The sequence below is a fragment of the Silene latifolia genome, chromosome 3 (assembly GCF_048544455.1).
Source record: "Silene latifolia isolate original U9 population chromosome 3, ASM4854445v1, whole genome shotgun sequence".
Classification (NCBI taxonomy): domain Eukaryota; kingdom Viridiplantae; phylum Streptophyta; class Magnoliopsida; order Caryophyllales; family Caryophyllaceae; genus Silene; species Silene latifolia.
The window spans coordinates 123,281,932-123,354,020 of record NC_133528.1 but is presented as its reverse complement, the minus strand read 5'-3'; the positions used below and the strand labels follow the sequence as shown (position 1 = coordinate 123,354,020).

The window sequence follows — 72,089 nt, the reverse complement described above, 5'->3', positions numbered from 1 at the left end:
TCTGTAAGGCATGTAACATCAATTTGCATAAGCATGAATCTAGTCTTCTTAATACCTGTATGCATTCGGTCTGTGGATGGTAACACATGTTAGGAGAAGCAGTTCCCTTTATTTCATTCTACCCATGAGCCTCACATAGCCAAATTGCCTTTTTGTCCTATTAGCTACAGTCTATAATTTTGCCTACCCTAGCCAAGCTAGTGATGAGTAGCTGTTTGGAATGCCTTACTGCAGTTTGGTTGTATTTCTAATTTTAGAAGTCGGTGGAAGAATTGAAGGGGATGAAAAGAAAAAAAAATGTTGTGAAAAAGGAAAAAAAATAGAAAAAGAATTGAAAAAGAAATATGAAAAAAAAAATCATATGCGAAAGAAAAAAGAAAATGAAAAATTTTGTAGATGATTTTTACTCCCATGTCTTATTTATATCTTATGGGGAGTTGACAAGTTTATGGAGTATTGTGAGTTGAGTGCATCGAATTTGCACCGTTCTGTATTGTTATATTGAGTACGAAGTTGGGATGCAGTTCATTTTTTTTGGATTCGTTGTTGCTAGCCTGGCTATTAACTCTACATTTCCAAATTCATCTTAGCCCCTTCTTACCCAGTACCTCACTTACCCAAATGTAAGTCCTCGGCATGTGTCTTGGTCATTAGTTTGGTTGGAATGCGTATGTACGGTTGTAGAGACTTTATTCATGTTAACTGCATGCATGTTCTTTATAGGTCGAGTTAGGTGAGTGTCTTTACTTCTTTCTATCTTTCACTATTATACTCACCCTGTGCCTAAATTTGAGTGATGAGCGACCCGTGAGAGTCCGATATCTTTGAGTCTTGCAAAGTCGACGGTTCAGTAAGTTTGAAACATTGATTTAATTCGTTTGCACTTATCACTTGCCACTTTGCTAAGTTGTTGCATTAAACTGGTTTTGGTAGATGATTTGTAGCTGATGCGTTGGTCCCGTTCCACTGTTTATTCTTAGTTGCATTCATAGTTTGTTTGGGGACAAGCAAAGTTTTGGTTTGGGGAGATTTGATGCGTGTATTTTATATAAGGTTTGTACCTCATTTTTACACGCATTTCTGTACTATTTTATGTAGCATCTAGCTACAAATACCCCCGAATAGTCTACTTTGGTTCGTCTTGTGTAAATTGCAGGTACAAACCGAAAAGAAGATAAATCGAGCCCAAACTCGTCCCATTTGCATACATTTATGGAGAACAAGGAATCGGAGCTTGGAATCTAGCACTTTGAAGACGCGTGAGCTGATTTCGGAAGGTGTCGAAGTGCCTTATGTGCTAATATAGCTCGATCGATCACTTTTCTAGTCGATCGAATGCTTTATACCATGAAAATCATTCGATCGAGTTGTTCTCATACTCAATCGAGAAGGCTTTTATAAGGAGTTACTCGATCGAATGGTTTTTTATTTGATCGAGGGGATCTGCTGCATAGTTACTCGATCGAGTGGTTTTATTCCACTCGATCGAGAGGTTTTACCCTTCAGCCGTGTTTTCGCCTTATTTCATATGGCTTTTGTAATTAGGCTTATTAATTAGGTTTTAGGAGTAAGGTAGACTGCGTAACTCTACTTCACTTCTTCTTCCTCACTTTTTCTCTTCCCTTTACTCTCTTTTCTACTCTAAAAACTACTCGGATTCGGATTTGTAATCGGTACTATACTTCCTTTTAATTCTTAATCTTAATCTATTTTGCTGCCATTACTTTTTCTCTTCTCTATTTCTGCAATTGCTTTATTTAGATTTCTCTTGTTCATTATTATCATGTTTAATTTATATTGTCTATGCATTATTATTGTTGATTCGATGATGATACGTAGCTAATTCCCTTTTGCTAAGACTAGGGAATCCATGATTATGAAGGAATAGTAATTGATTTTTTAGGTTAATGCTTGTGTAGTCTTTGTTGTTGATCGCTGCAATTAATTGTCTCTGTCTAATTGAGTCGACGCAATTAGGTATTTAATCATAGTAAACCTTGACCTGGACCGGAAGGTTGGAAAGGGTGAGACTCGTAGCGAACATTAGGGCACCGTAGTGAGGGCGGAAGCTAAGCTATTTGTGCTTTAGGGCGAATTGAGACCGGAAGGAGATATTCATTGCCCCATAGACTATACTTGCGTTGACCTGAGACCTAAAATTGCTTGACCGAATGATCATGGTGAACCGACTGTCTTAGCTGCTTTTTCCTTATTTGCTTAATCTTTATTCTCTTGCCTTTTTCTCTTTCTTAACCTCTTTAGTTTAGAACAAACAAATTAAAAACCCCAAATTGGTTACCGTGACGGACTTAGTTAAAGCTGACATTTTTCTCATGTCCCTGTGGAGATCGACCCGACTTCCCTAGCTATATTAGTTAGAGCCAGTTGAATATTTTTTATAGGTATGCGACTAGCCATGTCAGGTCGCGAATGAAGATGGCCGTGGACGAGTGATGTATTTGTACGTACACGGTTGTAATTTCGAATTAGGGAGAGTGCCGTTGGAATGGGAAAACGACTCCGTGGATTGGGTTCAACGTGTAAGAGATATTTTTAGTGATATTGTCGATCGATTCCGCACTCTGTTCCCTGATTATTAATTAACTTGTTTTTTTTTTGTTTGATATAATTTTTAAGATCAAATTACCTCGTATGGTTTTATTTCAATTCTGTCTTGCTTCGTTCCTTTGTTTAATTTTTGAATACGCAAATGAATACTTAACAATTAAAAAATATAAATAATTAAGCTTCAATTCATTAGGAAAAGAACAACAAAAAATTATACAATCAACTTAACTTCATTGCTAGAAATTAAAATAAAGACATAATTATTAATTATTAGAATCTGATGACAAAGGACAATCTTCATAAAGTTCGGTCCACATCAAGTCGTAGAGTGGTCCTTCATTGTCTGCGGCCACCACAGGTGGAATTGCCTCTGCCTCCCATGATAGAGGCACGGTGACAAGATCGTGATGCCTCATGTAATGACTCAGAAGAAGATGACCAACATGGGTCGCAACTCAAGATAAGGGCCCTTTTGTCTAGCATCAGAATAGAAGTTCAGTTTCCCCGCATCTTCCCCTGCAAATCTAGCCTATAATTTTCTTGCCTGACGAAAAATTTCATGGTAGTTGGCTTCGTCAAACTCGACAAAAGTAAATCCTTGAAAACCTTGCCTGTTAGTCGACACAGGGTGAACTCTTTTAACCGCAGTGAAACCGCAGCCATGAAGCATTAACCTCATCCACCCAATCCTTATTTACACCTTTTCCATTTTCATAACGAATAGGGAGATTATGAACAATGTAACAGGATAGACGTAACGAGAACCTGATTGTGGTTCCGATAAACCAGCCATATTATTAGGTAGGATTATATTTTAGAGAGAGAATGAAAGAGTAAATGTTTGATATTCAACTATAACATTATGACGACATATTTATAGTCCTAATTGAATAGTATAATGAATGCATAAAGTTCTGAATAAAGTTACATTTTTCGCATGCATTGGTTCAACTCAACTGATTTGAAAAAATGACAACGGTTGGGATAAAAACGTTCTACGCAAAGAAATGACAACGGTTCTGCCAAAACCGTTTTCCAAATATACAACAACGAACAAATAAAAACCGTTCTTGTTCTATAGTTTATAATGGTTTTATGTAAACCGTTGACAAAATATGATATCGGGTTTTTCAAGACTGTTTACAAGATATATTTTATAACGGTTTTGATTCTAATCGTTGATAAATTAGAACACGGTCGTTGACGGAACCGTTATTGAACTTTATTTAATAACGGTTTCTCTGTAAATTGTTTCTCATAATTAGGCGCTTGAGGTTTCCGTCAATATTTGGGCAACTGTGATCTATGTTCTGTTATTATATGTGGTAAACCGTTGTTATACGATCGTTGTTAAAGCGCAGAATTGGCGTAGTGGTTGTACTCGACCGAGTGGAGTGGGTGGCACTCGGCCGAGTGGACTCGGCAATCGACCAAGTGCAACCTGTCAGAGGGCAATATAACTTAGACAGGATTCCTATTTCACCTAACCCTAATTCATTTCTCCTTCTCTCTTTTCTACTCTAAATCCTCTCCCTTCTCTCTAAAACTCTCCTAAACACCTCTCCATGGATGTTAAGCTTGGATTAGAAGATGCACACCTTATCCTTCTTTCTTTCACCTTGTAAGTAAGGTCTACCATTTTTCTTTTCTTGTGAACCCTAACTTTTGGGGGTTTGGTGGGGATAATTAATTAGTAACTAAAATGAGTAATATGGGTAATTAAAGGGTAATAATAAGGGGTTATGTTTTGTATAAATATATAGAATATCTTGTGATAGCTATCATGTAATTATGTAGGATGAGACTGTTTTTGTGAGACGGACCTTGCTTGTCTTGGATTGCTTATGGAGTATGCAAAAAGGTAGGTTATTCTACTCGGTTTTGATAATGTGAATACTTGTTGTGTGTGCATTGTTCATGTCTTTATAGCATAAGTCAGTTGCATCATATTGTGGTATTGGAATAATTGTGAGTCATATGTTGTTGTCGGAAATGCATATTAGCATAGTATTGGGCTATGATGATTCAAGGAGTCGGAATGCTGAGGAATTGTTATTCATGGCATGTTTGGGAAGTCCATCTCATAATGAGTCGTACTTTGATATATGGGGTTGCATATCATATTATTGTGAGTTTTGTATATTTTGAGGATGTGGTTGTTATTGAGGAGACGTAAGGTGGTTGGGAGACCGTCTTACGCTTAGGTCGCCTCTAGGAGCTTCACTCTCTAAGAGAGATGTGCACATTAATGACTAGAGTAAAATTGAATATTTTTAGCAATTATTGACAACAAAATGGAATAAAAATAAATGTTTTTACTAGCCTTTTAACTAGATAACTAGTTTTAAAACCCGTGAAATTTACGAGAATTTTATGTTTTCCTTTTATGTAACATTGTAGATAAATAATACTTCGTACTCTGTAGGTTGGTTCACAGTACGCCTTTTTATTCCTGTTAACATGGTTGGTAGCTTTCGAAGTGGTAATTTATGTTGTACGTTAAGGATATATTTCGATTGATGTAACTTAGATAAAATAAAATTGTTCCAACAACGACATAATTTCCGATAAATAATACATTGAGGATATGTACGTTAAGAATTCTCACATTCTCAATAAGTGGATTATACATCTGATGTACTACCACAAGTTTTATACTTTCTGAGCATTATAATAAAGTTTTTGAGTTTTGTTTTAAAAATTATGAGTCGTATTATAAAGTTTTTGAATTCATTCACTAAAACATTAAGTTAAAAAAAATACAATAAACTCAAAAACATTACATACAAAATTACTTAAATTTGAGTTTTGACGGAAAAAAATAAAAATCTAACTTACAAACTTTAATAAGCTCAGAAAAAATACACATATGCTCAAAAACAAATAAAGTTTTAGGTAATAAACTCAGAAAAAAATACAAAAATGCTAAAAAAAAAAGTAAAATCTGAGGTAATACATCCGATGTATATTCCTTTTTCTCTCACATTCTTTGTAATGCGGTCTTACACAAGAATTTGTGTAAAACGTTGTTTTGGTAACTATTTTTTAGTTTTACAATAACTTTTTTTTTTGTCATTTTACATTATAATAATATTAATGTAAAGCCGCCTTACAAAAGACTAATCAATAAAAATTAGCGTAAATAACCTCTCTCATTGAAAAATAACCTATTGAAAAAATAACCAGAACTAAGAACTGATTATTCAACTATCTAACTACATTGGTGTAATATTTTTAACCTCACAAGTGGAACATCTTTTGAAAAACCTTTATTTTTAGAGATTTTAACAACCAAATTCCATGTTGCTCATAATTTTCGCAACTTTAGCCGCTTGAAAGTAGAAAAAACCTGTCAAGTCAAGCAAAATACTTCAAATAAAGGAAATATCCATCATAAGGATTAATCCATAGTTCACAAAAAGAAAAGACGTAAATCTCTAACAACTAAGAATTGACGACAAATACCTGGTTTATTACTTTAGGAAGCTTTTGCCTGAAAATTCACTTACAATTAAAAAAGAAATGATAAATGGAAGAGTTCAACCCATAAAACCTGGCTTGAGAAATTTGAAGTAACGCACGGAGTACGTACTATTTAGCTAAACTACCACAATCTATCTAAAATTTGAAAAAAAAGTAACATACGTACCTTTATAATTATATTTTTCACTTGGCATGAGTGCATGACAATGAAATCTATAAATACTATTAAAAGGTTAGCCTAAAAATGCCACGTAGACAATGCTACATGGGATGAAAAAAAGCCATGTAACAATGTGACTTGGCAAACTAATATGACATGGATTATCCAATTAATTATTATATTACATTAATTTAAAATACTTATTTCCTTTAAAAATCCATCCATATTCCATTAGCTTTAAATTTAATAACTAAAAAAAAAACTACAATAAAAAAATACGCATTAATTATAAGTTAATAATTTCAAAATATTTCATATGGAGTAGTATTATATGTATTCGAAATAAAAAAAAACTGAATACATAAGAAATTAAGAACGAAGATGAATAAATGAAGTTGAAAAAAAAAATTTGTATTATCACTAATTCATTACTTTTTTTTGAAAGGCATTAATTCACTATTGTTGTTACTATAACTTTTTTGTATATAGAAGATGTTTTACGGAACTACTTAATCGACAATTGAGTATTAAAGATCATATAAAATATTTTTTTAGGAAAATATAAAATATATGGAAAATAAAATATTTATTTAATTTAAGTAATTTATAAACAAATTCTGTAAATATTTAAGTGAAATTAAACACTAATAATAGAATTTTAAAAGGGTAATAATACCGTGTATTTAGTTCATGAAATTATTTCACGTAAAGGTAAGGTTTTGGAAAATATAAAATATATGGATAAGAAAATATTTATATAATTTAAGTAATTTACAAACAAATTCTGTAAATACTTAAGTATATCTATACAATATAGTTAACATGTTAGATTAAAGCATTTAATTTAATTTCACATGGCATTAACATTTAGTATTTTATACCCCATTAATTTCTATTAATTTTTATTGATTATTTAATTATTATTTAATTATTATTATATTATTGGTTATTTGATATAATTCTTATAAAAAAAATGAATGATTACTAAAAGTCCTTACAAAAATGTCTTTACATATTGTGTAACATAAAAATAAAGAAAATCAAAAGACATCATTAATATTCTTAAATTAAATGTATATATTTATGATTTGATAAGCTAAAAAACCTAAAAAAGATGTAACTTACCAAAATTCACATAAAAGTTTCATAATTTACAATTATATTTCACATTTTAATTGAAAATTTTGAAAGAGAACATAGATGTTAGTGAATCGGTTAAATTTTTTCATATTAACACAGCTCATAAAATTAAAGTATACATTTATTTATTTATTTAAAATCTATATAATAAATAGTATAAAAAGACTAACATTGAGTACATTTTTAAATGACATGTGATATAACAACATGATTTCAAGAAGTCATATTACAAGTCTCATCATCATAATTATTTTCTTTTATGTCCCCTAATATTTATTCTTACAATTACAATATTAGAAAAAATTAAAGAAGACAATAACTTTTTATCTTCTTCCACTTCAATACTTTATTCAATTCATCACAAGCATTTAACCATACTTTTCATCTTCTTTCTCCATAACTCATTTCTCAAGTTTCTTTATAATGATTCATATTTTTAGTTTACCTTAAAACTTTTGATGATATTATGACTTCTTAATTACTATAGTACTTTTTTTTCTTGAGATGATAATGTTTATTCCATGAGCACAACAATAAACATGCATTTTTATTATAATTTTTTTTTATTATAAACATGCATTTTTATTATAATGTTTTCTCATGTTCTCTTTTCCCTGATAAGTTTTTACTATATTGGTCAAACTCATTTGATAATATTTTAAATATACTCGGTATATCTTATGCAATTTTGTATTTCGTGTACAATTGATTTTGGCATAAAACTAATTTGTACAATTGATTGAATTTTCAGCAGCATGGCATACTTGGAGATCAATACGTGCAAATGACGATCGACAAGTATGTGGATTTTTTTAAGAAGATGATGTTTCTCATTTTTTTTCCTTGGAATTTTTTTTTGGGAGATTTTCCTGTTTTAATTATTAATACAAAACTCATTTGATAATATTTTACATATACTCGGTATATCTTATACAATTTTGTATTTCATGTACAATTAATTTTGGCATAATACTAATTTGTATAATTGATTGAATTTTCAGGAGCATGACATACTTGGAGATCAATACGTGCAAATGACAGTCGACAAATATGTGGATTTTTTAAGAGGTAGCATGATGTTTCTCATTTTTTTTCTTGGAATTTCTTTTTTTGGGAGATTTTCCTATTTTAATTATTAATACATGACAATCGCTGAGTACAGAACACAATTTAAGAATTATCAATTTTTTTATTTAAGATATTAGTTCAATATCAGTTAACACGATAGTTGATGTTGGAGGATGTGTTCATACGGATGATCAAATATGAAGCTCTTGAATGGAGTAATCACCATATTGAGGATGTATTTTTATGTCGTTCATTTTAATTGATATTAGCCTATCTATTTTTATTCCAATAATTATGCTAAGGTTTTAGCCTATTAGTTATTCTTGGCCTTTTAGTTGTAGTGATAGTATCGACACAACATTGACGGATAATTCTTACAAGAGAAAAAAAACCATCAAATGATAATTAAATTTGAAATGGAGACACACGTATTCAATGTATTCAATTACTATATTAGTCTTACTTCATTCACTTTGTTAGGCTATTTTTCTTTTAGCTATTGAAGGAGAAAAACTTGACCGTCGTTGGTAAATTGACGGTTAAGAAACTCCTCAATCTCCGGAGCACCAATATTTTGAAGTTACATAATACATAACCCATGTATAAGTATTAATCATTGATTTCTATATAAACAACTTATGTCTATATACATGTAATTAGACTATTTAATTTGAGTATGATGAATTGAGAATGCAAATCATTACTGAATTTACGAGTTAACATAAATCATGAATCATCAGAGCAATGAGCAGCGTCATCCGTTCAACATATACATTTAAAAAAACTCTCTATTAAATGCCTAAATGCCATTAATTTACTAGGTTGTTAATATATGAGAAGAAGAGTTACTCATGATTAGATTTTTTTTTGTATCTTTTATAAAGACCCACATTTTAACGACAAAAACAATGCCTCTATTCCCCACTAATCTCATATTATTATTATTATTATTATTATTATTATTATTATTATTATTATTATTATTATTATTATTATTATTATTATTATTATTATTATTATTATTATTATTATTATTATTATTATTATTATTATTATTATTATTATTATTATTATTATTATTATTATTATTATTATTATTATTATTATTATTATTATTATTATTATTATTATTATTATTATTATTATTATTATTATTATTATTATTATTATTATTATTATTATTATTATTATTATTATTATTATTATTATTATTATTATTATTATTATTATTATTGTTTATATTACCGTGTTAGTATGTTCAATCTCATTATTTACATCCTATTTTATCGTCTGCAATGTTTTCAAATCAAAATATATTTTATACAAGTAGTATTAATAAAAAAGGAAATTGTATAGGACCCGTGATTTTTCACGGGTTTCAAAACTAGTTTGAGTTGATTTGTGTAGCACTCCGTACATATTTATGGAGTAGTTGAGCTGATTTGTGTTAATTAACACCTCTATAATGGATATTAATGTAACAAATAACTCGGATAGTAGCTTGAAGGTCTGGTAAAACGGCTGGAATTAGTACCTTAGTAGGCTTAAGACTCCATTGAAGTTTGCAATTAATTTGGTGGAATTCATGTGTTTTCAAGAACTTCATAATTGCAAAACCAAAATTCTCTTTCTCAAAAAAAACTCTCTCTAAAAAAACCCTAACCTCCATCATATTATACAGGGGCTCCCATCGATCATCAATCGATCGATGATAAGCCCCAAAATTATTTCAAATTTCAATCAATAGTATGCATATCTATCTTTTATTCAATAAAAATCTCCCTTTTGGTGAGAATCGTTTTTCCGTCCCTTATTTCGGGGTTTTTCCATTTATTCATGGGGTTAGTTTCATTAGTAATATGGTCAAGAGTAGTTCGTTGATGGTTTGCGCGTGTTCTTTCAAAGGGTAAAAGTGATTTGTCAACGATCTTTGGAACCAGTCAGAGGTAAATTTTATCTCATAAATCAAACGAAGGATCCCCTCAAAAGCTACATGAAGATAGCGATAATAGGACGAGCCGAATTGTCAAATGCTGTTTTGAGATCCCTAGTTTATAAGAAAATTATTTTTCTTTGGTTTCCATTAGATTTGTTTTCGATTATAATTATTATTTGTAAGTGCCGTATGGCGTTCTATTAATAAATTGTTCTTTTCTCTAAAAAAAAAAAAAAAAAAAAAAAAAAAAAACTTCATAAATGCATTAAAATGACATTCAATCTCCACCTTTTTTTCAGCAAATGAGTTCAGTTTATATTCTATCCTTGCTTCTCCTTATTGACACGTGGCTAAATTGTTTGCTCAATTTAGCCTTTTAATAGTATTGTATAGATAGATAGAGCAGATATAGAATATAGATATAGATTATTTGATAGCCTACTCACTTCCTTACGTCAGCCAACTTGCTTCTCACTTGGTATGATTCGGCCCATTTCCTTCTCACTTGGTATGATCCGTCTCGTCTTAAGTTTGTGACGGATAATGTCCTTAAATGAGAATTTTGTGAAGTCTCAATAGGGCAGTCTCTTAAACAAGTGACTCGGAGTTCGATTCCTAACTTTTGCGAATGAAAAAGCCAAACTTGGGAGGGGTCAACCCATTAAGGGTGCGTTTGGTTCATTAGCATGGAATGGAATGGATTGGAATTTGAATCCATAATGGTATGGGGTTCTAAATCCATTCCTTCATAAACTTGTTTGGTTCATCTTAAAATTGTAAAGGGTGGAATGAAGTTTGATACCAAGGGTAGAAGTTGGGTATGAGATTCTAGGGGGTTGGAATGGAGTTAGAATCCATTGGGTATCTAACTCCATTCTAAAACACTCCAACCAAACATTGGAATGGAGCAAATCCATTCCTAGAAAGTCAACCAAACACCCCCTAAATTACCTTCAGTACCCAAAGGAGATTGACTCAACTGTCGGTATGAATACTTTTGGTCAACACCAAATAAAAAACCGGATTTGTAAATATCGTCGACGTTTTAGTAAATATCGTCGACGTTTTCATTCCAAAAGATGATAATGCCCTTTGCAATTACACTATTTTCTCTCTCTAAACAATTTTCTCTCAAATTCTACTAAAAATCAACTACTTTCGATCTCTCATTGCATTAAACCAATTAAAAGATGTTAGAAATTAACGCACATCGACTAGAAAACTTAAATAAATTTAAAAAATCGGCAAATAAACATATTAAACACGGTTTTTTTTAAAAAAAATGAACTAGTTCATGGACTAAATGTTGAGATTCAACAATCGACCACGGACCAAACGTTGAAAACCAACGTTTGCCATGGTCCAAACGTGGGAAACTAACGTTGGCCGTGGTCCAAACGTGGGAAACCAACGTTGGCCGTGGTCCAAACGTTGGAATCCCACGTTTGGCCACGGAGAATTTTTTTTTTTAAATTTTAAAAAAAAAAAAAAAAAAAAAATTCTCCGTGGCCAAACGTGGGATTCCAACGTTTGGACCACGGCCAATGTTGGTTTCCCACGTTTGGACCACGGCAAACGTTGATTTCCAACGTTTGGTCCATGGCTGAACGTTAGATCTCAAAGTTTGGTCCATGGTTCAACCTTGGGGGTATAAATTTCAGATTTACGCAAACAATTAACAATATGTTATTTACAAAATTATTGTCATGAACTAATTAGGCTGACATATTGTTAATTGTTGTTGTTGTTTTTTGTTTTTAATTTAGTTGAGTTTGAGAGAAATTTTTTTAGAGAGAGAAAGTCAAAAGGGCAGTCATCGTCTTTTTTATGAAAAACGTCGTCGATATTTACTAAAACGTCGTCGATATAAATCAGCCCCCATAAAAAAAAAAAATTAGCTCGACCCATGAGATAAATTTGGGCCCAGTCCATAATCCACACTATTACTACACTCTCAAAGACTGGATCCTTCACCTCTTCAGTTGTTCAGTTGTTCAGTTGTTGTTCATCTCCGCCTTACCTTATCCACCTCTTCTCATCCCCCTCTCCATTTCCACAATGCCTTCCTCCACCCAACAACAACAACAACAAGACGATGATGATAACAATGCCTCACAAAATGAACAACAAAAGAAGGATTCCGAGTCCGAGTCCGAGTCCGACTCTGAATCCGAATACGACTCCGACTCCGACTCTGAATCCGAATACGACTCCAACGGCGACCCAAAAGAAAAGAAAACCCGAAAACCCGAATCATACTACACTCGCCCAGGCGAGTTCATGGACATACCCGAATCCGACAACTCCCCAGAAGCCAACATCGAGCGTTTCACCAGAGCCCTAAATTCCCGCCGCAATCGACGGGCCGCCGAAGAGGACGAGCGCAGATTCGTCTACCCAGAAGAACAATTTGATTTTCCTAAAGACAGAGAGAATTGGCGTGAGGCTGACCTTAGGGAGCTTTGGGCTGATGCTCCATTGGCAGCTACTAAACCCGGTTGGGACCCGGTTTGGGCTGATGAAGATGATTGGCAAGTTGTTGAAGATGAACTTCGTCAAGGAAAAGATCCACCTATTGCACCTTTTTATTTACCTTATCGAAAACCTTACCCTGTTATTCCTGATAATCATTACGATATTTCCAATCCTAAGGCTGTTGTTGAGGAATTGGATAGAATTGAGGAGTTTTTGAAATGGGTTAGCTATATTTTTGCTGATGGTAGCTCGTAAGTTTCCGTCCCAATCATTTGTTTACTTTTGATTAAATGACCGACACAAATGGAGTGTTTCTTAATTAAGTTCATTACGCGTTATATGTATACAATGCTCTCATATTAGAGCAAATGTTTTGTGTTTTTCATAGGAATGTAGAATTTGTTTGTGTTATTATATGCTGACGAATTGTAATTCTGATGATAAACTTGCTTGTAAGTGCTCGCCCGCCTCGACTAATTGGTGTTTCTGGGGGTTTAGTTGGTTTTAAGGCTGTGAATTTGTTTGCGGATTGCTGAAAATTGGGAGCCGGTATACGTTTTGTGAAATGGGACTTTTGCTTGTGATTGATGTGGTTGGTAAATTGTATGTGTGTGTGTTAACAAGGGTATGAAAGGAATTCAACTGTCGTCGCGTGGGTCTTAAATTTGGGGTCTTAATGGAGTTTTGAAATATATTACCTGAAGGGCTGAAGTTTGTGTTTTATACTGTTCCCATGGGTGGCTGCAGTACAAATGCTGGTTACTTATTATTAATCTTGGCATTTAGGTTGCTACTGGGTTGGCAGTTAGTGTCTGACACTTGCATATGTACTTGTATCCAGCTATGTTACTCCGACTTGGTTACAAATGTCGGACATGACGTGGTGTCAGAGTGTTGGATATGGTTATTTTCACGAGTTTTTCAATTTTTTGGTCTAAGGTGAAGTGTCGAAGTGGCGTGTGGTGACACGCAACATGCGACCAAAGTGAGGTATTAGAGCGACTTTGGTATCCGGCACTTGGATATGTACTCGTGTCCAACACTTCGTACCAGTTTGCATATTTCTCTGTTTATTTCATAGATTTCCGTTTACCTCTTCTAAAGGAAACCTTTTCAAGGATTGGCTCTTTTTTACTTCTGTGCCTTTACATTGGTCTTCTATTTACTTCTTATTGACTTTCTCGTACATCAATCTGATTAGGTATGAAGGTACCGTATGGGATGACTTGGCTCATGGAAAGGGAGTTTATGTTGCTGAACAAGGTTTAGTCAGGTATGCTAATTTCAGTGTACATGTTAAGGGAGAATGAATTACTTGATATAACCAACATGTGCCTGACGTATCAACTATCAACTGATGTTTATCTGAGAAGCTTCAAATTTTTTGACATTTTTTCTGCAGGTACGAGGGAGAGTGGCTTCAGAATAACATGGAGGGGCATGGTGTTGTCGAAGTTGACATACCAGACATAGAACCTATTCCTGGTTCCAAGTAAGTTCTCCATTCGCTTATTAATTGCAATATGGGTTGCCAGGGTAGTATGTGTGGATCTTGATCTTCATATGGACTCATTCAGATGGCTATTTCAGACTTGAAGCACAAATGCGGGCTGAAGGGAAAATCATTACAAGAGATTTCATGAATCCAGAGGATAGGGAGTGGCTGGAGATGGATATCGAGGACAGTGTTCGCCTTACTGGCGGAAACTATGAAATTCCTTTCTATGAGAATGATGAGTGGATAAGGCAATTTGGACGAAAGCCGTAAGTTATTCACCCCTAGCTGGCAATTTGTTTCGTTTCTCTGCTTTTTCTTTTTATTGACGTCACTATTGTACTCCACTTCTTCGGATTCACTTCATGATGAAGCAAGTTTTGAGAAAGAGGCAAGTAAGAAGGATATATATGTCAATCTAATGGAGTGTGTAAGTAATATGAAAAACCAATGGACAGTGGAGGCCACATACTTTTATGAGGGTATCTTCTGTATTTGATTACCAAAATTTTCTGAAAGTGAAAATATTGCGAGATTGGTTTGTGTGGCCAAGTGAGTGGATATAATACTTGACCTCAAGACATGTGCTCATGTGTGTCTTGACCAGCATATGATCACAACCAACTTTACTCTTGACCAACTTTATATGTCTATCTTGAATACCGTAGATCAGATTTATTGCAAAATTGTTTGTTATAGTGAAGTTTTGTACTGCAAGATGATCCTATACCAGGTTATTCTTGCTTCTACGGTTTACCCCTATCATTACTCTTGCTCAGTATCACAGTTGTACTTTTGTACCTCTACTCATTATACATTACTTGTCAGTGAAAAAGGTCGGTACCGTTATGCTGGCCAGTGGAAACATAGTAGAATGCATGGTTGTGGTGTGTATGAAGTGAATGAGCAGCCAATATTTGTAAGTGCATGAAGCGCTACTGTTTATCTTCTTATTTATTTCTCTTCCGTGATACACTATCAAACCATTCACTTCTTGAATAAAATACATGTACTAGTTTTGAGCTTTAGGGGGATGTGTTACTTTATATATCTTCCTTGCATTTGTGGTGGTTCCCCGGGTCTCTGCTATACTTGGGTCTCTTAACTAACAACTTAAAATGTCAGTTATTATCCTAGAAATTTGTACTCAACTTGTTTGTTTGTTCCTTTGTTGTATTAGTAGATGAAACTTAACTGTTATGTTGATTCTTATATTCTGTTCTTTTGAAGGGCCGGTTTTACTTTGGTGAGCTAGTAGAGGAGGCTACTGATTGTGACGAAAAAACTTCTACGGTATATAGAGTTCTCTTTATTCTAACACACACCCTTTGTATCTCTTCCTTTCTACCTTCTTTTTTTATTGTCTGCTTCCAGCACCTTGTCAAATTTCTTATAGTTGTATTTAGTGCAGATGCTAATTTTACATGATATTTGTTCAGCTACACGCTGGGATAGCTGAAGTAGCTGCAGCCAAGGCGCGGATGTTTGTTAACAAGCCTGATGGAAGTAAGTCTTTTGATGAACCAATTGGAGGCACAAAAAGTATAATTGTGGGAATATATTGGGAGAGATAAACTTTGCTGGCTATATGTCATCTTGCTATTTTGGGCGAGCAACGATTTGATCAATGATTGCATGGTTCAGCCGGGTGATCCTTGTAATAAAATAGTGTTTGTTTGCAAACTAGATTGCCTGAGTTGTGTTATTGGACCTAGTAGCATTCTACGTACTTAAATTACATTCCCTAAATCTGATCGAATGCTGCACCATGCAAATGGATTGGTCAATAATTTTGTTTTTAGTCTAGTTTATCGGAAATCTCAAATCTCAATGTATCATATGAAATGGTTGATGCTTTCCGCTTCTTTGTTTTTTTTCCCCTCATTGCCTGCCTTTATGGGTTCTGCCTTTTGAATTGGCTGCAGTGGTCAGAGAGGAGAGGGGTCCGTATGGTGATCCTCAGCATCCCTATTTCTACGAGGAAGATGATGTGTGGCAGGCTCCAGGTTTCATTAACCAGTTCTATGAAGTAAGATGTTGACTTATGCTTGAGTACGGAGTATGGATTATGGAAAAGAGAATTATTACAAAAATCACCACCACAACATTACCCCAACACAACATTACCCTAATGCCTGTATGGCTCTCACTGTTGGTGGGGTAAGGGAAGCCAGATGTAGCAACCTTCCTCCTGCTTAAAAACATAAAGAGGCTATTTAGAAGAATCATAGTGTTTAGCGAACCATTTATGCTTTATTCTATTATATTCCAAAGTAAAAGATTAGTGAATAATTTGGGCCCACTGGAGATAGAAACTAGTGCAAACCTCAGAGTATTGAAAATAGCTTTTAATTTTGTTATCAGGTTCCGGATTATTGGAAAACTTATGCGCATGAAGTGGATGAGGAAAGGGAGATGTGGTTGAATTCCTTTTATAAAGCTCCCCTAAGACTACCAATGCCAGCAGAGCTTGAGCACTGGTGGGAAAGAGGTGTATATCCTTCGACTTAGTGAACTGTTTCTGCTATGTGATGTAATAAATTTTGGAGAATTTCTGAAAAAAATTATTTGCGTAGGCACCTCCATTTAATTGTAACCTACAGTTTCTAGGCTTGCAACATGTCAGTCTGTTATCTACAATGAATGCCTCACTTGTCTGGATAGGTGAGCTTCAGTGGATGTTGAACACTAAATTAAAGTTCATGTTTTTTCTTTCTTTTCCATTTCGGATGAAGCCATATAAACTCCCCAATCCTTTGTTTAGATTCATGATAGCATAAACCAAAAATGTTCAATAAACTCGCCAACTTTTATTTGTTTATTTATTTTATTTTCTAAGTAGTCATTGATGAATTCTCTTTGGTATTTTCATGTGGAGTTGTCGATATAATACTCGTCACAATTTCGTTATGGGTCATCCGGAAACAGCATTTGTGCCCCCTTATTAGGAAGGGGTACGGCTGCGTTCCCTGTACACCTGACCCTGACCCTCTTAACCCCCCTGCCAAGGGACACTTGAGGCACTGGGGCAAAGTTACTGCTGCTGCTGCTTGTTTCTCCTACATATTTTTCTCAATCGCTAATCTTGTATTGTATACTTTTCTTAAGCTAAAATGTGGCCTATTTGTGAATAATCAAATGAACAGATACGTCCCCAGAATTCGTTCTTTTGAACAAGGAGCCAGAACCTGACCCTAATGATCCATCTAAGCTTATATATTCCGAGGACCCTGTCATCCTACACACACCAACTGGAAGAATAATTAACTATGTAGATGATGAAGAACATGGTATCCGCTTATTTTGGCAGCCACCATTGAAAGAGGGTGAGGATGTCGATCCTTCAAAAGTTGAATTCTTGCCCCTAGGATTTGATGAGTTCTACGGGCGAGAAGTCGTGGCTCCTAAGGAGGGCTTTTTGAAGCGTCTAGTATGTTCAATAGAAAATACCTTGAAACCATGGTTTGATAAACTCGAAAAATGGACTGAAGAACAAAAGAAAGCCAGCAAAATTAGAAGAGAACTGCTTGAACAAGAGCTTGAACTCATAGAGGCCGAATTGACCTTGGAGGAAATCCTTGAAGATATGGAAGAGGCGTTAAAACAAGAAGAAAAGGATGCAGAAAAGAAAGCAGATATTGATTTGGAGGAAGATGATGTGATTGTTGAACAGGAGGAGAAAGTTCCACCACCAAAAGAGAGAGAAGATGTTGAAGAAGATGAAGAAGGAGAAGGAGAAGAAGAAGATGAAGACGATTTAGCTCCATCAAGTTTTGGTACAGTTATAGATACTGGATCATCGAAGGACAAGAAAAATGAACCAGGAAAGTCTCCATTTTCAACACTTTCAATCGCTTCTTCTGGGCTACTTTCGATGGTTAGCATTTCTTTCTTTGCTGTTGTTTCTTCTGTTTCTCCCTGCTTTCCTTTGTTGTTTTGTGGGTGATTCGAGTGCACTATTATATGTCAGGAAACTTCAAGCCATTAATTATTTAGAGTTTATAGGGTCCGATGAATTTGGTTCTTTAATAGTTTCCATCTTCCAAGTGGTACACTCTAGTACTCCCTCCCTCCCTTCATTTCATTTCCATACATTTGTTCAAAATATGGGAATTTTTTTTTTGAACAAACGTATGGAAATGTAATATGATTCTGCAGTCTTGGAAGAAAACACAGGCACACTAATAATGGCCTTCTGAATTGGATGAAAATAGTTTTGTCGGAAGGACCCACATTCTTTAAAAGATCCTCATACCTTCTGGGCTTCTGAATTGATTTATAATTCAGTCTCTGGTTTGGCTTTGGAATGACCAGGTTCTATCTCATTTTATCTCATCTGAAAACGGTGTCTTTTGTGGTTGGTGTTATCCTCTCTCCCTTAAGGGCCTTTTGTGGGAGCCAGCAAGGCGTTGGGGTAATGTTGTAGTAAAATCATCAAATGGAGTTTCTCATGAACTGGCTTCAGAATTTGTCAACATTAAAATTGCCCTTGTCCTTGTCCTTGTCCTTTACACCAGAAAAAAAAATTCAAGATGACCATACCACTATTTTATTTCTCTGCAGGTTCCCTCATTGTTAGAGCGATCATTTTGTATGTGGAAGAAGGAACGATGTCCACCAAAAGTTCAAACTCCATCTGTCATTTCCCAGGACCGTATCAAGACTATCAACCGTCCGGAGTCACTCACATTCTGCCAACCGTTCCCAGAAAACTTGAGTTTGACAATGAAAAGTCCAACTAATCGCAAGTTCCGGGCGAAACAACCAGTTAGGAAATCAGCTTCTGCATCCAAAATTTCGCCTTCCTCTTGCCAGTCAACTTGCGCCAAAGATCGTCACAAGGGGCAGAAATTATCGAGGCTTCATTGGTTGCATAATTCTCCAGAAACGTATTTCGACATAATACTGTCGTTGAACATTCCTGTTCAGAGTCTGAGTTTAAGTACATGAATACTGAGGTTAAGTGATAAGTGTTGTACACTTGTACTTGAATCCGAAGGCGAGTTTTGTTCTCGTAGTGTATTTTGCTCTCACATTAAGGTTGCAAGAAGCTTTAATGTTGGGAAGAGAGATGTCATTGTGATAGATTGTTTATGTTCATTGTAGCATTGCACTGTAATTCCGAGTACTGTAAAATTGATTTATAATTCAAGCTCAGTCTTTTTGTTGGTTAAGTTGAGTTTCAAAGGGATACGTACATCTATAATTCAATCTCGACACTCGAAAGATTACATTTTGGTTTGTTTAGCATCTCTTTTGGTGTTCATCGTTATTGTTGGTTGATTTGCTTTCATCTCAGGTTTATTTAGGGGCTGTTTGAACTAGTTTTATAAGTGTTCTTGTAACTGAAAAAAGTAAAAATTAGGCCAAACACCATTTTTTAGAGGATTTAAAACCTTTTAAAAAACTAAAACAAATAATTACTCCTAGGAGTAGAAGTAGCAAATTGGTGTTTCTACTTCTACCTTTTCTTTTGTTTACTCTTATCACATTGTAAAATCAAGTTGCTCAAAATTTTGGCCAAAATATATTAAACTAATGAAAAATATTTATTTAAAAAAAAAATTACGCCAAACAATCACAATTTTTTTTGAGAAATCGTTTATCAAAAAACTCATTTTTAAAAGGAATTTTTTTTATATATATATAAGTAAGGCCAAACACATCTTAATTGATAAGTGTCTCCTTTCCAACATAGATTTCTACGCGTAACACGTTCTAAGTTGTCGTCAAGAAAAGATGCACACGTTGAAACCTTAGCTTAGGATGAACGAACCCATGATTTGTACAACTAAGGATGACAATGGATCCTAAATTATGTTCAGATCTGGGGATCTGAATCGCAATAATTTTAGATATAATGGATATGGATGTGAATCAGACCCATATGCATAAAAATGGGCGGGTCATCTGATCGAGATCCACACCTTACCTGATATCCATTTTTATTTTATTTTAAAATAAAATAAAAATAAAAAAAAGTTATCCCATTTCAAAGTTTTTTTCGTAAATTATAAGCTTTGTTTTTTTCTCTCAACATTTTTCAATCAAGAAAATACTTTGTACATTGTTGTTGTTATTGTAATGATTTGACGCATACTTAATATTACTTATCCATATAAAATAAAATTATATAAATTGCTTTATCAGCTTTGTGATAAAAAAAACATTTATTAAAAAATTTGTAATATTTATAAATTAAAATTATTAGCTCAAAGTTAAAAACAATATTTTCGTTAAAATACACATTCATGACATTATTCAATTTTCTTAATTAATTTTGCATATCGTTTTTTCTCAAATCAAAATAAATTGTGGTGACATATAAAAATTAAAGAGACAATGGTTAAAAACCTATAATTAATACGATAAAAAGTAAAAAAAACTCTATATATGTACCGCACATTTACGCGCGAGATCTAGATTAGTTTAAGAGTAACTTAAAGTAGGTGAAGTATAAATAAAAAGATCTAGTCTAGTTTAAGATTAATTTAGTTAAAATATATGTATTGATGATATTTAATTTTTAAGAGACTTTTTTTATAACATGGTTAGTATGTTATAAAAAATCGTGAGCAACATTAGTTCTTTTTTGGCAATATTTAATTTGATATCTTCACTTACTTCGACTTATCAATCACAAGTTCACAAAAATGAATTATTATTAATTATATAAATGATTAATTTTTCTTGCGATATGTCATTGTTATTAAATATTTTAACAAGAAGTTTATACTTGAATCTTCATAGGAGGTGGGGATTGAAAGTGAATGTCGAATAGTAATGAAACTATACAAGTTTACAACGGTACAACCGGTGTTGTGGAATCTAAGCTTTATAATAAACTTTTCGATTTTTATTTTAAATAATTCGAATTATAGCATAAAGTTTCTGAACTTACCTATCTACACATTAAAAAAAACTTAACACCTAAGCTCGTTTAAGAGTGGGTTCGTGTACAATGCTACTGTATCACTGGAGGTATAATGATATTTGTGTTGGGGGTGCTAGTTTACTTGTCTGATGGTTTCAACATCAATTTGATTGTAATGTTACCCATCTATTGTAGATGAGTTGTTGAATGATAGTTATGGTAGTAAATACTCTAAATAAATGCGGTGTGTGGGAGTGTGGCTACCGGTTAAAAAATTGAATTTACTTTTTTTTTTTAATTACTATATTTTAGATATAATAAAATTTTTTTTACCATATATATATATATCCACTATGTGAATAAATTATCCCTTTGTTCAAATCAGTTATTGACCAAAAAATATCCAAAAAAAAGCAATAAAAAGCATAAACAAAGGTATCATCACTCTAGACTGCTAATGAAAGATATTCTCGTTACAAAAAAAAAGAACACAACTCGTAAAAAAAGAATAATTTAAAACGATGAGTATCACCTCTCAACGACTTTAACAAACTAAACTAACCGTCTACCCCCTAAAAAGAAGTAGAAGGCGATTGAACAACTTCTACTCAAATACCAAAAAAAGTATCCAAAGAATTATCATCAGAATCCCTACAAAATCCCTAATTTCCTTCTCTTTTATACTTTCCATTACCCTAAATCTACCGTAAATTCTGCTTAATCTTCAACCTCTTCCTTAAATCTACACTGAAATCATTGTTTAACCTTCAATTCCATAAAGCTATGGAGTCTGAGCAGCATAATTACAGTTTTGTGCCGATAACCCCTGGTAAAACCCTAAATTGTACTGTAAATTGTGCAATTACGAGTGTTGATAATCCCGGTCTTACATCGACAACAATTCGGTCTGATTCCGGCGGAGATATTGATTCAATTTCAAATACATTGATTGGTGGTAACGTGTTGTTCAATGGAAGTGTGCTGCCGGCGTCGATTTCAATGGCGACAACAGCATCAGCGACATTGTGGATGGGCAGTGATGCAGGTTTGGATGGGACGTCTTGTTCGAAGACTGTGAGGTCGGATACTGTAAATCAATCAGGTGCTGTTCCTGGTAAGTTTGTGCTTTTTTTCATGGATTAATGGCGGAATTAGTAGGTATGACAGTACGAAAATTATTAGATACAATTTTAGTGCACCTGTCTTAATTAAGAATTTGTGCTTAATTTATACCTTTCAGGTAGATTCTACTCTGTTTATGGTCAATTCAAATTATCACACGATGACGTGGTGCAGCCGGTGTACTTAATTTTTGTAGTTAGTGTCCTCATATGCTATTTTTGTAAAAGAAAATACTCCTTAAATGATAATGGTGACAATGGAATATGGTAGGAGAGAACCCGAGCGTGTGTTAATTGACAAACACTAGTATCACCCATTCACCGCGGCCACAACTGTTTTTTTTAACTTGATCGGCGATATGCTTTTTGGTTACATCAACCAAAAATTGAGTATTTCTACATACCCATATCAAAATATGAGGAGACTGACAATGGTGAAATAGTATATTGTTGAACTTGAAAATAATAAGACAACACATTGCCTTAGCAGATAAGGATCCGATATCCTTACGCACCCTTTAACAATGTAGCTAAACTATCTACTAAAGCACAGATGCAACACAATTGTTACAATGGGAACAGATTACAGACACATTCTATTCTTAATGTATTGTATGTATGTGTTTAATTTATGTTTGATGAGGTTTGACACTGTTCACATAAATAGATTTGGGTAGTGATTTGGAAGTAGAGTTATTGTTAATATTATGTGGATCCGAACTTTTATACCAAACAATTGATAAGTGTGTTTGATCATTTGTCATTTCTTATTTCTTGTTTAAAATAGATGGCCAGTACAAGAATGATGAAGTAATTTTAACTCATCGGAAGAACAAGAAGCGAAAGGTTGGCCCAGACTTGAACAGAAAACCGGGAGAGAAAAGGCAAAATAAATACTATTGGGCTAAAATTGATGTTCCTAGACCCAATACGCCTGCGCCCAAAACGCCTAAGGCGGTGACTCCAAAGCCTCCAAAAGCCAAAACTCCCAAAACTTCTAAGCCAAGGAGGAAGAACGATAAGAGAAAACCGAACGAATGCTGTGAAATTTTCGAACATCTCGGGGAGCAACCGATAATAGATTCAACATGTAAAAAATCATTGAATTTTGAGCCTGCTTTGGCAAGTGATTTGGAACCCGGCAATGTTTCAGAAGCTGTGGAATTTTCTTTTGGGAAAACAACTAAGGAGGCTACTTTGCCAAGTGATTTACAACCCGACAATGAGAAAAAAACCAACGATACAATGTGCACACAAGGTCTTAAGCCTAATATAAAAATCAAGGAAAAAAGTGCGCTAGTTTATCGTCGACGATTCAATAGCAAGTGTTTATATATATGCCAGAATTTGGTACCTAAATTTGAAAAGAATTTCAAGAGAAAGAGATTACAAAGAAATAAAAAGTCATTTGGAGCGTTAAAGAGATTTGAAGGGTTTAATGGCACGTGCCTTACTGGAAGTTTGCTTGATCGAATTTTATGTGTGAAAGGTAAGCTAAGGATGTTGATGCCTACAAAAGGGGACTTTTTCCATGACCCGTTTAATTGTGTGTTGAGCTTATTATCTTCACGGCCGGTTTTTAAGATAAAGAAGAGATTGCCGAGGGCAAGGCGCTCCACAAAACCACTTGTTCATCCATATGAAACGACCCCTATATCAGCAGTTGTTCATCAAGATGAAACGACCCCTATATTGGCTGGTTTGTCTGCTGGTAAAGAGTGTGACAACTCAGATATTGATTTGGTTGGTAGGTTCTGTTTACCTAAATTAAATTTATAAAGTATTATGTTTCCTTTTTTTGCTTTTATTTTAAATCACGTTTAACATTGTGCTATTATATATTATAGTATTGCATGGAGTTAATAAAGATAACGTGCAAACAATTACTCCAACCCCCTCAACTTTAAAAGATTTACAAGTGTACCGAGGAAGGAAACCCGATGTGATTAAGGACAAGAACCCGAAACCAAGGCGTACTTCTAAACCAAAGGGTAAGCAGAATGAGTTACAAGTGTACCGAGGAAGGAAACCCAATGTGATTAAGGACAAGAACTCAGTACGTACACCTAAACTAAAGGGGAAGTTGGGCAAACTGAGATTGGGCGTAGATTCAGGTATCTCGAGTTAATCAGTTGGCGCTTCCCTCATTCATTTATGCCGAGTAAGAGTTGATCATATTTTTCTTCTTCTTCTTATGTAGACTGGACTGTCGCAAATGTTGAGGAGTTTGTGAATGGGTTTGCGCTACGACTCAGATCACTAAAACTCTATGATGATCCAAAAACTTGGATTGTAGAGGTTAGTGATCAAAACAACAAAACAGACGATTTTTATGAGAAGATAAGATTTGAAGAAGAAAGAATCAATCTTTTCAAAAAGATGGGAAAATTCCTTCAGGAAATGTACTATTATCAAGGTATGAATGTAAAACTTTATGTCTTTTTTTTTTTTTTTAATATAATCACAAGAATTTAACCCTCTAAATGTACAAGAATTAAAATTTAAACACACACTCACCAAACACTGCCCTTCTCCTTAATTGCTTCCCAACTTTTGTAGTACTACGCAAGCGTTGAAATTTCATTGTGGGAAACTCAACAATTAAACTAGGACACACCCATTGCTCTTCACAATACTTATCAACTTCAACCATGAATCATAAGCAACATCACGGCGGATGAATAAATGCACCCTCATCTCACAGTTCTGCCAGCACATACACATATATGATCTAAAGGCAGTGCTAAGTCTGAGCCTTTGAAGGTAGTTGTACATATTGATTCTACCTAGAACCCTTGTCAGCAAAAGCCTATAAATTTCAAAGGTACTTCAATTTTTCAAATGCCTTTCATAATCAAGGTTGGTGTACACAAAATTGGTCTAGTGACTGATGTCATAGACGATTTTCAACAGAAAACATTAGAGCAATGAGCCTTCGAAACTTTAATATCAGTATCTCCCGTCAGCTGTACTTTTTAAGATCAAAAGTAAGTTCCAGTCCACAACACATCCATCTCCGGTTCATAAACCTTAGTGCGTTTAATTAGAACTACATTAATTAGAATTTAGCGTGTTTTACAGCAACAACAAAGCCGTAGCTTCCAACATGTTTCGAGGTCTACTAAGATATCATTATCCTAAATTTTATGGAAAAAGAAAAATACCTTTCTCAAAATTTATCCTCTAGGACAACCTAAACTTAGTCAAGTAATAGGTATGGTGATATGATGCTAAATATTTTTATTTGTAGGTAAGTGTAAACATTAACAATAAGTACTCCATATCCAGTAAACATTGAGATGTGATACTTACAAACCATAAGGCAACCAACTTGTCTGTCTTTGTAGAACGCTCTAGCCAGCATGCTTACTAATAGCACTGGTTCTGCACAAACTGATTGTTTTTCTAAAAGAAAAGAGATAAACAGAAGTGAGCTTCAAAGTGAACATTCCTTCAGTTGCTGGCTTTCTCCTCATTTTGTCTTTATAAGTATGACGTCATTCGAGAATTAAGGTGGTCATGCCACTTCTAACAGAAACCTGCTTTCTGAATGGTTAAATCTAAAGTCTAAACTATAATCAAACTTGAATCCGATTTAACTAACCAAGCTGCTACATACATTTCTGCTTGAAACCTGCTTTCTGAATGGTTAAACCTGCTTTTTCTGGATAATATTTGAACACATAGACCTTCACCAAGTTTTTCGAATTGCACTTCACAAATTACTTCTCAAAATTAGAAGTTAGATCCATGGTTTTAAATATCTGCTTCAACACCAATACACGCCTAAGTTATCAAGGTTTTAGAGGTCACCATGAGTCCATGACCGCATATTAGCTCATTTTCTAGCGATTCTGACCGCATTAGTGAGATTAGTCCGCGCCAACTGATAACACGACCGTGGGCGAAAGCTGAAGTCTCAAACAAGCTCTCTGTGCTCTGTTCCAAGTTCCAACATTATTTCTGAAACAAGCTCTAGACATGTTTCCATGGCTTAATATTTACTTTATGAGACTCTTAGGTTGTCTAAAAACAGCTGTCTCAATTTGGCCAAAATTTGAGTATTTTTATTCTGTTTCTTGATATCAAGTTTTTCTTCTTTTGGATTTTAAACCATGAAGTAATTAAGGCTATGATATTTGATAATTATTGTAAATCAATCAATTTACAGGGAGCAAGGATTTCATAAAATGGAATGGTTCCGTGTTGGATTCTGTTGTTGGCGTCTACCTCACTCAAAATGTGTCTGACTTTCTTTCTAGGTAAGATGTCACTCTTAATTATGGCTAGAGATATTCAGTAAGGCTGTCTTATACACCACCTGTTTTCAATTTGATTTTTTTTCATACTCATGTTGCTAAACCACGGTTTGAGACTTGATATCTATTTCAGTCATTGCAGGCTGATATCAGTCGCTTCGGTATAAATGTGGCCGTGATAACCTTAAACACCTTTCCCCTTGTTGTCTCGAACGATATTGAATACGTTTTTAAGACTTTTTCTGGCTCATAACAAGCTATTATTGTACTTGTATCAATTATTCCAAGAAATTTGGAAATAGTTGGCTTAAATTTTTTTGATTGTCCATTTTGTAGCAATGCATATATGAACCTGGCTTCAAAATACCCCATCAAACCACCAACAAACAATGAAATGGATTCAGAAGTCATGAGCAGTCAAGGATCTTCCGAGACAGTAGGCAGTTCCCAAAAAGTAATTGTCGAGCATCCTGATGACGAAGAAGAACCTATACCCGATCCCATCGACGAGGAACCTTGGCTAAAGGAGGGCGAGAAAGAGGGAGAGTATGATGATGCTTTGAGAGAGATGCTAGCTTCAATGCCTTACTTGCAAGAATCAAAGAAAAAGGGGAAGCAAGTAAAAGATATACACATTGACTGGGAAAAAATCCGGGTTAGATTCTCTCAGAAGAGTCAGAGGAAGCCTGAGAATGAAGATTCTGTGGATTGGGATGCTGTAAGGAAAACAGCGCAAAATAATGTTGCAGCAGCCATTCGTCATAGAGGGCAGCACAATATCATGGCGCTCAAAATCCAGGTATATAACTGTGATATGAGATGTGACTAATTTTATGATTTCACCTTTAAAGCAAAAACAAGTAGCTTCTTAAATTTTGTCATTTTGGTGAGATAACCTATAAATGTTGTTATTCCTGGATATATAGTGTGCCTTAACTTAGAGACGGTATCATGGAAGAGTTTCCAAAAAAAATGTACTTTGTAATTTTGTATTCAGTTTGCAGTACATGATATATGCTAATCATATTACATATATGTTTATGTGTCATTCCAGCAAGCTTTAAATCGAATTGTTGATGATCATGGTAGTCTAGATGTTGAATGGTTACGTGATGCTCCACCGGAAGTAGCAAAGTAAGTTATTGATATACCTTTTATTTCTGGCCATTTTTTGCTCATTTTGGTAGTGGGTATTAGTAATTTTTTTTGTTTTGAAAAACTTCTCAGAGCTTATTTGCTAAGCTTTCATGGACTTGGCTTGAAAAGTGTAGAATGTATGCGACTTCTATCACTTCGCCATCTTGGGTTCCCGGTATGTAGCATGCTTAATTTTCTAGTTAGTTTCAGTCATTGTAGCTGTTAAATGTTTCATTGTTTTTCCTCAATATCTGTCGACTAGGTCATTGTGAAATTATCATATAATCTTAGGCTTTGTTTGGATGGAAGGTTTGGAACCTGGGTAATGAACCTAAACTATGGTCACCTTTAGTTAGGTGAAAATGTTTTGACTGGGCTAAAATGTCGTGTCACATTAATATCTTTATCTCTTAATATAGCGTGTTAAGAAAATAAAGTCTTGCCATAACTCTTTATAACACAATTGTTCTCTTGACAACTTCCTATACTAGGTTGATGTAAATATTGGTCGCATTGCCATACGCCTTGGTTGGGTTCCTATCAAGCCGCTTCCTCCAGGAATGCCCTTTCATCTTCTTCAAAAGTAACCTCTTCGCAACTTACAACAAAAGCTTGCTAGATCAGTTCTGTTAACTAATAGGGACTACTTGGGTCTTTTTTGATTTTTTTTTATCAAATTTCATTGTCCAGGTATCCCTTAGAAGATGAAATACAAAAATATCTCTCGTCAAGATTGTGTCATCTGAAGCAAGAAACACTGTAAATTCAAATATACATTAAAATAGCTTGCTAACTGCATACGTCTTTTATTGACATTGATCCTCTTTTTTCGTTGGTTGTAGGTATCGAATACATTATCAGATGATCCAGTTTGGGAAGGTAATTAATTATTTATTTTCCGTCTTTTTGGAGAAATTGGGGCTAAGTTTTTTTTAGCAAGGGCTTTTATCTGTAAAATGTCATTTGTGTAGGTTTTTTGTCATAAGAGAAGCCCAAATTGTAGAGCATGTCCATTCAAGAGTGATTGCCGATATTATGCGAGCCTGAGTGAAAGGTCTGTCAATTTTTATTGTTATGTTAGCTTTACTAGTGTACGCTGTACGGTATATGATATTATTATATCATTGTAATAGTTTCTGTTGCAACTATTTTTAATGGGTATTGCTCTTTCATATACGGATTTGACTCATTTACATACACATTTTTTTTCTTTTTTCCCTCTCTTAAATTCGTGGGTGCTAATTTTCCAGAAAACAAAAAAATGGACTTTTACTTTTCAAAAGTATCTTTGTTTTCTATTCGTATTTATGTGTTGGTAGTTCAGACTGCTATATTGAACTGTAGGTTTTCAGCTACATGAGAATTTTTTTTTTTTCGGTTCAGAGACTCCTATACTAGAATTACCACAAAAATAAGCTGGCTTTCTATTTGATTTCGTTCATGAACCATAATCATGTTTTCAATACAAGAGTGCAGTTCGAGACAGGCTTTACCAGGGCCAGGTAGAAAAACAAAGAAGTCGAAGAAACATCAGATCATCCAAAATCCCTTTGATCGCATCATACGAAGACCTTCTGGTTCTCTGCCTTCTTTGACATCAAATATTAGTTCATGCTCGGAAATTTGTGCTTCATCATTAGATGTTGAATCATCCTCACAACTGGCAACATTATTTGGTAATGTCTCACAAAACCCCGTGTATTTTGTTGAAATTCCATCATCTCCAAAGCTGGAAATTGAAGAGGAAGAAGGGCATGTAAGAAAGGCAGAACAAGTAGAGTTGGGCGATATAGAAGACTGCTGTGATGGATATATGTATCACCTGGAACTCAACTCCCAGGATAATGAACGAGCATTGTTGAATTATTCTCAGGAGAGTAATATCTCCAGTAAAAGCTGTGCATCAAGAGAAATGGTCAGTGTTTCTGCAAATGTTGCGTCTTTACCTAAACTAAAGAGTGTTGCACGATTGAGGACCGAGCACCAAGTGTAAGTTTCAATCTTTCTAAATTTCTTATAAGATAGTACTAATTCTTATTATAAATTGTAAATTCGATTTTATTCCATGTGCAGTTATGAATTACCCAAAGATAACCAGCTCCTTACCCATGTACGTAATTTTTTATCTTGTTAAGAGTTTTACTATGTTTTGTTTGACAAATTTTACTTTGGCAAGAGTTTTCTATTTTATGTGAGCTAATATTTTTCGTAAGCGTATTTGTTAGCTTGTGCAAACTTACTGATGTTTGAGAATTAAGGCTTACGTCTTCATTGTGTTTGTCTCTGTTGAATTAGTTAAAATTGGAGACACAAGTAGGAGATGTTCCTTATCTTCTTGCCATATGGACACCAGGTAAAACTGCAAATTCATACAAGCTTAATAAAGAGCACGTGAAACGTAGATTAGAAAATCACTTTCTTTACTGGGTTATAATTTTATATGCAAGTAATCTAACTGTTCTACTCGATATTGTATAGAGCAAATGGAAAAGACATGTGATAATACAGAAGGTGGCCCTTGTTCGAGTGAGGGGGAGTGTACATCTCGCGATGATGATTCAACTATTCCGGGAACATTATTGGTTAGAGTTCAGAGCCTAAACTGTTTTTGAACAAAAATCTCTTTGTACAAATTTAATGACCAAATTTACCAAATGTATGAACAGATACCAGTTCAAACAGCACTGAGGAGATCATTTCCGCTCAATGGGACATATTTTCAAATGAATGAGGTAACGGATTTTAGGAGATTCGTATTTATAAAAATATTTGAGCTAGTGTTGTATGTTAAAGCTTTTGCAGGGGTTTGAAAGAGAGCAAACTGTAATATGTAATGCGTATTTCGTTTGCGTCTGATGTAATAAGAGATTTTTGGCAACAGGTTTTTGTAGATGATGAAACATGTAAACGTCCTGTGAGTGTTCCAACAAGTTGGATATGGAATTTAAAGAAGCGAACTTTGTATTGTGGAACGAGTGCTTCTACTATAGTTAGAGGTAATATACTCTAGTATCGAAAAGTTGATTTGATTTACGCAAGATGCCTTTACTTCAATTAATCTAAACACAATTTTTGTTATTCAGGTACAACGGAAATGGAAATTCGACAATGTTTTCGCCAAGGTATGTAATTTCATATACTCCGTAGTACTTTTGTTTATATTGTCTACAATAAAAGTCATTCATGAGTCATGCCGAATTACTAAAAAACATCGGTTTTTATGTTTTCTTCGCTGATTATTTTACATTCTTTTTTGTACTTAGGTTTTATTTGTACTAGGGGATTCAATCGGAAAACTCGAGCCCCTGTGGCACTATCAAGCAGGTTCCATAACCGTCCCACAGCAAAATCACAAAAAACTGAAGATGGCCCCAAAGGAAAATCGCAAAAAAATGAAGATGGCGTCAAAGGAAAATCGCAAAAAAAATGAAGATGAATAAAATTTTTGACATGAATTTGTGTTTGATTGTGGCCATTGCCATTCATTGTGAGACGCACGTAAATATTTAGGAATATTTGATTGTTTATTATTTAATTATTATGTGTAATTAATTAATTAGGCTGCTCTCATGGAAGAATTTGTAGATGCATAACTATTCCAATCCACGCAGCAAACAAGGTAATTAAATTAGATTCATAACTCAATTGATTTTTCGATTTAGTGACTTTTTATTTATGACGATAACAAATTATTGGATTCACACTTAATTTGGACATAATTGGAATTCCGAGTCTAGAACTTAGAAATTGATTCTTCGAGGCTAGAGCTGATCAAAAGCGGGCTTACGCCGGACACGAGCTGGGCCCAACCGCTAAAAAAGTGTCCGGCGGGCCTAATTTCGCAGCCCGTACCCGCTAAGTGAGCCAGATTTCACTGTCCGTACCCGCCCACTTCAATAAATCGGGCCGGACTAAAATCAAATACAAAAATTAGTGTTTCTATTAAAACACGAGTTTATTATCGCTACATCCCGCAAAAACTTAACAATTATCTTTAAAATCTTACACTTAATAAAATACTAATCTTCAAAAAACAAGTCGTTTTTTTGTTTTAAAGATAATTTGTTATTCGTTTTCCATCAATGCATTGTTTATTTGTTTGGAACATGTAACATTAGTACTTCGAACAATACTATCAGGTCCGTTATTCTGTTCCGACATATGGAACCATTGAATGTATAATTAAATGAGATGAACATAACGCTTATAGGACTTTATGAGGTTTCTTTTCTTGATATTGTAAAATTTATGTAATTATGGGTCAATATTTCGTGCGGCTCAGATTATAAATAGTCATTACTTTTAATAGCGGGCCTAGCGGGCTGTTCATGGACAATTTTGTTTTGTCCAAGCCCGTCCATTTATTCAAGCGGGCCTAGTTTTATGGTTCATTACCCGTTTATTTTTTTATTTTTCTTGTCCAAGCCTGCAATTTTAGCGGGCCGAACGGGTAGGACCGCACTTGATCAGCTCTATTCGAGGTCATGGACGAGGTACTCTGAATGTTGAAGGGCATTGGTCCAAGGGACGAGGCGAAAGAGGCATAAGGGTAGGGGGTTGTCCGTTTACGTCACACAAGACCACCATAGGCTGGTTTAGTGTTATTGTTTGATAAATGATGGGTAATTTGATCACTTATATACATACTTTGATGCGCTGTTCTTTCTGACTTATTTCAGCTTACATCATAGCTCAGTTTAATTTAGCTCAATTTAGCTTAGCTTCACTAAATTCAGCCTATTTTTCAAAAAGGAAATAATTAAATGATGTTTTTATGAAAAATTGCAATATTTTATCATTTTTACTTTTCCTTACTTTAAATACATTTAGGATAAAAAAAACCCTTATTATTATCATTATATTATTGTTATTATTGCAGCTCCAATCAGTTCAGCTATAAACGGCCAGAAAGTACAGAGCCTTACAGTGAAGGGAGTATTTTTTATTTTTTTGAAACAAAAAGACTAATAAATAAAAGGGTTTTTTTAATAACTGCTATCACGTATAATTCAGATTTTACCAATTGCTACCAAAGTAAAATTTCTTTACAAACTGCTACCAATGTTGTTGGTTTGGTTTAAAACTAACTAACAAATGACCACAAGCCTCCTATTTGCGCATGTGAAGACAATAATACCTTATTTTACACTCCCCTCACTCATTTCATCCATATACCCAAACATATTCCTCTTAACCTAATCTTTTAACTTCCCTCATCATTAACCTAACCTAAATTACTTCTCAATTAAATTGAGAATTATGAAAATCATCTCAATCCTTTAAACTTCTTCCCCAAATTGTATCCCAGATTAGTGTTTACATCTAATCAAAATCCCTAATCGTTTTTAATTTCATTGCTTATTGGATTCACATACCCCCATTCACATTGTTACAAACCAAGAAAATGAAAAATGAAAAATGAAGAACCCTAATTTGAAGTAATTTGAAAAAGTACAATGATTATATCAAATAAAGGAAGAAAAAAGAAGAGATAGAATAATTACCTGAACTTGAAAAGAAAGTTGAAATAAGAAATGAGAATCAGATTAATGGAATGGAGAGAGAGAGATTGAGATTGAGAATTAAAATTGGTGAAATTGAAAATTAATTGAGGTGTTGATGAATGAATGAATTAGAAACATATTACATATAAAGGAGGGGGGGGGGGGGGGTTTAAAGGCATTAAAGGAAGGAAAAATACAACTTATAGGTGACAAATTAAAATGAGTGGCTGAGATCTTCACCTGTTGCTTCCAAACCTGATGTGGTAGTTAGTTTTAAATCGAACAAATAAATTTTGTAGCAGTTTTTAAAGAAATTTTACTTTGATAGCAGCTGGTAAAATTTGAATTATATGTGGTAGCAGTTATAAAAAAACCCTAAATAAAATACAAAAGTCATGTTCATATAAATTTGCCCAACTACATCACACAAGTTCATGTATGGATTTTTACACAGAACCATCTCATATAATTCGACTCACTTGTTACACACGCTCACATGACTTTTCATATGAGATTGTCTCATATACGATTCACTGATCCAAGGCCGACTATTAGCCTTTGTGGCCCGTGTTGTCGTCATGGCCCCCTATTTTTGGGCACAAATTCTTATTTCAGACGGAAGGATCCGTCTGAAACGTTAAGACGGGTCAAGTAAACCCCATTTTGCATACCATTAACCCATTTGAATAAAATAATGTTAGTTTTATACTCCCTAGGTTTCTTCTCTCTCTTCTTGTTTTTTTCAGTTGTAGAGTTCCTAATTCCTATCACTCTTCTTTCTTCTTTTCCCTGACAAATTTGTCTTCCTTTTGTCTTCTCTAAAAAAAATAGAAATTCTCCTTTTCTCTTCTCTAAACAAATCTATCAATAAATCATACATATGAAGATTGAAGAGGTATGTAATTTTCTTCTATTTTGATGCTCATATTTCTTTTAAAAATAATAATTTTTGTTATCCTCTTAAAACATAATTTTTGATGTTATTTATTCATCGAAAAAGATATACAATTTCTCCATTTTTTTTCCATTTTAATGGTTTACTTTTCGATTTCATTGAAGTTCTTCAGTATAATTCGGTTTTTTTTAATGATTTTTAACCTTTTTAATCTAAAACTAGGTTTGTGACCCGTGAAATTCACTAGTTTATTTGTTTTAGTTTTGTTATTTTTATCTTTTTATTTATATTTGTCTGAGCAATTAGGTGATCCATTTAAAAAATATAGTCTTGGAATACATAAAAGCTAGTCGGTTAGTGTCTTATTTTTTTGACAACTTTGGTTTATTTTCAAAACTATATATTGTACTTTAGTTGTTTATTTTGATTAATATACTAATAACATGTGGTTTTAAAAAAAATAATTACCTTTAATAAGTCCATTAATTCATGATAAATGCTTAAGATTACCTTTTAATTAGACTGTATAGATTATGTACTAAATTTTCTATGTGACAGCTTGAATCTCCCTTTGTCATTTAGGAAGACAAAAGAGTAAATTAATCCATAATATTAAATTATTGATCCTTTTTTTCTTATTTTTTTTTAGAATAATAAATCTCGAAATGTAAGGAGTTAAGAAGATATAGAATTATAGGACTTTTTATCTTCTCAATTTTTTAATACTCATAAATCATATTTTCTAATAGTAACATAATTATGAAGTTTAATAAATGATAATCTTAATATATCGTTTATATCAATTTATCAAAAATCCTAAATTTTAAAACTTTGCATAAAAGATAAAATGAGTTAAATGGTAGTCTACTACAAATCTCATTGCAATCTCATTTGTGTTATAAGACATATACACAAGATAATTGACATGTAACTATTATCAATACCAAAAGAGATTTTGTTGTCCAACTTGTTAATAAGATTGAGATCATCGCAACTCCAATTTCATGTTGTCAATATTGTAGTTAGTTTATAACATAGTATTGAGTGTAATAGGGGGAGTATTTGTTTAAGCAATTATAGTATTTCTCTTCTTCATATAGTCTTCTTTTTCCAATGAACTATCCATACAAAAAAAAATCCACTAAGTGATTAATAACAAATAAAATGGTGGAATTTGATTTATGTAATATTAACCTTATCGTTATTAATTTAAGTTTTCTCTTACCACTCTTCTTCATATAGTCTTCTTTCTCCAATTAACTATCCATACAAAAAAATCCACTGAGTGATTAATAACAAATAAAATGGTAGAATTTGATTTATGTAATATTAACCTTATCGTTATTAATTTAAGTTTTCTCTTAAATAAGGTAAGAAATAGGCATTGAATTATAAAGATATAAGTATATTTACCTTTGAATAGTTCAACTCCACAAATCTTGATAGTCTCTAAATGAAAACAAAATTACATATATATTAAGGTTAAAAAAATGTGAAAATTACTTCAAATCAATCGAACTTAAAAATAAATAAATAAATTATTAATTTAAAAACCTTAATATATTTACCTTGATTTTGATACAATGATAAGAAACATTATTGACACATACATACAATTTTTTTGGCAATAGGGGTAAAAAAAATTTGGCTTGAATTTTGGCTCACAAATGTTGCCTTCCATAAAACATTTATATAGCCAAATGAGAATGCATTTTATGACTTTTAGACTTTTTTTTATTATTATTATCAAAGTTAATATATACATAAATATGTAGAAAGGTTTCATGACTTTTGAGTATTCGTTTTCATTATTAGCATATTTATTATAGACATAAATATAGAGTAAATAGAAAGAAATGTAAAAGGTTTTTTTTCTTACAAAATTCTCATAAATTCACATTACATGAGAATTTTTTAGGGAGTTATCTTACGAAACTAAAAGAGGTGGATATTTTGTCTTGCCTTTTATTTATAAATTATATTTATACATTTATTTATTTATCAAATTTAACAAAATTGAGCAAGTTTATTTCAATAAGAATTAAGAAGGAGTTGCACATATAAACAGTTTAAAATTAGAGTGATGTAATTTTTTAATTTTTTGTTTAACCTATTCTACTTTTAAAAACTAAAATATTAATGTTTAATGTTAATTATGTTATTATTTGCTCTTAATATTTACAAATTATTTATTATTTTATAAATGGTGTAAAATTATAATTATGTGATATTTATTTGCTGTTTAAAATATTCTAACAATAAACGTAAAAAATTTAAATTTAGTATGAATTTATTTTTAATGGTTGTTTAATTTATCTAAAAATTAAAAAAGCCAAAGTTAAAGTTATTATGCTATTTGCATTTAATGCTTCAATTTTTTTCTTTTTAAATAAGAAATAATGACGTGGCTCTCTATAATTGGTGACGTGGAATTTTGGTTATGCAAGGTGGCATTTAGTAATGCGAGGTGGCATTGTCTACATGGCTTTTAAGGTTTACCCTTTTAATAATATTTATAGATAAATCATCTTAAAGCATATTTGGTGATAATTATTTTTATTACGGTTATTTAACATGGGTATCAATAAGGTTTAACATTCTTTTAATTTTGTTTTTTGTGATTAAAGATGTTCATATGATTAACAGGTTGTGATAGATGGAAGAAAGAAGTTAAACAATCTCATAATTTACAGCAATATTTAGTGTTTTTAGTTTTACTTAAAATGTAATCATTTTATCAATATAAGATGAAGTGACTCAATATTATGATGTCAAACGTTGTATTTGGATTATTTGCATGTTTGATTAAATTGTTATCATGAATGATTAAATTGTGACTATCTTTTTTATTGGTTTGATGTATATATTATAATCACATGTTAATTTTTATGGGACACTTGGTGTACTGTTTAACATTGTGTTTTATTGAGATATTGAGACTAGCAACGAGTTGGATCGGATTCGGTTCTTCGAAAGTTGTTAAAGTAATGTTAATCGTCGAGTTATTTAAAATGGCGTAAAAAATTATTTGTGGCCTATAAAATCTATTTTGTGATCATTATAATGAGTTAGATTGAAATTGATGTTTTGAAAATTGTGCCTACCGGTAGATCTTCGACAATTGACTTCAATGCTCTATATCATCACTCTTAGTCTAATGTGGTACCATTTATGTTCATAAACAAAATGATTACAGATTATGGAAACATGCAAACAAACGCCCAGAGTTCAAATCAAATCAAATATAATTTAAAATGATTTATATTGTGACTAACTTGGTAACATATTATATACATGCTCCAATATCACCATTTAATTATTACATGTTATCAGTTTAAGATTCGTTCAATTCTAATCAAACATATTATACAATGGTAACATATACTTACTAATATGATAACATTATGAACTAATATTGTTACATATTGTAAATATTTTGTAAAATGGTTACAACTTCTGACTAAGATGGTAACATTTTATGTAACACCCGCAAATTTCCCTTTTTGACATTTAAAATTTATTAAACCGTTTGAATTACTTTATTAAATATTTTTGAATTATTCAATTTAATTAATTTTATGTCAGACACGATTTTTATAAAAGTAATATATAAAAGCTCATTTATATAAAGATACGTATTGTTAAATTATATTTTTTTTAAGGCATAATTTATATAAGAATATATGTGTACGTATTTTTGGTCGGATAATAATAGTGATAGTAATAATAATAATTCCCGTTCTAGCTAGTTTCCGTCTAGTAAGACCGTCACATTTCACCTTGTGCCTGCTTTAATCTGGACCAATCAGGATTCGACAACTTGCTCACCTACCCTCTTACACCCACCTTTAAATATCTCTTTTTATATATTATCACTATTATTATTATTATTATTATTATTATTATTATTATTATTATTATTATTATTATTATATGTTATTATTATTACTAATACTTATGCATTTGTGAGGTTTAGACGTGTGAGCTAGAGAGCACCTTGGACTAGTAGTTGGTTTATTAGGACTGGTTAGACTCACCTTTTATTGTATTGTCATTCGAGGGATATATTTTCCCTCACCTTGACTATCACGTTTTTATAATTTAATCTTTATTTCCGCATTCTTTACGTGTGGTTTAAGTTTTAATGAACCCGCGCTTTAAATTTTAAAAGTCTTGAAAATTTCCTAATTTCCGCTTGAATGTATAACTTATATTTTCCGCTTTATCGCGGGGGTTCACAGTTGGTATCAGAGCCTATGTTGCTCCCGACGCACACACGTATACCCCAAATTTAAATTTGAACTTGACCTTGAATAATGAATGAGAGATGGGTAGACTTAAGGACCTAAGTTGGTAGTCTCTTTGTGTATGCTTTGTGGTAGGTTCTAACATGTTTGTTGATTGTCAATTATTTTTGTACCCTTGGATCAATGACCGTGAACTTACCAATGTGGTGATCAAGATTTGGTGCCTATTGCTGAGGATCGAAGATTTGTTCAACCTTTGAAGAATGCTTCTACTTCCTTGAAGATGTTTCTCATTCTTTGTGTACCTTGCCCTATTATTTATCTCTTGATGCTTATCCTTCTTCTAAACTCTCTTCTGTTTTACTTTGGAAGTTATTCTTATACCCTTAACTTGTCCTTCGTTCCTTGCTAATCCTCCTTTAACGCCTTTTTATAGTACTCTTTCTTTTGAGAAATGTTGACCTTGGTTGGAAATTTTGACTTTTGAGGAGATTGTTTTTGTTTGACCCTTAATCCTGGTTTTGAGAGGATTTGATGTTGGAAAGATTTAGGTAGTGTGATGAGACATATTTGATGGTTCTTATACCTAGATCCTTGATAGAGTGAGTATTTTTGATTGGTGGATTTTGTATGTCAAGTGTGAGTTGCATTGGTTACTAAGGTTATAGAACTTGACTTTGTTGTTTGTGTTTGGGATTTGAAAGCCTTGGCATACTAGTGCTTAGATCTTGACTTAAAATGGATAAGATTGAATGGTGAATTTGAGGATGTGGAAAGGACTAAGTAAGTCGAGTTTGTGATTGGCTTTCGTAATCACTTGGGATATGATTGTTTGATAATGTATATGTCACCATATGTGAGATGCTAATTGTGGGATTATTAGTTGGGCTAAGTGAGTGATCTTGATTACTACTTGAGGTATGATATGAGAGTGAGACTAAGCTACTTTGTTGGGAAGTCCTAGCGCTTGTTTTAGTAGCTAGAAAGGATAATAGCATGGTTGACGCCAATTGTTAAGTTAAAAGACAGTTTCAATTTATGGTGTTAGAATGAGAATATATGAGGTAGTACAGTGTTGTTACAACTAAGATCTTGTCTCTTGGGAACTCGATGGTAAGTAAGTTTTAGGATATCGGATTTGAAGGAATATACCATGAGATGTTGATGACCATACGGGATTGGTGATGTGATTTGATATTAGTTGGCTCTTGAGAGTTCTTCTGTTGAGAGAGACTTAGTGTTAAGAAGTCTTTGTTAACCTTATGGAATATTTGAGAATTCTTTTGAGGGAATTTAGAGCTTGGAATGAGGATCCTTGATTTAGGATTTTACCCTTTTGAGAAACCCATGGTTGACGCTAGTTGGATATAATTATAACTTTGTTGGGAACCTTGACCTTGATCTTGTGGAAGTTGTTTGTGGATGTTTGAAGATTTGGAGTGATGAGAACACACTTACAGTGGAGTACCTTGTTTCAGGGAATAGATTAGGAGGAGGTAACATAAGTGATTTGAAGAAATCCTTGGGAGTGTTATTGTGGTTATAAGTTTTGTTTTTAGGGAGTTTTCAGAACCATTTGGATGATGTTGTTTCGGATATGAGTGCCTGGCGTTTCCTTTGTTGTCTAATTTCCCTTCCTCTTTGACCATAAGCGTTATCGTTCATACCTCTCTTCCTCGCTTCATCTTGCTCCTCCCTTAAGTTTGATGCTAGTGACCTATAAAAACTCTACCTTTGACATCCTTGTTGACCTTACTTTGACTTTGACCCCTAGGAAGTTCATCATAACTCTTTTTGATTAATTAAGTTTGAATCCTCTAAGCATACTTGTATCTATGATGTCTAAGTTACTTTTCTTTTGCCCAATTTCTAAACTTTTCAAGCTACCAGTTTTGATCCGTTGTTAAAAGTTTATGTTACTTTTGCAAAACCTTGCCTATTTTTAAAAAAACTTTGAAAATGAAAATTTGATTCAATTCCATATTTGTCCCTTGGGTATAGACTTCTTTATCATGATTTTAATTGCTAAACCTGTGATTTCTTTAAATTTTATCCAGTTTCTGTTAACTTTGATCTATTTATGATTTCTTTGTCAAAGTTTAAGATTACATTTTCAGAAATTCGACTCCCTTTTGAATTTAAAAGTGAAACCTCGGTCTCTATTTTGGCTTTTGCAAGAGAAAATTGGAGTGGACTATCTTTTTCTTTTGATTTTGGCGTTGATCGGATGATAGAGCTCGTTATTGGAGACATTTGATAACCTGTTCTACGCTTGTCGGCGAATGATTTTAATTTTAAATCTGTCTTTGACTTGGAAAGTTAGCGTTCTTGTGTGCACGACAAGAGCAATTTCGTTCCATGAATGAGACTTATACTTTTGAAAACTCTTCGTTATTGTTTTGAAAGTATTTTGATTTTTGATTTATACAATGATTTACCTTTCGACCTGGTTCTGTCGGAAAATTTCATTTGAACTTTTGAAAGAATTTTAATTCTTACGATGAGTAACCTTTTAAATGTTTTGGTTACCGATTCCGAAATTCCAGTTTTATTTTATATAACCTTTCATTTCTACTTTCAAGTTTCGAGGACGAAACTTTTTAAAAGGTGGGGTGATTGTAACACCTGCAAATTTCCCTTTTTGACATTTAAAATTTATTAAACCGTTTGAATTACTTTATTAAATATTTTTGAATTATTCAATTTAATTAATTTTATGTCAGACACGATTTTTATAAAAGTAATATATAAAAGCTCATTTATATAAAGATACGTATTGTTAAATTATATTTTTTTTAAGGCATAATTTATATAAGAATATATGTGTACGTATTTTTGGTCGGATAATAATAGTGACAGTAATAATAATAATTCCCGTTCTAGCTAGTTTCCGTCTAGTAAGACCGTCACATTTCACCTTGTGCCTGCTTTAATCTGGACAACCAGGATTCGACAACTTGCTCACCTACCCTCTTACACCCACCTTTAAATATCTCTTTTTATATTATTATTATTATTATTATTATTATTATTATTATTATTATTATTTTTTTTTTTTTATTTTTTTTTTTTTTTATTTTTTTTATTTTTATTTTTTTTTTTTTATGAAGGGATGCGCGCAGCTTTCATCAAAATAAAAAATAAAAGTTTACATGAAATTGGTGGGGAGCCGAGAGACAATCTGGGCTCCCACACCCTTAGCAATAGCAAAGCTAAGTCTAGTAAAAATGTAAGCGGCCACCCGAGCCCCCGCATCCTGAGATACCGAGAATTTCTGGATCCGCTTGAGCAAGGCAACAGTATCCGAACCCAGCTCCCCAAGTGAAGAGAAAGAGAAAGGTAGGAAACCATAACCCGCTACCGCGCACAAATCCCCATACTTAGCACACTTTCGCTGAGCAGCATCAGCGACAACCCGGCCCGGCACAAAATCTGCCAACCCAGTCTGAGTCAAAGGTGAAGAACCTTTCAGGTCGACACACACATCCCGCCCCCTGTCCCAAGAATAAAGCAATAAATCCGCAGGACGAAGAGAGCCACCATGCCCATCAACCAAACCGATATCAACCTCCTTTCCCGCAGAAATACCAGATCTATAGCAGATGTCAAAAAGAGTGTCCCGGACAAGGTTATGCCGATGTTTAACGCCCACAAGACCAAGACAAGAAAAACAGCGTGGTCCCCAAAAACATCCCCAAAGAAAAAACCCGAGAGCAAGCGGACAGGGGGCCTAGATACCGTGAATAACGGAACACCCGACGATACCCCAAAGACACTACGGTAAGTCCTCCCGTTCATAGTCTGACCCAACCCCGAGATAGGAACCGCACGTAACCAATCGGAGGAGTGAGAACCCCGCCGAGATCGCCATAAAGCAAGTCAAGGGCGCGGTGTCAAAGAGAAAACAGACTAGGCAAAGAAGAACCGTCGTGAAATAAATGTCCGCCAATTTCTTCATAAGTTTGGGGGCGACAATTTCACTAGGGTGACCTAAAATATCGAACCTCGTAGTCGCAGAAACACCGCGCAAAGATCATCAAAAGCAGGACCAGCAGCTACAACACCGGAAGGGCCGAGGAGCTTAGCCTCGCAAAACCAAAGATCTATGCGGGGACGCAATGAAAGCATAAAATAAAACATCTCCCGCCGCATAGACACCAAGTCCACCAAGATTATTATTATTATTATTATTATTATTATTATTATTATTATTATTATTATTATTATTATTATTATTATTATTATTATTATTATTATTATTATTATTATTATTATTATTATTATTATTATTATTATTATTATTATTATTATTATTATTATTATTATTATTATTATTATTATTATTATTATTATTATTATTATTATTATTATTATTATTATTATTATTATTATTATTATTATTATTATTATTATTATTATTATTATTATTATTATTATTATTATTATTATTATATGTTATTATTATTACTAATACTTATGCATTTGTGGGGTTTAGACGTGTGAGCTAGCGAGCACCTTGGACTAGTAGTTGGTTTATTAGGATTGGTTAGACTCACCTTTTATTGTATTGTCATTCGAGGGATATATTTTCCCTCACCTTGACTATCACGTTTGTATAATTTAATCTTTATTTCCGCATTCTTTACGTGTGGTTTAAGTTTTAATGAACCCGCGCTTTAAATTTTAAAAGTCTTGAAAATTTCCTAATTTCCGCTTGAATGTATAACTTATATTTTCCGCTTTATCGCGGGGGTTCACATTTTATACACTTACTCTCATGTCGTCATATGTATTTATATATGTCATTATCTTAAGATTATTTCCAATCAAATCAAACATATTGTAAATTGGTTACATATCTGACTAAGTTAGTAACATTTTATATACTTGCGCTCATGTTACCATTTGTATTCATATATGTTACCATTTTAATTAAATATAATTAAAACATATTCGTAAAATGGCTACATTCTCTAACTAATATGGTTACATTCTGACTAATATGGTTAAATATTGTAATACATATATTGTAAAATGGTTACAAATTCTAACGAAGATGGTAACGTTATTATGCCAATATAGTTGTCTCATTTCATAATATGGCTGCATTATTCTAACCAAAAAACGAAACTGGTTACATGGTTTTATACTCTCATCATCACACAGTTATGGTTGTTTTAAAAAGGCCAATATTCCACAAAATGGTAACATGTTTTTCGTCTTTCACAAAAAAAATTATTTTATTGTTCAAAATACACATCTGGTAACATTATCCAAGTCAAATGACCACATGTTTTTCATGATAAACAAAATGGTAACATTGTTCACAAAAAATGCCAACATGTTTCTCGTCATTCACAACAGATTTATTCTATTGGTGAAAATACCCTGGTGACATTGTTCAAGTCAAATGACACCATATTCTTCATGATATACAAATTGGTAACATTGTTGACACAAAATGATAACATGTTTGTCACAATTCACAAGAAATTTAGTTTATTGGTCAAAATACAAAATTGGTAACATTGTTCAAGTCAAATGACAACATCTTTCTCATAATATACAAAATAGTGACATTTTACTCGTAAAAAAGACGAAGTGAGATGATGAAGATGAAGATCAATATAGAAACAACAAAATTAAAAAAAATATATAGATTAACCCAGATTTAAATTTTACAGAATCAAACATAAAAAGAATACAAAACATGCAAAACATAAAATTTAAAACTAGTAACAAATAAAATAACAACAAACCCTACAAAAAAAGATAAAATCAAAAAAATCCAGAATGATAAAATAAAATAAAAATAAAGGAACAATAAAATAACAACAAACCTTAAAATGAAATCTTTTGTTTTGAACAAAATCAAAAAATCCTTGTTCAACAAAATCGGTATCCCAAATCAGAAATCCATTTGTTTTGTCAATATATATTTGTTTGAAAACAATAATTAAGATGAACAACAACCAAACAAAAAAATGATTACAAGCAAACCAAAAATTTAAACCATCTTCATTGTCTTCATCACTTATATGTGTCTTTATTGCATTCCATTGATCTTTTTGATGATTTTAGAATTTTATGGATTTTTTTTTCGAGAGTTGTGAGGAGAGAAGAGAGAGAAGTGAAAGAAATGAAAGAGAGAACTGAGAAATGAATGTGGGGGACAGTAAGGAGGCGTGTGGCAGGTGAAGAAGTAACAGAATGGTCAATTCACAACAGTACTTTGTGTACTCTAAAATATTATTAAATGCCAACTAACAACAGTACTCGGCTCATATTCTCAATTTGGTATCACAATTGTTGTGTCTAAACAAACTCTTGACTGAGCTATGACGTAGTACTGTAGTACTATAGTTCTTAATTCTCATGAGGCAGCCACAACCAACGTATTATTCATTTTAAATTTACGACGGATCAAGTATTATACGAGTACTTCGTATCGGTTGTACATAAGAAAAATATATTGCTTCTCCTTGTGCGTTTTAATTATACACAACAACACAAGTAGTTTGTACTCGATCCGTCTTAAGCTTAAAATAGCCAGTGCCGTTTTAAGGAAATTTTACTGAAAAGTAATCGCAAATTATACGAATTACTTTATTTGTTTACATTTGTTTTTATTTTGAGAACGATTTTTATTATAATTTGATCACTTATCAAAATATTGTTCTTTTTCGTTAGTCTTTGTATCAAAATCAAATGTAAATAAATGACTGGAACGAAGAGAATATCTTCCTTATTTATAGCTGAATATACTCTTGGTACCTTATTTGGTGAAAGAAATGGCTCGTAGTGTTAGACAAATTTTAGACAAACTCACCTCCGTCCCTTCACTCATAGTGTTTTTTTTGGTAAATAAATATAGTTGTGGGTATGTGTTAGACAAATGATATGGTACTATTCATGTTTTTTTGTTTACAGAAATGGCTCGAAGTGATCTTTCTTTGGGAAGGAGGAGAAATTTGGACTTTATACGATATGTTATTATCATAATGAAGTGTGTTGTATTGCTACATTTGATGTGGTATACCATTAGGAAGAGCATACATGACTCTCAATATTTAACATTAGATAAACGAACTAGAAGAAAACGAAGAATGTATAACTTGAATGGAATGATTGTGGAAAGTGACACTATGTGTAGAAACTTTCTTCATATTGATCGTGGAACATTTAGTGTGCTTTTAGAAATGATTAGGGATGTGGAGGGTCTAAGTGGAACAAAAAACATGAGGTTGGAAGAAATTGTTGCAGGTTTCTTATACACAGTGGCACACCATAAAAAAAAAAAAAAAGAATGATAGGTGCATATTTTTATAGAAGTGGTGAAAGTGTTAGCAGACAATTTCATGCTTGTTTAATGGCAATATTGAAGTTACATGTTGTGTTATTTAAAAAACCTACACCAATACCAGAAGATTGCGAGGATGATAGATGGAAATATTTCAAGGTACCATAAATATCTCTTGTGTTTAACCATAGTAGACATATAACTTCATTTTAATTTTTTTTTTCATGTAGAATTGTTTAGGTGCACTTGATGGTACAATGATTTATGTAAATGTACCTACTGCGGATCGGTCTAAATATCGGACAAGAAAAGGTAACCTTACAACGAACGTACTAGGAGTATGTTCTCCTGAAATGGAATTTATATATGTCTTACCTGATTGGGAGGGATCGGCACATGAGGGTCGTATTCTTCGAGATGCTATTTCTAGGCCCAATGGTTTAAAAGTGCCAAAAGGTAATTCAATTAACAAAATAGATTTAATTAAAATACGGCTTACATTAATAATTACATAATTAAATAGCGTTTTTTTAATGTCTTAAGGTTGTTATTACTTATGTGATGGTGGCTACACTAATGGAGATGAATTTCTTGCACCATATAGAGGTCATATTTACCATCTTAAAGAGTGGAATAGTGGTCCTCATCGACCTCAGACCGCCGAGGAATATTTCAACTTAAGGCATGCACAAGCTAGAAACGTGATTGAACGATGCTTCGGGTTACTTAAGGGAAGATGGGGAATACTTAGAAGTCTTTCTTGGTTTAGTTTACAACACATGGCCATATTGTACTTGCATGCGCTAGTGGAGGTGGAAGAGGCAAGAACAAACGTTTTTGGACCAAAGAAGAAGATAATGCTTTGGTAGCGGCTTTGTCTGACTTGAATGCAGATCCACACTGAAAATGTGAAAATGGATTTAGAAATGGTTACATGGTGCGGTTAGAAGAAATTATTAGCAAGGCTATTCCTGGTTGTGGTCCAAAAGCTTTGCCACACATTGATTCTAGACCCAAGATACTTGTAACCAAATTTAGAGCAATTGTTCAAATGTTAGGTACAAGTGGCTTCAAGTGGGATGATGAGACAAATGATTTCAGTGGAGAGATCGGTGTATGATGAGTATTGTAAGGTAATCTAAGTTTACAACTATTTTTTTATATATTGTTTTTTTTTTTCAGTTTAAGAGCAATTAATTTGGTAATTAAATCAAATGTGTAAAATTGTTAGGTACATCCAAACTGCAAAAACTTGTATGGACATGCTTTTCCTCACTTAAATGCGTTGTTGGAAGTTTATGGCAAAGACTATGCAACTGGAAAACCGGCTGACTGGAAAACCGACTGAGGGTTTTGTTGAAGCTATTGATAATATAGAGAAATATGCTACCGTGCAAGTTATGCTTGATTCAAGTGATGAGGAAGATGCTATTGTTAGTGGTAATGCAGAGTCAACCCCTCCATTAAAAAAAGTGAAACGAGAACACACTTTTAAGCGCAAGGGAGGTAAGAAAGAATCTGGAAGTTCTAGCAGTTCTGAGTTATCTTCTTTACAAGGTTTTATGAAAGACATAAATGTTCATCTTTTTACCATGGCTAATGTGATGTCCCGAGCTGATGAACGTGAGCAACGTGCTGATGAACGTGAGCAAGAAATAAGCAAGAAGGGTGAAAAAGTGCTAGATGTACTACTTGCTTTGGAAGGTATTACTCCACAAGAAGCTTTGGAAGTAGCTCCGATCTTGACGGCCCAACCAAATAAGCTCATGATTTTCTTCAAGTGTCCTGATGAATTGAAATGCGTATATGTCAAAAGTCTTTTGGCTTAAAATGATGTCGATGTTTGAGTCGATGAAAAACTAGTAGGTTGAACTTGTATTCTTTTTTTTGCTTTTGAACTTTTTATGGTTGTCATGTGGAACAATGTTTCGTGTTTTGGACTAGAAATAATATTTTGCGTTGATGAATAAAATTATCTCGAAAAAAAGTTGTATTAAAAAAATATGTTTACTTGAAAAAGGTTGCATAACAAAAAAATATTGAATAAGATAAAAGAAAAAAAAGTTGTTGAAAAAAGTAACAAAAAAAAAACAAAAAAAAGGGTAGAAAAAAAAATATTGAATAAGATAATATTAAATTGATTCCTTTATTTAACAACCAAACAGTGAAACAACCACAAAGGGAATAAATGGATAAATCATTCCCTTATATGATCATAACTAGGGATGGCAATGGGTCGGGTCTGGGTCGGGTCCAGCAAGACCCGGACCCAGACCCGTCCCCCAACATGGGACCCAGACCCGACCCAGACCCTAAAGGGTCTAAAATTATTGGACCCTTACCCATACCCAACGGGTCCGGTTCGGGTCCGGGTCCGACCCAGACCCTTGCTTGAACACTTTCCTCAATTCCTCCTGTGTATTCAAAATGACCTCTGCTTTGTGTAATTGTGCAACCCAGACCCTTGCTTGAACACTGACTTCTTTTTGTGCACATTTATGCACTGACTTCTTGCACTCCTTACAAATATCATTTCAAGTACTAAATGAATACGAAACTAAATATGACACTAAATTTAATCACCTTCTTCATCGATTTACAGTACTAAATGATACAAAACTGAAATTAAACCATCATTAAACAAAGAGATTGGCGAGAATAATGATTAAAACCGTTCATCCAACAACAATGCATGAATAATGATTAAAAATAAGGAGATTGAGCGAGAATAATGAAAGGAAATAAAGAGATTTATAATTAAACAAAGAGATTGAACCTTTGTGAAAGCAGAAGCCCGTCGTTGACTCGCTGGTGTCGTCGTTGGCGTCGGTTGATGGAATCGCCGTCGTTCACAGTAGGGTTTGAGAAAGGGGGAAGTTTAGGGAAAAGGTGATTTAGAATTAGGGTTGGAGGAACTGAGGAAGTGTTGAATGGTGTTGGTGTAGTCGGCTGTTTGTTTTGTTTAAGTTTATTTTTTTTTATTTTTTTTATTAAAATTACACGTCTGTTTAAGTTATGAGTCATGTGTGTTTTTTTTTTTTTTTTTTTTTTTTTAAATTATACGGGTCCAAGGGTCGGGTAGGGTCCCAAATAATCAGACCCAGACCCAGACCCGAATTAATTTACTAAGACCCATACCCGATCCATACCCATCGGGTCCCAAAAAGTTAGACCCAGACCCGACCCATTAGGGTCCGACCCGAAGGGTCTGGGTAGGGTCCCCGACCCACTGCCATCCCTAATCATAACCAAACAACAAGTAATTCAAGGTAATTTTATACCTTACCCCTTATTTCCCTTTCTTTGATCTCATTCTTTTTCCCTTTCCTATACCGAACGCCCCTTTAATGATTTTTCGCAAATAACACTGTACAACCTGTTGTATGATAATACTATACAACAGGCCCACTTTACAACTCACAGCCCAATTTAATACTTATTTTTTTTAAAAAAAAAAAACAACTAAACCTCAAACAAATCAGACGATACACACCTCTCCCAAAATCAAACTAAAAAACCCTCTCAACTTCAACCTAAAAATGGAGAAAAAAGACCAATTGACAATTCCATCAAGAAGGAAGAATGCATGTAACAATATTCAAAGGTAAGTTCTACATCAATTTGTACTATTGATATGTATTTTATCATTTTTACCCAAATTATTAGAACCCTAATTTTTGTGTTTGATACCGTTTTCCCCAATTTTCATATTTGTTTGATGTTTCATGATTGTTTTCATGTTTATGGTCAGTAACGAATTGAAATTGTACAAGTAACACATCTTGTTCGAATCTGGTCCGTTTTAATTTTGTGATAATGGTTGAAGGTTGTATTAAAAATCATAAACAATGAATGGTTGTTGTCAGTAATGGTAGTATGTTGCGTATAATCGTTTTTACGAGCAAAGAAATTGGTAGGGCTTTAATGAAATACTAAAATATTATAAATGGAATATTGGCTACACAATACTTTATGTCTATATGCTAGTTTTGAAGATTACGAATGTAGTCTGATTGGGTTAATTACATAGGAAATTAATAATGAAAAATGAAGCAACTACATTGACATTGAAACGTATGAACCTATGACTCCACAACCATGTTAATTTGAGTTTGCAGGGCACAATTGAATTTTTCGTCTTTTAAGCAGATGGAATTTTTCGTCTGTTAAGCAGGTGGAATTTTTTGTCTATTAATCTGATTTTCGGTCTTCGAGTTTCTTTTGCTCCTCATATTGAGTTTGCTGGGCACACGCATTCTTCTGTGCAATTTATTGACCTATTAGTTTTAATATATAGTATCTTTTAGTTTGTATGTAAAAATGCTGAAATTACATAAAATATGTAGAGCTGTTGTGTAAAGATTACGAGTTTTCATACAAAGATTTTGAGTTTACAATTTAATCTGAGTTTCGGTCTTCAAATTTCTTTTGCTCCTCATACTGAGTTTGTTGGGCACACACATTCTTCTGTGCAATTTATTGACCTATTGGTTTTAATATATAGTATCTTTTAGTTAGTATGTAAAAATGTTCAATTACATAAAAGATGTAGAGCTGTTGTGTAAAGATTACGAGTTTTCATACAAAGATTTTGAGTTTAAAATTTAATGTGAGTTTCGGTCTTCGAGTTTCTTTTGCTCCTCATATTGAGTTTGCGGGTCACACGCATTCTTCTCATGCAATTTATTGAGCTATTAGCTTTAATGTATAGTATCTTTTATTTATTATGTAAAAATGTTGAAATTACATAAAAGATGTAGAGCTATGGTGTAAAGATTACGAGTTTTCATGCAAAGATTTTGAGTTCACAATTTAATACTACAAACTAGGTTTGTGTTAGTTTATTTCGTAATTGAGTTTGTCTATTCTTTTTATTAGACCTTTGAAAAGATCAAAAAATGATGAAGAAGAAGACACTGACGACGACAATGATCTGGAAATGTTTCCTCGCTAGGAGACAAGGATGTCTCCGGCAAAAGTAGTGAAACTCATCAACAAATTATCACCCACTCAAAGGGAAAGTTCAAGTCGCTGCATAACTTTAGAATCAAATACGCCTTCGAGATTGTCAACTATGTGGGAAATGAAGTTAAATCAAAAGCGTGTTCTTTGGTCGAGGAGCTAGTTCAAAAAGTCTCCAAGTGATTTATTATACGAAATTTTCTTATAGATCGTAACTATGTATGTTGTTTTTTAAGATAATAACTATTTCATGTTCGAGGTACAAGATTGGAATAACATGACTGTATTTTTTGGGCATATTCTAAGATTTCGAGTTTTGTATGATACAATTTGGGCTTTCTTTTCGAGCTCCGTAACAAAGGTTTTGAGCTTCGTAAGAAATGTTTCGAGCTCTGTAATTCTATACGCTAAAATTGCAATAAACAATAACTATATACAAATTTCCTAAAGAAAGGTTTCGAGCTTCGTAAGTAAGGTTTCGAACTCTGTAATTTTATACGTTAAAAATTGCAATAACCATGACTATGTATAAATATTTGCAAGAAAGGTTTCGTATGTAACTATTAGAGCTAAAAAAAAAAGGTTTCGAACTCTGTAATTTTATACGCTAAATTGAAATAAACATGACTACGTACAAATTTTTGTAAGAAAGGTTTCGAGCTACGTATGTAACTATTCGAGCTACTTAAGAAAGATGTCGAGCTACGTATGTAACTATTCGAGCTACTTAAGAAAGATGTCGAGCTCTGTAATTTTATACGCTAGATTGCATAAACCATGACTACTTTTCGAGCTCCACAAGACCGCAAGAAAGATTTTGAGCTGCGTAAGAAAGATTTCGAGCTCGGTAATTTAATACGCTAAATTGCAATAAACCATGACTATGACACATCTTTTAAATCACAACCATAAACTAATAGAATTTGTGTCCATACGAAACAAACACACTGAATTAAACGACTACAACTACTACTAAATAAGTTTCAACAAAGTTAAATTACAAGTTTAAAAAACTATAAATGATAATCCTACGACGACATCAGAATATCGTGAAGATCGACGTGGCTATTACCATGATTATTAGTAGGAGGCACAACTCCAGCTCTATCTCCCCCTTTCTCTGCACGAGTCTTAGCGGCTTTGAATAAGCTTCATAAGCATCAACGTCTGAATCAAATATACACCCAATCAATTCCGATTGCTCAGCTTCAACACAAGAAAAAGATTTGTTGGCACCTGAAAAAATATATCAATGACGTAATACATTTAGATTAAATAACCGTTCAACGTCTATTTACGATATTAACAAATTATGATTTAATGAGCTATCATATAAATTTTCCGAGCTAAGTTAATAATGTAGTATACGCAAAACATATCGAGCAAGACAAGTAACTTACTGAGCTATTCAATAAAAGTATTGAGTAAACAAACAATTATTAACTATTACCTTTACGAGGAGATATAGCTTCATATTGTTTCTCCAAATCCATTGATATTGATTTCAATAATACTATTTCCATTGAAGTATCAATTTCCTTAGAAGTCTCACTGGGGTTTAGGGTGATGATAAATCTATTGTTTCATCTACCAAAATACCTTCGTCCACAACTGATTCTTGAGGATACAAGATGCAAAAAAAAAAAAAAATGAGAATTACTAGTATCTTATACAACGTATGATGCCAAAACTATGAAACCAATTGCAAAAACCACCGACCCACTGAGTTATCATGTAAATTTACCGAGCAAATGTAAAATCATCATATATATCAAACAGTCATGAGCAATACTAGTAACCTATTGAGCTGTCATGTAATTTTCCCGAACAAAATTAAAATTTTAACATATACTCCCTCCACTTTTTTATATATTACGTTTTGCATTTACGAGGTAAGCCTTTGACTTTAATATTTACAAAAATATATTTGTTTAAAAAATATAAAAATGGTACTAATAAATTCCTTACGAAAAACTCTTTCATATGAGTATACATATCATAATATTTAGTCTTATAGTTTAAGAGATATTGAAGAGGAGAAGGGAGTGTCTCGAAATGTGAGAAAGTCATATATAAAAAAATAGAGGGAGTATCAAACAAATAGAGCAAAACTCACAACCTATACGAGCTATTCAACAGACTTATCGAGCCGAACATATATTCAAAGTCGAAAAATTAACGAGCTATTCAATAGACTTATCGAGCTATTAAAATTTTAATATATATCAAATAAACAGAGCAAAACACACAACCTATACGAGTTATTCAACAGACTTATCGAGCCGAACATATATTCAAAGTCGAAAAATTAATGAGCTATTCAACAGACTTATCGAGCTATTAAAATTTTAATATATATCAAACAAATAGAGCAAAACTCACAACCTATACGAGCTATTCAACAGACTTATCGAGCCGAACATATATTCAAAGTCGAAAAAATAACGAGCTTATCAACAGACTTATCGAGCTAGTTTAGCCTTGTAAAATTGACGCAAATCATATCTTCTATGAGATACAATTGCAAAAATTCATGGATTTAATGACGAAAATTCTAAGTTTCAGTACAAATATATTGACGTAACACATAAAACTAACGATTATTACCTTGACAAGGAGATTTCTCATCTAGTTGTCTTTCCAAATTCATTGATACTTGATTAAAAGCAGCAATTTCCATTGACATTCCAAATTCCTTAGAAACTCCGTTTTCTATTGCTGGTGATAAATTTGAATCATCCATCGTAAAAACTTCATCATCCATATATTGTAACTTTTGTATAAATCTTTGATTATTGTGAATTACTATAGATGAAAAAATAATATTGATGGAATAGATAATTGAGTAACTGCATAATTGAAATCAGTTAGAAAAATATGGAGAGAGAGAGAGGGAGAAAATTTTGGACTGCGTTGAACATTTAGTTGCAAAATTTTAGATTTAGTTTTACATAAATTAGGAAAATAAAAATTAGGGATGTAAAAGACTAAACTAGCCTTGGTTGTATATTAATAATATACCACAGGAGGTATAGTCTATTAACTGATGATTTTTGGGGGCCATTAAGGCGATATCAATAGGCTAATTGACTTGATGTTGTGGAAGTTAATGAAAGCGCCACATAGTCTAGCATTTGTGCATTGCATATTTGCATTTGCCTTTCTTTTCATTGCACCTGGGTTCGAGTTTCCTAAGAGCGTTTTATACTCCCATTTTTTTTCCACGAAATTACATTTACATTTAGACGTATATTTTGGTTTAATTCTAACATTCAATTATTACAAATAATTTTTTTCATTCTTGTAAGTCTGATATGCAAAGTTGCATTTTACATTGTTTGTTCCCTATTTTTTTATTATTAAAGGAGTCGTTTGGTTCAACACAGGAAGATAGAATTCCCGGGAAGATTAAATTCATATGAACTTGAAAATCATGTGAATTGTATAAATGTTGTTTGGTTGGATGTGATAACTTCAATTCATGTGAGAATTTCCACTTACCTAGGGGGCATAGGTAAGTGACTTCCTACATTATGTAGGAATTGAAGTTCCATAGGAAGTTCCATTTCCCATGAATTGGGCAACCAAACAAGACTTCATTTAGCTACTTCCCATGATTTTCCAATTCCCATGAATTTAAAAAGCAACAAAACAACCTCTTAGTAAAACATGTAAAACAAATTAATAAAACATTTATTTTACTTGTAAGATAATATTAAAAGTCAACGAAAAAAATATGCTACCAAAAATAGCTTTAGGGCTTGAGGGAGTAATAATTTAGGGTCATTTTAGTGAGTTTGATATGATGGTGACTATTCATTTAGGCAACTCATTACTTCCGTATAGGAGTAATGTATTACCCACCCTCCCTCGTGGGTAACTATTATTGGAGTAATGTATTAGTCAATGTATTACTGTATATTGAACAAATATGAATTAATTTTGTACATAATGCACTAATTACACTTTTAACAAATCCCAAATTTGAAAATAGATGATCCAGTAACAATTCTCTTAACATTCCAAACTTGAAAATAAGGAACATATTATTTCCTGGACTAAATTCCCAGTAATTATTTCTCTTTAAACATTACCCTAATAATTTTTCCCTACATTCCAGGCGAGCCCTTAAGAGTATATAAAACCAGTAAGATGTAAAATAGCGAATTTTAAGGTTTATTTTCAAAATCTCACACAAGCTCCCGAAATCTCCGAGACGGCCATGCACTGGTCGCATTTGCAAGTCGCCCAATCCCAAAGTTGCAGTTAGACCTGGCAAAAAGAACTCGACCCGACCCGAAAAGGCTAATCCAAAACCCGAAATTGACCCGAATTACATCACTCGAATGTGACTCAAAACACGATTGACCTGACTCGGCCCAAACATGACCTGAAATTTCTTGACCCGTAACTAACCCGACCCAAAAATGACCCGATCCGATACCAGCCAACCCGAAAACGACTCGGTTAAACATAACTATAGTTAAACCGAAAAGATATGAAATAACTTCTTTCTCTCTTATTCATTGACCCGAAAATAACTTGACCGAAAATAACCCGACCCGTTTGATTCGAAAATGACCCGACCAACTTATCAAAAGAGATCCAAAACCCGAAATAACCACGACCCGATCCGAATTAACCCGAAAACGATAAGAAACCCGAACTAACCCGATCCGATTGACCGGTTTGGCATTTCTAGTCGCGTGTATGTATTTGAAGATCAAAATAGCAGTAAAATTCAAACACATTACACATTTGCGAGTCTGTTACAACAAAGTTACACAATCTTCCAAAATTCTGGGTAACAAATTTATCCATAACTCATGATTTCTCTACTTCTGCAAATGAATCGAATTAGCTCTTCTACTTCTTCTTCTGTACTACGCCAAATTATTTGTTGTTACTCTACCAAATCATCATCATCATCATCATCATCATCATTACAACCCTTAACAGTCTTAAACTCAAAACCCTCCTTAAACCCTCTTTACTCTTTCCTTCCCCAATCCCAAAACCCTAATAATTTGGTCAATTTAATTTGCTCAACACTAAAGCAAAACAATTCCCAAACTGCCCTTCTTCAGCTTAATGATTCATTGCAACACCTTATTCCTCATTTGGGCACTCATGAAATTTCCAAAGTTTTGCTTAGATGTCAATGTGAGTCTAATTCTGCTCTTACTTTCTTTAATTGGGTGAAATTAGATCTGGGTATTTACCCAAGTGTTCATAATTACTGTATTATTGTTCATATTTTGGTTTGGTCTAAGAATTTTCGACAAGGGATGGAATTTCTGTGTGAATTGATTGATTTAGAGACGGATAAAACCCGAAAGATTGATGCTTTTGATGGGTTGGTTTCTTGTTCTGAGGAATGTAATTGGGACCCTGCTGTTTTTGATATGCTTTTGAAAGCTTATGCTAAAGATGGTAGGGTTAAGGAAGGGTATAGGGTGTTTAGAAAGATGGTTAAGATGGGATTTGTGCCTCATGTTCTTGCTTTTAATTGTTTATTGAACAGTCTTTCGAAGTCCGATTGTATTGATAAATGCTGGGAACTTTATAAGGAGATGTGGAGGATTGGAGTTGATCCGAATACGTGTACTTTTAATATATTTACTAATGTGTTGTGCAAGGATCGGAGCAAAGATAAGGTTAATGAGTTTTTGGAGAAGATGGAGGAAGAGGGGTTTGTACCTGACCTTGTGACTTATAATACTTTGATTGGTAGTTACTGTCGACATTCTAGGTTGGATGACGCGTTTTATCTGTATAAAATCATGTATAGGAGAGGTGTGGTGCCCGATGTAGTCACCTATACCACGTTGATAAATGGCCTTTGTAAGATTGGGAAGGTAAAGGAGGCTCATGAGGTATTCCATCGAATGATAAATAGAGGATTGGCTCCAGATATCGTATCTTATAATTCGCTTATTCATGGTTATTGTAGAGAGGGGAAGATGAAAGAATCTAGGCTTCTAGTTCATGAAATGATTGGAAGTGGGAATTTACCTGATAATTTCACTTGTCGGGTACTTGTGGAAGGATATGGGAAATTAGGTCATTGGCATTCTGGATTGAATATGGTCGTGGAGCTCAAAAGATACAGGGTTGCAATTCCGAGTGATATATATAAGTACTTGATTACGTCTTTGGCAAAAGAGAACCACCCATTTGCGGCTGTTAAACTTGTAGATAGAATGTTGGAGGATGGTCATGAACCCGATGAGGAAATTTATGAAACGCTGAGCAAGTCATTATGTGATAACAGTTACGTTGAGGAAGCATTGCGATATAAAGACAAGATGCTTGAAAGAAACATTACCCCATCTTTTGCCATATATCAAGATCTCATTAGCAGTCTCTGTAGATTGAGCAGATGTTCGCAGGCAGAAACCTTGATGCAAGAAATGGTTGTGTACCGTCTTAAACCTGATCTAATCATCTGTAGGGCTTTGATATCTGGATATTGCAAAGAAAAAAATATTGACAAAGCAGAATCCCTGCTAGTTTCGCTTGCTATTGGGTATCAGCTTTATGATACTGATAGTTACAATTTAGTTTTAGAGGCTAGGAGTGAGCGCAGTAGTTCTATTGAACTGATGGAGCTGCAAGATAAGATGCTGAAATTGGGCTTTGCTCCTAATGGTTTGACATGCAAGTATGTTCTCCAGGGTTTGCAGAATGCTATGAGAATGAAGGGAAATATAAGTCGGCATTAAGTACTATTGGCTAAAAAATCAGTGGCATTTAGCCGTTCATATTCCGAGCATATGGATTGAACCTTCTTGTGCTCAAGTTTGAATCTAGTTAAGTAAATCTGGTGTACTGACCAGATATCTGTGGCAAACATAGAGGAAATAAGGTGAGTAGTGGAATTGACTTATCATCGGGTCTACAGTGAAGCATCACGCAAGACGTGTCTGTGAACACTTAACTTCACTGATATATCAGAAGTAATTATGTCAAAACGATCACGGGCTCATGGGAAATTTTGCCACTTAATAGTGCTGGTTTTGAGTGCTTGCTTTCCATAAAGAGGTGAATATGTTTCCTAAATCTCATTTTTCATATATCAAGAGAAAAATTGCTTAGGGTTGCTGGTCATAACTCATTTACACAGCATAAAATAAAGAGCATACCCAGAAACAGTTGTCACTACTCGCAGTCAAACCTGTAGACTTTTGAACAGTTTGTAGCTACCGGCTTGACCTTGCGGTATTCAAAACCATTTCATTGCTTAATCGTGATTATGTTACAAGTCAGATTGTCGACCTAGATTTCATATTAAGTTTTTTAACTTTGCTTCTCTGAGTTGCTGGTTAATAAACTGTTCCAGAGTAGTAGTTCTGTGTGTTTTACTTGGCAATAACATGTCAGAAAACCTTTGTCTATGCTTGTTCTTTTTCTTCCCTCCTCCTCGTGGTTTGGCTACCCTCCCAATTAGCAATTGGTTTCAGTGTTCTGTTAAGTGAAGTTTTTGGAGCCGTATTTCTCAGGTGACCTCAGTTAAATATTGAATGTTTGAAATTGTAGGTTAATAAACTGTTCCAGAGTAGTAGTTCTGTGTGTTTTACTTGGCAATAACATGTCAGAAAACCTTTGTCTATGCTTGTTCTTTTTCTTCCCTCCTCCTCGTGGTTTGGCTACCCTCCCAATTAGCAATTGGTTTCAGTGTTCTGTTAAGTGAAGTTTTTGGAGCCGTATTTCTCAGGTGACCTCAGTTAAATATTGAATGTTTGAAATTGTATGTTAATTGCTAAGATATTACTACGTATACTTTTTGAGTACCTTATGAAGTTGTTTTGAAATGCTCCTTTCTGTTGTCTCTTCTGTGCAATGAATATGGAAATTCGACGTTGACTTTCTGCATGGAGATAGCAATTGATAGTCTAGTTTTTGTGCAAGCAGGAAACATCCTTACTGGACGCAATTTAAACAAGCTGTCAAGCTTGTCGTTTTCCTATTCCGACTGAGCTTTGCTTTGCTGGAGTGTCGTGTATGCTGCTGAAAAGATCCTTGAGTGAAGTAGATGCCATTTGATGCCATTCTCGACGTAATTTTCATTTGTGGTCATCCAGAACCAGTCACTCTGTTGTTAACACAGGGGCAAGGGTGCGTACATCTAACCTCCTTGCTCCATCATTTATCGAAACTCTTGAAGCAGTGAAGTAATGCTATTGTAGCTGTATTTGTACATCAGAACCTCCTGTGAACTGCAAAATGCTGCCATTTGTCTAATACTTAAATGGGTCTTTTTAAGTTAAACCTTTTATTTCATTTATCTACAGATGCAACCACGATTCAAATTTCTGGCTGGGATTTTTTCATGTTATTACATTTCAGCCATTCATAATATTCATATGGTTCAGTAGAAATTTTCCTTCAGTAGTTTTTCTGAAACATATTAAGATGAAACTTTCATTAAGCTTTTTGACCCGATTTCTGACTGTGGTGATAAAAAAATCTGTCACATCTGTAACCAGGGGTAGTTCATGCATTTGTTTCAAGTTTATAAAGTACTGATGTTACTTATTACCAGTTTGATTAGTTTGTATTTTCTGATTACAGGGCCAATGGGTTAATGACTTTTTGTGAGAACCATGTACAAGACTGGACGATATCATGGAATGATTGCAATTTCCTGAAGAGTGTAAGCGATCATTCTTTTGGTAAGTGGTCCTAACTCCTTAGGTGTCTAAATAGTGAATGCTATTCCGTGTGCTTCTCATGTTGTTTTGGTGTTCATTCTTTCTAATTCATTAATGGCTCTGAAAACGATTTTAGACCTTTGATGTTTATGTCTTAATTCTCAGTTGATGAACCGTCTCTATCTAATTGACTTCCATCTTAGTACCGAATAAGACATTCTCCAATAATGTCGTCGGTTAATTGTCAAATTGATTACTCTGATTGAAGTAAATCGTAGGGCTTGCTAGGCAGTACAACTCTAGTGATTGACGCCTTCTTGTAGTGACAGTCCCTTGTGCCTCGAGCTATTTCATGGAACTAAACACATAGGATAATCCTTAGTTAAGTAAAATTGCTTCTAGCTTGTTAAAGGAGAATGGGGGAATAATATTCAGATTCATATATGCAGTTTTTAGAGTATTAAAGAGTCTCCACCTCTTCACATGGTATCAAACATTGGTCTGAGACCCGACCTTTTGAACTAGTCGTAGTATCCTACTCCTGTTCATTGCGCCGTAAATGCATATATCATAATATGAGTCGTGATGACCTTGAAAAACGTGTATAACTCATCGCAGTACAGTGCTGCACTTGAATTGATTTGATTTAATACGGGTTCGATAGCGTGGCTCTTGAAGTAGGACTTATTCTGATGAGTAATAACTGATAAGTTGACATATGGTGGGAGCTTGGGGAATGTAGCTTTAATGTGAAGGTTGAATGCAAGAATAATGCTGATAAATACAGTATAAACTGGTAACTGGTAACTATCCGTCATTAAATTGACCCAAGTACATAACTTCCCAACTGTTTCATAAGTTGACTTAATAATTTAATAAATGTCTCCCTTTAAAAGTTTCAACTACCAATATGTAATGTAATGTAATGTAATCTGTACTCTTCTTGCTGCATTCTGCATGGCTTTCTTCACCAAATTTTGGTCTGTTGTACCTTCAGTTGTTGTTACTAACCCTTTTCTACGGCATGGTCTCTATCTCAACTACCAAATCATCCATATAATACCTTGCATGCACATGCATTTTATGTTACGGAGTACTTTCTAACTTCCACTTTTCTGCCAAGTGTCATACTCTATTTCATAGAGCGTAAAAATAAGTTTCGTGTTTTTGGCTTAAAATGAAATGTCTACATGTAGTTAGTATGCGACTTAGATGTCATTTTTCATTTTTGCAGCGAGACTAGTTCAAAACCATGAAGAAATAGACCCCCTTTACGTCACCAGAATCTTTAGGGATTATAATGAATAAGCTTTAGAAACTTACATTAGCAGCATTGGAACCATTTGCTTACGAATTTTGGTTTATTTGTTTTATGATGCTTAATGTGAATGTAAATTACGAGTATATTAATTAAGGGTTTAGTATGCTCTAACATTATGTAATTGCATTTTTTTTACCGTTTTCTTAAAAAAAAAATAAAGCAGAAAGATAACAAATTAATTATATATCAATAGGAGCTCAGAGAGGATTATACATTGATCCCTTAGATAACCTTTTATATAAGAAGAGGTCAAATCTTCAAACATTTTCATACCTTAAGCATCCCCATATTTAACACACACACACACATGTTAAGTTATTCTAACATACTAGTTTTGTTCTAATATTAATTATTTTTATACCAAAGTCTCGGAAGATTATTACACTTTCGACATCGATGGCTATTATTATGGCTTTTGATGCTGTGTGTAAATGTAGTCCAAGTGAGCTTCTGAAAGTAGCCTTCTCTTTAAGCATTCTTCATCTCCTTCTTCACAACTCTCTATGCCCATCAACTTCTGTAACCCATTCACAAATAAAAAAATTCATTAGTTTTCGTTTCGTTTAATACCATGCATGTACTGGGAGGGGTCGAATGTACACAGCCTTATGTTTTCGCGTCATAAAGTAAATAAAATTAGAAACTTACATCTATGGAGTTGTTGTCTTCTAGCTTTGAGTCAGAAACTCCTTCCAAGATTTGTTTAGGCTTGTCATCTCCATTAGGTGTTTGTACCAGTGGACGAGCCGATGTGGCCGAGACTTCGAGGATAAAGAAGATGAAGAGGATGAGGAAGAAGGAACACAAGAGGGTTTTTGGCTTCATGGGTTTGATTTTGTAAAGAAGAGATGATGAAGTATAAAGGGAGTATTATTAGTATTATTAGTAGTGTATGTTTTTCTTTCTTGTGTAGAGCAAAATGAAAGAAGTTGGAAGCTTGGTGGTGGCAGAGGGAAGGAGACATGATGCCTTTAAATACATGCTATACATCTTACTACTCACATGTATAGAACCTCTAAGAAAGAAAGTTTATTATCCCTCTTAACAATGGGCCCCATTCACCTTTCATTTTTATGTATTATTCATTCTCCATGTTTATTATACACATCACCCCAATTATGTTTTAAGATGGGTGTATCCTTCTTAAAATTACACAAATTTTCATTTGGTAGACATATCTGTCACAAGCTTAGCTTGTGATGGGTTAAGTACTACCTAAGTGGGTAGACAAGACAAAAATAAAGTGTTCAGGGAGGAGCAATTTGTTTTGTCTCATCTCCACATGGGTAGTACTTCACCCTTTGCAAGCTTGTGAGTTGTGACGGATATGTCCGTTACAAAGGAGACTTGCTGGGTAAAATTTAAACAGGTCTAATAGTATGAGTAAGACAAAAGCATAAAACACAAGGAAAAAACAAAAAATTTATCTTACATGTTTAAATGAGATAATTTTAAACCCATTTTAATATTAAAACAAATACTCTTATGTATCACATTTATTGAAAGGAACCTTCGAACCTTTTTTTCCTTCTTATTTCTACAAAAATTATGTATGTGAAATTGATTGAACCACCAAGATGTTATGAATAGTATTAGTGTATTAGGGGAAAAGTAGTAATGAAACCAACCTGTTTTATATGTAAGACGATTTTTTACAAGTATATGTACTATTGTAATATTCTGAATTGAATAATTTTCATAGTTTAAGGTACGAGTATAAATTCTTTTGTCATAAATAATTTTAGGCACAGTTGGAAACAAGTACACGGTTTTTTGTGTAGCGGCTTCAAGCAATTACTTGAATTAACAGTAAGGCACAAAAATACGAGGATGAGAAACATAAAGATTAACGGTAAAGTCACGGATTTAACGGGGAAGTAACGTTGTGCATGGTAGAGAAATGCTAAATGTTTATATTTATTCAAACTAAAACGATAAATAACTTAATTTCAAATAAATGTACAAAACTTTTTTTTTTTTTTTTGACAGCTAAATGTACAAAACTTAATACATTGAATCATAAGCATTCCATGAACAAAGTTACCATAGATAGTAAAGAAGAAGTCGTTTAGAAAAAGGACTCGCTTATTAAACCTTGTCGATTTTAATTAACGATTTAACCGTAGTATTAAAATTGACAAGTAAGTACGTCCACAAATTTCATACTGATACGGAGTACATTTATTATCGGGGACGCAGTAGAGAATAAGATAAGGCATCGAAGAAAGGTAGAGAAATGCTCAATGTTTCCCAAGTGTATAGTTTAACTTTGTTGACAGAAAGTATCAAAGTCAACCTGTGTGGACATTGCTGACAGCTGTTTCCCATCATAACATGTTTTATGTCCATACGTATTCTGACACGTGTCAGATTTTTGCATGTCCAACGTGTTAAACTATTATGTTAAAAAAAGTTTCATCATGGAAATCAAAAGCCAAAGCTGAGTTCACAATGTCACTGTACCCTATGTTTTTTTTTTTTTTTTTTTTTTTTAATTGCGCCCCACATGTACGCAACTCAGTTTTTGAGTGTCAACTCTGATTGTTTACAATATCTCCTTAATCTCATTGTAATGCATAATTAAGGGTGCTTGTAAACCTAGTTTGAGCTGCTGCCCTTTCTATGAGCCATTGTGATTTATGAGCATTGGCATATCTTTAAATTTAGTTTTTCGTCATCCCATGGGTATCCGTCACGGAGCTCTGTGCGTGACGCGTTTAATTTTTGTTATAACATAAGCTCTACGGTAATAGTTGTGTTCGTGACCCAGCTCTGCCTCCAATAACCGATTCCCTGGGGAAGGTCGAAGAGGCAAACAACCGGCATTTTGCAAGCAAATAGAGTTCCCTTTCCCGTTTGAAGCCCCAGGGGAATTGGATCGATCTGAAGGAGGCTATGTCGCCTACGCCTAAAGGAATTACCCGCCCGGTCTTAAGAAACGAGATTTCACCCCTCATACCGGGGGAATTGGCTCGATCTGGAGGAGGCTATGTCGCCTAGGCCTAAAGGAATTATCGGTCTAGTCTTAGGAAACGAGATCTAATAAACCCATAGATCGGTATACTCCTCAGATGAAATAGACGGACTAGTTCGCTCCACTACTTATACTGCCTTAATATACGAACTATTTGTGTGGAGCTCATCAAATTGAAACAACTAATACAAAGGGATTTGTGAAGCAACCTAAGGGCTGAATACTTGAAATACTCTCTTTGTTGCAACTATTTATTTATTTTTACTCTTGACACAAAAATTATAAAAAAGTGGATTAATATAACTAATTAATGGATGATGAGTAAACAAAACACATATTATTAACTAACATAGTTATTAAAACCAATCTCAAAATTAAGTAAATGGATGAAGTCATATAAAGCAGAATAGTATACCAAACTTTATTTACAAGTTCAGTTTAAACTTGTGTGTTTTGAGTAATCAAACTTGTTCTTTACTTTCACCTATGTCGTGTTAACTTTTCTTGTCATGAATCATGATTCATGAAGGCAGATTACGTGTAATTCTTGAATACGACTTTTCTGAATTAGAAAATTAATGGATTTGTCCAGGATTTATGAACCTGAAACTTGCCATATTCATACAAGTGTGACGTAAAATCCTACACTCTTTTTTATTGCCAATTCCACTTACACGCTAATATCATTGCGTAATGACATATTATGGTTTTCTCACTAGAAAGTTTCTCCTTCCTATACGATGAATTATCCTAGCTCTTTATTAAGGTTTGGTTCTTTTAAGTTGAATAGAGTTGTATGGAGCTAAACTAAATCGAAATTTATTGAGATAAATAAAGCTGAAATAAGCTTAATTGAACTAAAATGAGTTAGAGTTAGTTGAATGAAGCTGAAATTAAGCCGAAAAGAACAAGGCCTAAGTGTAGATAGCGTCATACCCATAAGAGTATCTTTAATGCTAATTTATAACAATGTCCCATTAGATGGTCTTAATTTAAGACGAATAATGTTACTACTTCCTCCGTTCCATAATATAAGTAGTTTTAGATTATTTCATAAGAAATAAGAAATTACTGGGAAATGTTGTATTTTGTGTTATAGGTATATGTTATAAATGGTCTTTGAAAATTTGGAAGTTGAGTTATTCCACTATTAAAATTGTTTAAATTAACTATTTTTTCAAATTTTTAGTGCATTGGAAAATGAAAATAACATTTAATATTTAGAAAAATGTAAACGACTTATAAAATGAAAAATTTGATTTTTTTCCTAAAACGATTTATATTATGGAACGGAAGGAGTATTTTGTAATAATAAAAATTGACCATTTAATGATAAAAAAAGGTTATAACAAAGACTGTCACTTTGTTGTAGTACGAGTCTTGCTTGTGACGGGCTAATCCCCTCACAAGTTTGTGACCTCTCACAAAAAGGGAGAGGAGACAAGGTGGGGCACCTCCATGTGCTTCTCACTCACCTCTCAATGGGTATTTTGTGACAGGAAACGGTATCCGTTACAAGCTTGTGACGGATATCGCCCGTCTTCAATGAAATTTGGTGTTGTAACAATAAATTAATGAAAATTTTTATCAGAAAATATTAACATTTTATCGTAAAATAGTCACATTTTATCTTAATTTCTGACAGATTCAGCTGTTTGAAATGAGAATTTCTGAATTTATATAGAAACCTAGTCATGTATCACCACCACTCAATAAGTTTATTAACTACTGATAACTAATTAACATATCCATAAAATGTTGTTATTACTTATCATATTTATGCATGATTGCATGGAATATGATACGTATGTGATTTCGATATCTCATGTATTCACTTTCTTATCTTTAGGTGGTTTCAAATCCTAATCCATTATAAATGCATGCATAATATGTCACTTTCCATGCATGATTTAATTTTAGAGCAGTCAACTTTTCATGATGAGTTCATATCAACCTCGTAGTTTATGTACTCGTTATTGTTATGCGTAAAGATTGTACCAAAACAATCAACATGCATGATATCCATAGATCAATTAAAGATTTGCCTCTCTTTTTGGGCATTAAAATCTGTTGATTTGATCACTCCTCACATTTTGTGCCTTTCACTTATTTATGTATAGGATAACAATTGCCCAATTCTTATAAAAAGATTAATACTGATAAGTTATTGTTGTTAGAATATAAAACCGATTACGGGGATTAAGTGCCTAAAATGCAGGTGAGAACTTTTATTATTTTCAAAACGTTGTCTAATTAACGCGAAATAACTTAGTTACTTCTTTCCTATTTAGAAAATTATCGTCGGTTCAGTTCTTAATCAAATACGATCGATATGGCTTTGAAATAAGTAACTTGTATGTGAATGAATAAATCCCTAGAACAAATATGACTGCCTAATTATTTTTTTTCCATTTTTTTGGGTGTTGAGCAGGAATATTCCTTACCGACAGTTTGGGTAATCCCTTTCGAAATACTGAAGGCAATGTCATGGGTAGACCCTCTTAAATTTGGTTTTTTCATTCGCAAGAGTCAGAAGTCGAACCCCTAACCACTTGTTTAAAAGATAAAAGCTCTTACGACTCACAATAACCATCTTTGGTAACATGGGATTGCCTATTGGAGGTGTGGATTTGCTGCTTTTTAGGAAGAATAAAATCTTTGATTAGGGTATCATCAATTCAAAAGACTCGACTTTTTTTCTTCTATCAAAAGACTTCAACTTTTAATTGAATGGTGATTAATTGTTGTGGTTTCTGTAAAGATTGAAAACAAAACAAAGAAAGATGCTTATTGAGTGGAACAACAGTCTTGAGAAATGAGTTGGACAATTAAGAAAGAATCTGTCTGCTAATACCAGACAACCCAGAGTTTAAACCATGTTATCACTTTCAATTAAACAAGCAAGAAAGTTTAGACCATATATATTGTGTGATTTGTAGTTTTGGGAAAAGCTTTATGCTTAGTTTATACAAAGTTGTTTCAGATTTGCTGTCTTTGCCTGTAAATTTGACAAGAATTTGTTTCGTGCTGAGTTGATGGTATCATTTGTATGTCATCTGTACTGGACTTAGAATTCCGATTCGATGCAAGTATAGGAACGAATGTGTTAGGGAAAGTATATTATACTCCCTTCATTATTAGTATGAGAAATTGGGAGAGGAGCTCGATCAAAAACAAATTCGTGCGGACTTAGGCCTAAAGCGGACAATATCAACATACTAGTGTGACTGAATGGGTGCTGTCGTGCTGATATGGTTCGGTTGGTCCAATATGAGAATTTGGAAAGGAGCCCAAAAAGAAAATGGTGCGGACTTGCCTAAAGTGTACAATATCATACTAATGTACCAGAATGGTAGATGAGCCCTTTATTTGACCTCCACATTGGAGATTTGTGGTGGTGTGTCTTATGTCAAAAGTCTTCCATTAGTATGAGACCTTTTCGAAAAGAAGCCTAAAAACAAATCCTTGCGGGCTTGATATGAATCGGACAATAGCATACAACACCGTTACTTTGCATGTTTAAGGGATAACGTTATTTTACTTCGAAAAGATATACACCGAGTCCTATGTTTTGGTATTTATAGCAAGGTGAAGGACTCGAAGGAGTCTTAAAATAAATGAAAAGCATGTGTTCGACAAAAAAGCGAGGCCTCAAATTTGAGCGCACTACTATACTATGATTCAAGGTTTGAATTGAATTCTATTAATACAGCTTGTGTATTGTGTTTCTCGCGCTCATAGCTGAACAATGCCTAGAATGACTATTGCGTAAGGATCCTAACATAGTCCTTTCAATCCGTCCATGGTATTAAATTTCAATTCATATCGTATCAGGTTGCGATGATATATTCTTGGTTATTATACCATAAAGACTCGCATTCTACTAACCAAAAGGTAGCCAATTTGTACATTATGAACCATAATGAAACTGAAATGAAAGTTGACGATGACACATACATAAACACAAAAAACAGTCGTATGAATAATGATGCATCTAATCTCAAATAGATCCAAAATGTGGTGGTCTCTTGTCATTCAATAAATAGAAATTTCATGTGACTAAAACTGGTCAAATAATTGAATGTTCAATTCACCAAAGCACCCCAGTTTTTGACTTTGTTTCGTTTATTTTGGATGATTCAACTTACATTCAGACTACCCTATGGTCTTAATGCGATTCAAGTCTGTCTATTGCTATAAATTGATGTTGATGTGCATAATTGTCCGACTGTTCTTCTGTTTTGGTTTGGCCATTTCCATATATGATGTGTCACTTCCACTAGACTTTCTAAAATTGACCAAATCGATATTGATTCGACTCCACTCGATTCATACTCAAATGAATAAATGAGTGTAGTCTAACATGAGTTGTTCTGAGCCGAGCTTGGACGTTGTCGAATTAACCGTTGCTCCTAAATGACTTGATAATAGATTATTGATTCTCGATAATTTTGTACTGGAATGAACACTCTTATAAGTGTGTTTTTCTCCAAGTGATTCATGCACAAAGACTTACATCTTGCTTTCTACATATCTTGAGAGCTTTGTATCCAAAACTCTTTAACTTTAATCACAAGATTATATGAAACAACAAGTCTTGTTTTTGAATGTTATAAGTTAATTATAAATTGTAAGAATAAAAAAGAAAAACCCCCCTTTTAGAGAGAGAAACCCCACTTTTATTAAAACTTACTCACATACATCGTAAGCTTTTCGGCTCGCCGGCCAATCCTCCTATGCTATCACCCTTTCCGTCGCCGACGAGCCGAACTATTTAATCGTTGTTCGTCAGAGTTTGCTCGTAGTTAAATAAGAAGGGTTTTTTTTATTAATCATCTGGTTTGTTTGTCTGCTATCAAGGAGGATTGTTTTTTGATCGATTGTCGCGGATACCATCATCTGGTGCAATTTCCTTGGAGCGTTTTTCTCAGCTGGGATCCTCGTTCCGTGCGACACGGCCAGGTGATTTCATCTCCCCTTCCTTGTGATTTTTGGTTGTTAATAATCTTAATATAGTTTAAATAAGTTTCTGTTTTTTAATGTCACTTGGTTGGGGTGGTAATTGATTACCAGCTTCTTCGTCTTTGGGTTTTTGTTTGGCGCTGGTTTTGTGCAAGCATCCATCGGGTAGTTATTGGTATAAGGTCCCCTTTTTTGCTGCATTTTGTTATTTTCGTTTTATCGTCCGCTAAGCTCTGAGCCTATGATCAACTTTCTCTAGTGTTGTTCGAGGTGATGGGTTTTTCATTTGTTTCTTTGCTGGGAATTTGGTCAATGCCGAGGGACTATTGCTAGCTTATCATTGATTTTATGTTAAAATCAGGGTTAAGGTGTACTTTTATTCACTTCTTCGGTATTATAATTATGTCTTCTTCTACCGTTCATTATAAATTTCTGGAAGTTTTTGCTTGTGCCCATGTTAATGATGGGTTTATGGAGAGTGATGGGGACACGATGTTAGACTATTTTATGAAAATGCAGGGGTGAGCTCTTTTAGCCTTAGCTGGGGTGAGGGAGCTTAAAGATAAAGGGAACGGTCTTTTTAGACAAAATTATTTTGATAGGGCCGCAGTGTGTTACGATGAAGCTTGTAAGCTGCTTAATTTGAGCTTGGGTAATTTGAAGGTGAAGATATTCAATCTTTATCTGACCTTGGTGTTTCTCTTAATTCTAATTTGGCTGCATGTGCCCTGAAACTTGAGGAATACAGAGCTGCTTCGGATTTATGCTCCATAATTTTGGACACATTTCCTCGTAATGTTAAGGCACTTTTTCGTAGGGCGGTTGCTTATATGAAGTTGAAAAGGTTCTCGGAAGCTGAATCGGATTTGGTTGAGGCCTTAGTTGTTGAACCTAGTAATAAGATGTGTTAAGGGAATTAGATGTGGTAAAAGGTCACTTTCTCATCAAGGAAAATGGTAAAAAAGTGTTGGAGGTTGCTACCGTAGATTGCGTGGATGGGAACAATAAGAAGGATGCTCATGTCTCGGCATCTGACGTGGGTATAAAAGATAGTGATAGCGTGATCACGACGGTGATGGAAGATCAAAGTGACGTGAGTATAAAGAATGATGTGAGAGTGTGAATATGGAGGTGACATAGATTCAAAATATTTGTGCCAAAAAAGGAGGTGGTATTCCCGTATAAGGATCCTTGCACAAACTTATAAAAAGTTGTTGGAAGGTAAAAACATGAGCTTTTACCGTAAACGAGATTTGTCAAATTTAACAATTCGGATCCTCAATGTTGAAGTGACTAAGGAGAGAGACATTTTAAGAGAACGCTGTAAGAAGAAGAAGAAGAAGAAGAGGAGGAGGGGATGTCCAAAAAGGCGGAAATCTAAGATGATAGTGGTCATGAACGAAGACAAGACTCCTTTAGATGTCATTAATGTGAAGCCTAGCGTAAGTTTGAGTGTGTCCTCTACTAGTGCTGTGAGTTCAAGTGCGTCTTCAATTTGTGACAATTTCTCTCCTCCTTGTACCCATATATTTCATGGTAACACTAGGGTATTTGTTAATGATTCAAGCGCCCATGTCTCTCCTTTGAACGGAAATGCCACCTCTTTTGCTCTTCAACTCGGAATAATTCAAATAATTCAAATGACCATCAGCCTTTTATTTTTTCGGCTCGTCCTAAGAAGTGTAAGATTCCCTCGTTCGAGAAACCATCATGCACTCCTTCTACTCCTATGCGTTGGAGGTACCCCCTCTACTCATCATGTGCACGAGAAATGGAGAACCGCCACTTCCAAGAAGAATCAAAGCCAAGGGGATAAATCTCCAAGACATAATATAATTTATCTACTTTCTCTAAAATTAGATCTCTCTCCCATAAATCTCTACGGCCTCGTGGCGTAAGTGTGTCTTGTTGTAGGTACTCCTCCGAAATCAGTTGATAAAGAAGAGAAAAGAAATGTTCGCCCATTTGGCCAGCTCTGATCGTCCTATTAGGGTCGATACTATGTAAGGAGACTTCTTTCTTTTCTGCTGCCAAAAAAAAAGAAGTTAATTATAGCGTCTCACAATCTCATTTTCGATTGTAAATGCCGTCATAACTTGTAAACATTGAAAGTATAATTTAATGAGTAACCAAATAAACAATATTATTCCAAATATGTTTCATAGCTACTGATCTTGAAATTCTAAAGTAAATCGACGTAACTGTAAATAGATATTAAAGAGTAATATTGATAGGCTATCGCACACCTATACAAAGATAATATTTATACCCTAGGCAACAAATTAATGTAGTACTTAGGGGTCGAACCCAAAGGAGACGGGAGTTATTAATTAATTGTTATGGATTGAATTTTACCTTGGTCGATTACGTTTGAATTGGTTTGGGTTGAAGTGATGTAATGACAAAACAATAATAAAGAAAATGTCTAGGGAGGTCGGGTCACACATGCTAATTATGTAATTGCTCATGACAAGTTAAGAAGTTGATTTTGCGATAAATGTTTAGGCTTAAAGACACCCATCTTACGATATTAGTGTCAACCATAGACCGAGTCCTAAAGAAACTCTCGTCCATGACTAGGTCGTCCTACTACACATGCTTAGTCTAATTCAATTTCATGCCTCTCGACTTTTAGAACGAATGAACAAACTTAATCAATGAATAAGGCCTTTAAACAAAGATTAAACATTAAGGTGCAAACATGTGATGGAAACAATTAGACAATATTAACTTATCCTTATTTTGACATTTACATATTACTTAAAAATGCATGGCTCCCCTTTCTCCTTAGACAAGTGCAACTACTCTAACATGGTGGAAATATAAATTAAACTAATGATAAATAAAATGAAAAACATAATGAAAATATGAATAAGAAATTACCTTATTGGAAATGGAAATGGAAATAAAGAACAATACTTGTAATATAAATAACTTGTAAATGTAAATTGTTTTATAACTTGTAATGTAAATAGGAAATGTAAATAACATGAATTAAATCTAAACTAAGAGCTAACCTAAATTAACTACTAAATTTAGAGAGAATTTCTATGTAAAAGTGTGTAGAAAAGATGGTGTCTAGATGTTGAAGTCTACACCCTTTATATAGGAAATGAGGGGTGAAACTTAGGGTAAATACAAGGAGTTAACCCCAAATATTTTCTCTTAATTGCTTGAGTAATTGCCTAGAGAATCCCATGTGAGCCATTAATCCCATCTTTAAGCCTTTGGTTAATCACGCAATTTACATCCCATGAGAATCCTAAGAGCATATCTTAAGTTGAGCATCTTATGTAGAATTTTGTGGACTTGTAATGTGGGCTTCATTTTGCATTTGTATTTGTTGCACTCTACATTTTGGTCCATCATTTTGGCATTGTTAGTCCATGCACATCTTCCATGTTGGTTCATTCTCTTCCTTAGCTTATCTACTTAGCTCATGCTTGTAGTACATGCAAATGTTGTAGAATTAAGCTCCTAAAAGCTTATCTACCTACAAAACACGACAAAACATACAAATGGAACTAGAAAGCAAATATTAGCTCATTAACACT

At 33.7% G+C, this 72,089-nt stretch overlaps 4 protein-coding genes across 5 annotated transcripts; 3 read left to right on the top strand and 1 right to left on the bottom strand.

Annotated features, from left to right (window-relative positions):
- The first annotated feature begins 12,320 nt into the window (after positions 1-12,320).
- LOC141647953 (protein TIC 100) lies at positions 12,321-19,499 on the top strand. The gene is made up of 11 exons (XM_074456334.1): positions 12,321-13,081; positions 14,032-14,103; positions 14,233-14,322; positions 14,421-14,594; positions 15,154-15,244; positions 15,556-15,618; positions 15,765-15,831; positions 16,251-16,354; positions 16,690-16,816; positions 17,472-18,202; positions 18,889-19,499. Exons 1-11 carry the CDS (start codon positions 12,414-12,416, stop codon positions 19,273-19,275), a joined length of 2,574 nt encoding a protein of 857 aa, XP_074312435.1. The 5' UTR covers positions 12,321-12,413; the 3' UTR covers positions 19,276-19,499.
- A 2,240-nt stretch (positions 19,500-21,739) lies between these two features.
- Positions 21,740-31,424, top strand: LOC141647952 (DEMETER-like protein 3). The gene is made up of 20 exons (XM_074456333.1): positions 21,740-22,313; positions 23,108-24,067; positions 24,168-24,434; positions 24,521-24,736; positions 26,492-26,582; positions 26,916-27,378; positions 27,634-27,713; positions 27,807-27,891; positions 28,208-28,299; positions 28,407-28,475; positions 28,559-28,595; positions 28,688-28,770; positions 29,193-29,705; positions 29,790-29,826; positions 30,012-30,069; positions 30,195-30,298; positions 30,383-30,448; positions 30,598-30,712; positions 30,800-30,838; positions 30,980-31,424. Exons 1-20 carry the CDS (start codon positions 21,983-21,985, stop codon positions 31,144-31,146), a joined length of 3,873 nt encoding a protein of 1,290 aa, XP_074312434.1. The 5' UTR covers positions 21,740-21,982; the 3' UTR covers positions 31,147-31,424.
- Positions 31,425-51,545: 20,121 nt separating this feature from the next.
- On the bottom strand, positions 51,546-53,468 carry LOC141646259 (uncharacterized). The gene is made up of 2 exons (XM_074454216.1): positions 53,232-53,468; positions 51,546-51,860 (listed from the first exon to the last, which is right to left on the bottom strand). The coding sequence occupies exons 1-2, from the start codon at positions 53,386-53,388 to the stop codon at positions 51,664-51,666; spliced, it is 354 nt and encodes a 117-aa protein (XP_074310317.1). The 5' UTR covers positions 53,389-53,468; the 3' UTR covers positions 51,546-51,663.
- Positions 53,469-55,366: 1,898 nt separating this feature from the next.
- LOC141647951 (uncharacterized) lies at positions 55,367-61,667 on the top strand. Of its 2 annotated transcripts, none has more exons than XM_074456331.1 (3): positions 55,367-57,668; positions 58,539-58,742; positions 59,199-59,462. In XM_074456331.1, the coding sequence occupies exon 1, from the start codon at positions 55,451-55,453 to the stop codon at positions 57,347-57,349; it is 1,899 nt and encodes a 632-aa protein (XP_074312432.1). In that variant the 5' UTR covers positions 55,367-55,450; the 3' UTR covers positions 57,350-57,668; positions 58,539-58,742; positions 59,199-59,462. The 2 variants fall into 2 exon arrangements, with proteins under 2 accessions (XP_074312432.1, XP_074312433.1); XM_074456332.1 differs by having other exon boundaries at positions 55,401-58,086; positions 58,303-58,742; positions 59,199-61,667.
- Positions 61,668-72,089: the final 10,422 nt, after the last annotated feature.

Coding starts and splice junctions, on each gene's coding strand:
- LOC141647953 (XM_074456334.1), top strand. CDS start 12,414: ATGCCTTCCTCCACCCAACAACAACAACAACAAGACGATGATGATAAC. Junction 14,323..14,420: donor GAACCTATTCCTGGTTCCAA/GTAAGTTCTCCA, acceptor TGGCTATTTCAG/ACTTGAAGCACAAATGCGGG. Junction 16,817..17,471: donor TGAGCACTGGTGGGAAAGAG/GTGTATATCCTT, acceptor TCAAATGAACAG/ATACGTCCCCAGAATTCGTT.
- LOC141647952 (XM_074456333.1), top strand. CDS start 21,983: ATGGAGTCTGAGCAGCATAATTACAGTTTTGTGCCGATAACCCCTGGT. Junction 26,583..26,915: donor GTGTCTGACTTTCTTTCTAG/GTAAGATGTCAC, acceptor TCCATTTTGTAG/CAATGCATATATGAACCTGG. Junction 27,379..27,633: donor TCATGGCGCTCAAAATCCAG/GTATATAACTGT, acceptor GTGTCATTCCAG/CAAGCTTTAAATCGAATTGT.
- LOC141646259 (XM_074454216.1), bottom strand. CDS start 53,388: ATGGATGATGAAGTTTTTACGATGGATGATTCAAATTTATCACCAGCA. Junction 51,861..53,231: donor TGAGAAATCTCCTTGTCAAG/GTAATAATCGTT, acceptor ATATTTTTTCAG/GTGCCAACAAATCTTTTTCT.
- LOC141647951 (XM_074456332.1), top strand. CDS start 55,451: ATGATTTCTCTACTTCTGCAAATGAATCGAATTAGCTCTTCTACTTCT.